The 67,087-nt window shown below is 32.7% G+C and overlaps 2 protein-coding genes across 4 annotated transcripts; one reads left to right on the forward strand and one right to left on the reverse strand.

The window, feature by feature from the left end:
* Positions 1-16,401: 16,401 nt before the first annotated feature.
* Positions 16,402-52,205, forward strand: LOC105640982 (calcium-transporting ATPase 10, plasma membrane-type). 3 transcript variants are annotated; one of them, XM_012225415.4, is made up of 37 exons: positions 16,402-16,560; positions 16,666-16,739; positions 26,086-26,156; positions 35,156-35,309; positions 35,719-35,835; positions 35,911-35,953; positions 36,546-36,661; positions 36,756-36,887; positions 36,981-37,070; positions 38,872-38,941; positions 39,809-39,879; positions 39,966-40,049; positions 40,135-40,212; positions 40,297-40,368; positions 41,682-41,765; positions 41,842-41,924; positions 42,039-42,147; positions 42,229-42,284; positions 42,561-42,603; positions 42,681-42,764; positions 43,113-43,250; positions 43,349-43,414; positions 43,502-43,600; positions 45,699-45,809; positions 45,986-46,156; positions 46,649-46,708; positions 47,922-48,083; positions 48,213-48,329; positions 48,643-48,741; positions 49,025-49,162; positions 49,299-49,399; positions 50,118-50,163; positions 50,242-50,376; positions 50,545-50,652; positions 51,150-51,241; positions 51,719-51,816; positions 51,909-52,205. In XM_012225415.4, the coding sequence occupies exons 4-37, from the start codon at positions 35,163-35,165 to the stop codon at positions 51,920-51,922; spliced, it is 3,234 nt and encodes a 1,077-aa protein (XP_012080805.1). In that variant the 5' UTR covers positions 16,402-16,560; positions 16,666-16,739; positions 26,086-26,156; positions 35,156-35,162; the 3' UTR covers positions 51,923-52,205. The 3 variants fall into 3 exon arrangements, with proteins under 3 accessions (XP_012080805.1, XP_037496538.1, XP_012080806.1); XM_037640610.2 differs by having other exon boundaries at positions 16,404-16,560; positions 16,651-16,739; XM_012225416.4 differs by lacking the exons at positions 16,402-16,560; positions 16,666-16,739; positions 26,086-26,156 and adding an exon at positions 34,626-34,758.
* A 1,246-nt stretch (positions 52,206-53,451) lies between these two features.
* On the reverse strand, positions 53,452-60,192 carry LOC105632417 (uncharacterized). Its single transcript, XM_089725453.1, has 8 exons — positions 60,096-60,192; positions 58,915-59,924; positions 58,619-58,806; positions 57,454-58,201; positions 56,948-57,363; positions 56,676-56,707; positions 55,725-56,087; positions 53,452-53,567 (listed from the first exon to the last, which is right to left on the reverse strand). Exons 1-8 carry the CDS (start codon positions 60,190-60,192, stop codon positions 53,452-53,454), a joined length of 2,970 nt encoding a protein of 989 aa, XP_089581579.1.
* Between the last annotated feature and the right edge of the window lie 6,895 nt (positions 60,193-67,087).

A 67,087-nucleotide genomic window follows, 5' to 3' on the forward strand; every position in this document is an offset into this window, starting at 1 on the left:
TAAACATGTTATTGTAAATTATTTTGGTGTATATATATTGGGAGATAAACTTGGACTTATTTAATGGTTAGAACATTAGAAGTTGATATATTTAAATGAATGTATTGAAGTGATGAATATTATAATGTTATTGAGGAACTATGGAGTTATGAAATTATAGAAGTGCTATTGTGTTGTTATTGGAGTTTGACGGGGTTTGGAGTTTGAATTTGGGAGTGCTTTGTATTCATATGTTTGGCAACTTCTATTTTTAGGGGAAACTCTTGCAGTTTTTCTGTAGGATTCTCCCAAATCATTTTCAAAACAAAATACTATTACTTGCTAAACTTGTGAATACTAAGTCACTTCTAATTCATAATATGATTGTTTGATTTATATGTACGTTAGGACGGTGCCTCCAGCACCGAATGTGGCATCCACCGTCGGGTCTTTCGAGATCGGGCAGTGGGTGTTACATGTTCTACACATGATGTTGGGTTTCAATAGTAAGCAATTAAGACACCTGAAGATTGGACCAAGGTTCGATAACAACATCCTCGTGTGGAGGCGTTTAACTCTCATACTCCGAAGTTGACACAGACTAATATTGTGATTGAAGGACATATGGAAAGTTAAACTGATATTAGTTAGTAATGATTGGATATTGTTAAATAAAACTTTAATATAGCCTAGATCTTATTGTTCATAGAATTTGTTTCATAAAAAATACACAATAAGTAAAGCGTACCTTGATCCACTGCTATTGATTACCTCATTGCAGCAATTCGATTCTCACCATAACAGTAGATCTACATTTTTTCACTCTAGCCTTCTTTCCGTAAGTTTTCTCTTAATGGTTAGAGTGTTATCAACGGCAACGGAAGTTATCATTTCACGTTCTTTCAAACAACATATCACCGCTATATGTTTGAGATAGCCGTCACACTCTCTTTTCCTACGCTGTTGATTTCCTTGATCTTTTATAAGGCAAAGGAAGGGTATTAAAACCCTAACTAGTCCTCATCCCATTAAGCCCAATAACCATCATCTTAGGCCACCTTAATTAGAATCAGCCCTTTAATTACATGGGCCACATAGATTATTAAAATAATTTAACATTCTCCCACTTGGCCCATGTGCATTTCTTAAATCTATCATGTTAACTTAATTAGAATTAAAGTGATCGGATTATGGTGGCCACAAGTCATTAATCGACATGATTCCTTTCATACATCATAGACCATCTCAATTCATAAGAACTTTAATTGAGAAATGATTTAACAAACACATTGTTACAATCAACATTATTGTTATCTCACTCAAACCATTACTGTATACATCTATAATGTGGATAACACATAAATAAGCAAAAACATATCTTTAATTGAATCCCTAAGTGTCACAATAATATGAGCAAAATAACCATATGTGTATATATATACAAGTTTGAACATCATGCTAACAAGGACTTATCTATAATGCCCATCCTATCAATATGGCCAGTGAAGATTCTGGGTAGTAAGCCTTTAGTTAGCGAATTCACTATCATCAGATCAGTACCGATATGCTCAATTGACACCTTATGTTTTTGCACTTCTTCTTTTACAGATAGGTACTTTAAATCTATGTGCTTTGCACCCTTAGAATACCTATTGTTCTTAGACAAGAAAACAGTTGTGAAATTATCACAGTAAATTCTCAACTGTCTAGCTATACTGTCGATAATACCTAGACTTGAGACAAAGTTTCGCAACCACAATGCATGAACAGTGGCCTCAAAGCATGCCACAAATTCGGCCTTCATTGTGGAAGTAGCAATGATAGACTGCTTTCCATTTTCTATGACACTGTCCCTCCAGATAGGAGAAACAAGTAGTCAAATATAGATTTTCTCGAATCTACACAACCGGCATAGTCTGAATCCGATCACCACTTCTAAATGGCTGGACTTTAATAGATGAGTATAGGATCCTTAGTGACTTGTAAATACCTAAGTACTTTCTTTGCAGCTTTCCCATGGTCCATCCCGGGTTTACTTTGATATTTCCCTAACATTCCTACGGTGAAACTAATATTCGGTCGAGTACATGTTTGAACATACATTAACCTCCCAACTACTGACGCATAGGGAATAGACTCCATCTCTTTACATTCCAAATCATTCGTAGGACATTGCATTTCGCTAAACCTATCTCCTTTCTGAATTGGAACTATTCCTACGGAGCATTTTTCCATTTTGAATCTCTATAATACCTTGTTGATGTAAGCTCTTTGAGACAATCCTAATAGTCCTAGTGATTTATTACGGAATATTTCTATTCTTATCACATAGGATGCCTCACCTATATCTTTCATTTCAAAGTTCTTAGAGAGAAAAACCTTTATATCATGTAACAACCCAACATCATTAGTAGCAAGAAGAATGTCATCAACATATAGGACTAACATGTTGAACTTGCTCCCATTGACCTTCATATAAATAGACCGATCAACACTGTTTTCTATAAATCCATATGAAGTGATGGTATTATTGAACTTGAGATACTTTTGATGGGAAGCTTGCTTCAGTCCATATATTGGCTTCTTTAACTTACACACCAAATTTTCCTTTCCTTTGACCACAGATCCCTCTGGCTGGTCCATGTATACTTCCCCCTCTAAGTCACTATTAAGAAAGGATGTCTTTACATCCATTTGGTGAAGCTCTAGATCATAATGAGCCATCAAAGCCAAAATAATTCTTAAAGAGTCCTTTTAGGAAATTGGAGAAAAAGTCTCTTTATAATCAATGCCATCCTTCTGAGTGTAACTTTTAGCAACAAGTCTGGCCTTATATCTTTCAATGTTGCCCTTAGAGTCCCGTTTGGTCTTGAAAACCCATTTACAACCAACTTGTTTTGAACCCTTAGGCAACTCGACTGAGTCCAGACTTGATTATCACTCATTGATTGCATCTCTTCTTTCATGGCATTAAACCACTTTTCAGAATTATCACATTCCATGGCTTTCTGGAAAGAAACTGGATCCTTATCATTGCTCAATTCACATTCATGCTCAAGTGAGTAAACCACATAATCACTAGAAATAGCTACACTTCTTTGCCTTTGTGACCTCCGTAATGCTATTTCTTGTGAAACCACTTGCTAATTCGTGACTTGTTCATTTTTTACTGGTGCGTGTTTTCACCAAAAATCCCCCCGAAGGACCCGAAAACATCTTTTTTGTGATTTTTGATGAAATATTTTTATTTGGATGCGATGCCGATAAATCGGTCTTATAAACAATTTTGAGTCGCCACCCATTGTTTAGGCAATGGGACCATTTTTATAAAAATGACTTCTTTTTAAACCCAATTTTGTTTTAAGGCCAAATTATTTTAAAAGACTGGTCAGGCACAACAATGTGATTCTGGGTAAGGGAATTGGGTACGCCGGCCCGTTGGAAGCCGACGCCCGGAAAAACCGTCCTCTATTATTAACCTATGATTTCTAATTTATTTTAGTTAGAAAAGCCAAATTATTTATTTAATTAAACCCAACCCAAATAAATCGGACCGAGTTCCTATTTGGAAAATTGTTTAATCGTCCCAAACAAATCTAATTATCACATAGCAATTATTCAAAATAAAACAATAACCAAAGCAATTAAAACAAATAAATAAAAGATCCGCTCTTAGCGGGCGACAAAGTGCTTAAATAGTACGTGAACAGTGTGTGAATAGTATCTAAATAGTGCGCGAACAGTGTGTGAACAGTGTATTTGCGGAAAAATTAAGAACATTTACTGTTCATCGATGAACAATTACTGTTCACCGATGAACAACTGCATATTTATTATTATTATTTTTATAGAATTATTTTTAAGTGATTTTTATGATTTAAGGGTATATAAAATGGCCAAATATAAATATACTATAATTTAAAGAAACTTAAATTACTAAAACCATAAAAATATATAAACAACACAAAAATATGTAAATAAAATAAAAGTATGTAAAAGATACAAAAATGTTAAGGAAATTACCTGATCCTCAGATTGAAGATTGTGAATGGATCAAACAGATCTCCTAGAAGCTTTGTTTCCAAGGATTTAAGTGTGTTTTCTTTGTGAATTTTTGAAGAGAAATTTGACCGCACAATATATTTTTTTAAGATTTAAGATTGTGAAGAAGTGTGTAGTACTAGTGTAGAAGTGTGGCAGCTACTGTAGCTACGGGTTTTTCCTTTTTTTTTTTTTTTTTAAGTTAGTGCATTTGATTAGGGAACGCGTGCTACAGTAGCACAGCTACTGTAGCTACGCGTTTTTCCCTTTTCTTTTCTTTTTTTTATTTTTTTATATATATATATTTTTTTATGCTGCACAACTGCATCACACAGCTGCACAGTAGCTGTGTGATGCAGCCATGATGCAGCCATGATGCAACTCTTTTTTATTTTTATTTTTTATTTTTATTTATTTATTTATTTATTATTTTTTTTTTTTTTTAAATCCTTGGATTAAAAGACTTCTAGATGATATTGAACCAATCTCGTATCATCATTGGATCAGGCGGGGCATAAAAAACACGCGTCAACAGTTTGCCCCCACACTTTATCATTAATTGTATAAACAATTAATGCTAAAGTGGTCCACTGACGCGCCTTCAATCTGGTAATCATCTTCAAAACTCGGTCTGATTGGTTTTGAAGACACCTCTGAAGCTCGGTCTGATTGGCTTCAGTCAGATTTTGATTAAAATTGATTTGATCATCTGGTCACGTTCAAAGCTCAGTCTGATCGGCTTTGTCGGCTCCCGTCGGATCTGTGATCAACTCCAAAGCTTGGTCTGATCGGCTTTGAAGTCACCTCCGAAGCGCGGTCTGATTGGCTCGAAGAATTTGAATTTGAAAATCTGGTCACCTCCTCAGCTCGGTTTGATCGGCTTTGTCGGCTCCCGTTGAATCTATGAATGACTCCAAAACTCGGTTTGATTGGTTTTGAAGACACCTCCTCAGCTCACTTTGATTGGCTTTAGAGGATTCTGTCGAATTTGTGATCTCTCCAAAGCTCGGTTTGATTGGCTTTGAAGACACCTCCGAGGCTCGGTTTGATCGGCCTGAAGGCTCCAGTTTCAAGGTTCTGTTGAATTGACCTGAAAACATTTTCAAAAGAAAGAGCAATCTCTTCAGTTCGGCATAGTCGGCTTCAGAGAATGTTTGAAAAGAGACCAAAGCACGGCGTAGTCGGCTTGGTTGTTTACTTCCTCAGCTCGGTGTAGTCGGCTTCAGAGAGTTTGAAAAGAGACCAAAGCACGGTGTAGTCGGCTTGGTTGTTTACTTCCTCCGCTCGGCGTAGTCGGTTTCAAAGAGTTTGAAAAGAGACCAAAGCACAGCATAGTCGGCTTGGTTGTTTACTTCCTCAGCTCGACGTAGTCGGCTTCAGAGAGTTTGAAAACAGACCAAAGCACGGCATAGTCGGCTTTGTTGTTCACCTCTTTAGCTCGGTGTAGTCGGCTTCAGGGGATTTTGAAAAGAATCCAAAGCACGGTTTGATCGGCTTTGTTGTCCACCTCCTCAGCTCAGTTTGATCAGCTAGGGAGGATTTTGTTGTTGAAAAGACCTGAAGGCTCCAGTCGGACTACTTTAGCGTTCTAAGCATTGGCAGTCATCTGGCCACGTTCAAGGGTTCTGTCGAGAAGAGCAATTTCTCCTCAGCTCAGTTTAATCGGCTTCGGAGTTTTTAGTATGGAGAATGTCTTGATCAGCTTCGCAATACACCATCACTGATCAAGAAAGGGACCCAGCTTCGCAATACATCATCACTGCTTGGTGGGACCTAACGGCTTTGAGAGACCATCACTGGTTGGTCATTGAGATTGTCCTGATCAGCTTCGCAATACATCATCACTAATCAAGAAAGGGATTGACTCGATCAACTTCGCAATACATCATCATTGACCGGGAGGAGAAAACCCAAACAGCTTCGCAATACATCATCACTGTTTGGAGGTTGAAATTGTTCTGATTAGCTTCGCAACACAACATCACTAATCAGGAAAGGGATTAACTCGATCAACTTCGCAATACATCATCATTGATCGGGATGAGAAAATCCAAACAGTTTCGCAATACATCATCACTGTTCGGTGGGACCTAACGGCTTTGAGAGACCATCACTGGTTGGTCATTGAGATTGTCCTGATCAGCTTCGCAATACACCATCACTGCTTGGTGGGACCTAACGGCTTTGAGAGACCATCACTGGTTGGTCATTGAGATTGTCCTGATCAGCTTCGCAATACATCATCACTAATCAGGAAAGGGATTGACTCAATCAACTTCGCAATACATCATCATTGACCGGGAGGAGAAAACCCAAACAGCTTCGCAATACATCATCACTGTTCGGAGGTTGAAATTGTTCTGATTAGCTTCGCAACACAACATCACTAATCAGGAAAGGGATTAACTCGATCAACTTCGCAATACATCATCATTGATCGGGATGAGAAAATCCAAACAGTTTCGCAATACATCATCACTGTTCGGTGGGGTCTAACGCCGGTTGACCTGAAAACATTTTCAAAAGGAAAGAGCAATTTCTGTGTACAAACAGATCTTGCCTTTGTTAAATGTTGGAGCATCACATGCCCCCATGCATTAATAATCATGAATTTTGAAATTTGGAATTTTGCATCAGGACAAAAGATTGTATTTTTGCCCCCAGTTTGGAATTCTGTCTTGAGACCAAAAATATTATCTTTTAAGCAAACCTTGAAAATTTTATTTTTTTTATCCATTGCAACTTTGAATTTAACAAAAGTCTTTTAAATTTTAACAAAAATTGTTGTTTTCTTTTTTTTCTCAAATTTTCAGGTATACTTTTCCTGATGCGGTATTGAAAGAAAACTTACCTGGAGGTTGAGGGGATGTGCTGAGTTTGCCCCCGTGTGGCAAGTGACTCGAAATTGATTGTTTTTTATTTTTTTTTTTTTTTTGAGACTGTTGCTTTATTTCACTTTATTCGGATGCCTCATCTCCTGCATCTCCGGATGTTTCCACCGCTATCCTTTTTTTTCGATTTGTTTTGTTCCTGCACAGAGAAAACAAAACCATAGGGACAAAAAGGAGGTATTCCACTCATTTGCAGGAATGGTCCACCTTGTTAGTGCGGACATAAATGCACATCTACTTTATTCCAAAATTGACAAAAGGCAATAAAATGAAAGCTAGAATTGACGCAAGAGAAGACTTACCGCTTTATTCGGACGTCATTTGTCCGTGTGCTGCTTTTTTTTCTTTTTTTTTTTTTTTTGATTGATTTTTTTTATTTGCTTTGTTCCTACACAGAGCCACGGAAACAAAAAGAGACATACCACTCATTCGCAAGAGTGGTCCACCTTGTTAATGCGGGCATAAATGCCCATCTTCTTTATTCCAAAACGGACAAAAGGCAATAAAAATGAAAGCTAACCAAAGCCACAGAAATAAAAAGGAGGCATCCAACTCACCTGCGAGAGTGGTCCAATTAATGTGGGCATAAATGCCCATCTACTGCAAGAGTGGTCCACCGCTTTTTTTCTTTATTGATTCCTGTTTTCTGCACTTAGAGATAGCAAGAGTGGTCCACCGCTTTTTTTTCTTTATTGATTCCTATTTTCTGCACTTAGAGATAGCAAAAGACAACAACAAAAATTTTTTTTGAAATTATTTGCTGGATTAGCATTTGGGCCTCTTGCCCTTGGATTAAAAAATGAAAGCACATTAAAGCGGATTATTTAGCTGAGGACAAAAATTTACATTTTTTTTTGGAAAGAGAGGGTGATTGGATAAAATGTGCAACTCCCTCATGTATAAAAACATTTTTTTTGTTTTGTTTTTTTTTTCGAATTGTATTCCTATAATCACTTTAAAATAACCACGAGCAAACGTAAAATGTATAAAAACAACATGCAATCATGCAAATCAAATGAAAATACCATAACAAAATTTGCCCGCTTTGTGAGGCTATCAATTCCTCCGCACTTAGTTTTGTGCTTGTCTCTAAGCAAAACATTAATCTTTTTTGAACTCATGTTGATCATGTTTATTTTTGCTCGTTGATTTAGACTTCTTAAGTAATAGACCAAAGATAAGAGATTGAAGTGTTTATGAACCAAGTAGTATAAATGAATATGACATTCAAAATTGTCAATATGGCTATACAAAATCTAGTCATTCAAAATGTGAGATAAGCAATCCTCCTACCTTAAAATGCAAAATAGGAAGTACTTAGGACAATTCTAGCACAGATTTTCTTATCTCAAGGTATTTTTAGATAACTTATTTCTTTTTCACAAAGTGGTTGCATTTTATGCTCTATACCACATTTTCCTTTTTTTTTTTTTCTTCTTTTTTTTTAGAGAGATGTGGGAATGTAAATAGTAAGCGGTTGCATTTTATGCTCCGTACCACTTTGTTTTAGAACGGATTTCCGTTGTTCCCTCTATTATTTTTTTATTTTTCTCTTAAAATACCCTCATCCTTTATTGACTTGAAACATACAAGTATTATGGCTTTAGTTTCCCTTGCCTTCCTATTCTTCATTTAAGTTAGGATTCGTGCTTCTCTAAGGTCAAAGATAATATCTAGAAGATTAATATTTACCAAAGAAAAATTTTATATGTCATACTTTAATACCTAAGTTCATAAAAACGTTTAAATCTCTTAATCATGGTATATTATTCAAGACTTCTATTTCAACAAGCAAAATATAAACCAATCAACATGTAGAGACTAAAACATTGAACTAAGGTAAAGAAGTTGACACTTTTTTTTTTTTGTCACACATTTTTTATTTTTTTTCTTTTTTTTTTTTCTTTTACACTTATTTTTTTTTATAAGTGAAATGAACTGAAAATATAAGTCTCCTCTACACTTTGAAAGACACAGTGTCTTCATCATGGGAGGATACATGTATAAAATACAAAATGAACATGCATAAAACACACAAGAAATTAAAAATAAAGGACAGAAAATCCCTAGGCCTCCCGAACCTGAAGGTGACAGAGTAAAAAAGATTTTTTTTTATTTTTTTATTTATTTTTTATTTATTTTTTTTATTTTTTTTTATTTTTTTGGAAATATCTCATCCACTTCCATTCCATGCATGCTTGGTTTGCCTGGATCGTGTGCAGTTGTTGTCCCATGTCAAAAACTGTGATCTGCAAATTCTCCTGTGTTTGCTATAAGGCATCTACTTCTCTTGTTTGAGAAGACGATGTGAATGGTGCTTTGCCTTTTTTCTGTCTTTGCACTTATATGCATGAAGAATATAGGCACATGGATGAGAAATGCAAATCTAATGTGCTAATGATCAGTATGGAAATAAGATCTTGTTTTATTATGATTGGACCTAAAATTCAGCATGAATAACATAGCAATTATTTACTTTGCACTAAAACATTTCTGGCATTATCTGTCGTCGACCATTCCTTTTGGATTTCACAGTCGGCTATTTTCTCTCAAGTCCCTAATTTTTGCCTTGGAATGAAAGAATTTCCAAGCGGAAATTTTTTTTTTTTTTTTTTTTTTGTGTCCTTACTTTTTGCCTTGGAACAAATGGTCCCAAGCAGGATCTTATTTTGATTAATTACAATTTTTTTTGCAATCTCACGCTTATTTTCAAATAATGCGGGATATGTGAAAATTCAAAGGAATCTCAACCCCCCTTATAGCTCTCTTTTTTTTTTTTGGGTATCAATTCACTATAAACGATTGCATTATGTTATTCAAAACGAATTTGAGGTCCCGTCTCAAAATCAAGATCAAACGTCCGTACCAAAAATTGGCTCTTATTAATGTATGGCTAAAACAAAAAATATTAAATGACGCATGAATGACACAACATATGTACAGTTTATATCATACAGGGGAATGGGAGTTGGGAAATGCATGCCTTCCAACCTTATTTCTCCCACACACGAATTCTGTTGGTATAAATTCCGACATCTGTTTCCTAGGAATTGGTCTAATCTCGACAACCAACAGGGGGTTTTGAGATTGACGATATAAACTCTCGGAAATGAATGTGGCATAACAACAGCAAATAGAATCGGGTACACCTTAGGGGAAGTAACTAAGGTTTTTTCAACTATATGCATTGGCTTTAGTCTTATTGGGCTTAACAAAGTCTGGGTTCCGCAAACAGGATTCGGGCTTTGTTGGGCCTACTCCTTTTGACGCACCTTTAAGGTACTAGGCTTGCGGTTGGTAGTAATGTTAATTCTCGGATGGATGCACCTAAATCGCATGGTTTAGGCTAGATCCACCGTCAAACTTAACACCAGTACCAAAGGGTAGCATGGATAGAATGAGGTGAGAAGAGAGAAATGCAAATGAATGCAAAAATCCTAGAAAGAAAAGGAAAGCAATTAAACATATTCGGACGATTAAATAATTTTCCAACGGCTTTCTAACCAATTTTATTATTTTTTTTTTTTAGAAAACATAGGTTTTTAGAGTTAATTCCTAATCACAACCATATAATTAAAAAATAATCGGGGACTAGTGGTTGTATCCCCAGTGAAGTCGCCAATCTGTTTTCGCCGAAAATCCCCCCGAAGGACCCGAAAACATCTTTTTTATGATTTTTGATGAAATATTTTTACTTGGATGCGATGCCGATAAATCGGTCTTATAAACAATTTTGAGTCGCCACCCATTGTTTAGGCAATGGGACCATTTTTATAAAAATGACTTCTTTTTAAACCCAATTTTGTTTTAAGGCCAAATTATTTTAAAAGACTGGTCAGGCGCAACAATGTGATTCTGGGTAAGGGAATTGGGTACGCTGGCCCGTTGGAAGCCGACGCCCGGAAAAATCGGCCTCTATTATTAACCTATGATTTCTAATTTATTTTAGTTAGAAAAGCCAAATTATTTATTTAATTAAACCCAACCCAAATAAATCGGACCGAGTTCCTATTTGGAAAATTGTTTAATTGTCCCAAACAAATCTAATTATCACATAGCAATTATTCAAAATAAAACAACAACCAAAGCAATTAAAACAAATAAATAAAAGACCCGCTCTTACCTTATAGTTTAAGGCGGGCGACAAACCGAATCCAAAAATATATATATATAAGTCGAATCAAAAATTAAATCCATAAACTAAATAGTACGTGAACAGTGTGTGAATAGTGTCTAAATAGTGCGAACAGTGTGTGAACAGTGTATTGTCGGAAAAATTAAGAATATTTACTGTTCATCGATGAACAATTACTGTTCACCGATGAACAACTGCATATTTATTATTATTATTTTTATAGAATTATTTTTAAGTGATTTTTATGATTTAAGGGTATATAAAATGGCCAAATATAAATATACTATAATTTAAAGAAACTTAAATTACTAAAATCATAAAAATATATAAACAACACAAAAATATGTAAATAAAATAAAAGTATGTAAAAGATACAAAAATGTTAAGGAAATTACCTGATCCTCAGATTGAAGATTGTGAATGGATCAAACAGATCTCCTAGAAGCTTTGTTTCCAAGGATTTAAGTGTGTTTTCTTTGTGAATTTTTGAAGAGAAATTTGACCGCACAATATATTTTTTTAAGATTTAAGATTGTGAAGAAGTGTGTAGTAGTAATGTAGAAGTGTGGATTGTAGTGTAGAAGTGTGGTAGTGTCGAGAGAGAGGAAGAGAGAGAGAGAGAGCCCCTTGTGTAGGTGGTATTTATAGAGTTTAGGGAACGCATGCTACAGTAGCACAGCTACTGTAGCTACGCGTTTTTCCTTTTTTTTTTTTTTTTTTTAAGTTAGTGCATTTGATTAGGGAACGCGTGCTACAGTAGCACAGCTACTGTAGCTACGCGTTTTTCCCTTTTCTTTTCTTTTTTTTTATTTTTTTTTTATATATATATTTTTTTATGCTGCACAGCTGCATCACACAGCTGCACAGTAGCTGTGTGATGCAGCCATGATGCAACTCTTTTTTATTTTTATTTTTTATTTTTATTTATTTATTTATTTATTATTATTTATTTATTTTTTTAAATCCTTGGATTAAAAGACTTCTAGATGATATTGAACCAATCTCGTATCATCATTGGATCAGGCGAGGCATAAAAAACACGCGTCAACAGTGCGTCATTTATATGGTCATTATGTGGGTTTAGAATGTTGTTTTGTTGTTCGACCATGTTGTTAAACTGTGATACAACAAGAGGAGCAACAACTGAAGAAGAGGCATTAGGAGAATCCACCTGAGTTGGATTTCTAATATGAATCTCTTGCACATCCACTTTACATGATTCAACACTCCCACTAAATTGGCCATTTTCAATAAACCGATCATTACCAGACTCAACAATTCTTATACTATGGTTAGGACAATAAAATCTATACCCTTTTGATTTTTCAGGATATCTTATGAAAAATCCACTAACCGTTCTAGCATCAAGCTTTTTTTCATGTGGATTATATATCCTAACTTCTGCTGGGTAACCCTAAACATGAAGATGCCTTAAACTAGGTTTCCTTCCTGTCCACAGTTCATAAGGAGTCTTAGGAACTGCCTTACTAGGAATCCTATTAAGTAAATATGCAGCAGTCTTCATTACATGCATCCATAATGATAAAGGTATAGTACTGTTACTTAACATACTCCTAACCATTTCCATAAGAGTACGATTTTGCCTTTCAGCTACACCATTCTGTTGGGGTGTACCCGGCATTGTGTATTACACGATTTCGCCTTTCAAGGAACTTTGCAAATGGACCTGGATATTATCCATTTTCATTAAATTTACCATAATATTCACCATCTCTATCAGATCTCACAACTTTAATTTTTCTATTTAACTGCCTCTCTACTCATTAATGAATATCTCAAGGATATCCATTGATTGAGACTTTTCATGCAGCAAATGAATATAACCATACCATGAGAAATCATCAATAAAACTGATAACTCCACCCCAAGAGGGAACATCAAAAGGACCATATATATAAGTGTGTATAAGATCAAGTAATTCACTGCTTCTTGTGGCTGGATTCTTTAATGTGTGATTAGTTTGCTTACCTTTACTGTAGTCTACACACATGTCCCAAATAGTAAAATCCAATTGAGGTAAGATTTCACTTTTCACTAACCTTAAGATCCTTTCTTTGGATATGTGACCTACCTGTGATGCCATAAGAAAGCAGAACATTCATTATGTGCACTACGTTTATTACCTATATTGTGCTCAACATGAAACAGGGATTCGACAAATTCAACATCAAGATTAAAACGATACAAACTATCAGTCAAAGTACTAGAACCATAATAGTACTTATGTTTGTACAATGAAAAAGCACCATTACAAATCTTGAAATTGAAACTAATATTGTCAAACCTCCCTACAGAAACCAAATTTCTGGCACATTCAGGAACATAGAGACACTTTTCAAGATTCAGATAACAACCAGTGTCGAGGATCCATCTATAAGTCTCAATTCCCTCTATTTGTACCTTCATTCTGTTTCCCATGTACAGGAACTTTTTAGTTCTGTTTATGGGTTGGATCGAAAGGAATCCCTGTATAATATGAGACACATGAATATTGCACTAGAATCTAACCACCAGGTATTATTAGGCACTTCAATAAGATTTGATTCAAAACATACTGAAACATAAAGTATACCTTTCTTTTCGAACCAAATCTTCCTTTTAGGACAATCCTTCTTGAAGTGACCATTCTTCCTACAAAAGTAGCACTTCAACTCCTTACAGATTTGGCCCTCATTAACCTTCATTGGGGCTTTGTCTCTTTTCATGCCTTTCTTCCTTGATTTGTTGTTGCTGCTACTAGCTCCACTATGAAATGTGAGATTGACAGAGTGTTCCTTCAATTTCTTTAATCTCCCTTCCTCTTGAATCAACATGGCATTGATTTCCTGAATGTTCCATTTTTCCTTGAGGGTGTTGTAATTCACCTGGAACTGACCAAACTCAAAAGGAAGTGAGTTAATAATAAATTGAACTAAAAAGGATTCACTCACATCCATTCCCATCGATTTCAAGTTGGCTACCAAATTCTGCATGCCAGTCACATGATCATGAATGAATTGTGACCAATCAAACTTCTTGGTCGTTAGCTCACTCATCAAGGATCCTACGATGGACTTGTAAGCTATGTCCGATTGGGAGTATTCCTTAATTTTCAACATGTACTCTCTAGCATTGTCTGTTCTGGGCATTGATGGCTTAACATTTTCAGCCATTGTCATCCTCATTAAGTTCAAGCTCAGCCTATTAGACCGCTCCCAAACCTCATAATGGGACTTGTCAGCTTCAATACTGGTCTCTGTAATGGCTGCTGGCTTTTCAGAGACTAATGCCAGATCCAAGTCCAAAACTCCTAACTGATAATGGTAAATGTGGCAAGGCCAGCACACCTTAGGCAAATCCCACATCGGTTAAGGACGGGGTAAACGATCTATACATAAGAGGGGTAGCTTCTAACTTGGTTAGCGCGCTTTTGGGCGGGTTGCAAAGCCTGCCTGAGGGACAAATCCGTGAGGGTTGCAAAGCCTAAAGCGGACAATACTGACCAGGTCAGGGCTATGACAATTGGTATCAGAGCCGGCCCTGTGCCCTCTGGCCGGTGGTGGGGCAAACCTCAGCGAGGACGCTGAGTCCCCAAGGGGGGGTATATGTGGCAAGGCCAGCACACCTTAGGCAAATCCCACATCGGTTAAGGACGGGGTAAATGATCTATACATAAGAGGGGTAGCTTCTAACTTGGTTAGCGCGCTTTTGGGCGGGTTACAAAGCCTGCCTGAGGGACAAATCCGTGAGGGTTGCAAAGCCTAAAGCGGACAATACTGACCAGGTCAGGGCTATGACAATTGGTATCAGAGCCGGCCCTGTGCCCTCTGGCCGGTGGTGGGGCAAACCTCAGCGAGGACGCTGAGTCTCCAAGGGGGGGTATATGTGGCAAGGCCAGCACACCTTAGGCAAATCCCACATCGATTAAGGACGGGGTAAACGATCTATACATAAGAGGGGTAGCTTCTAACTTGGTTAGCGCGCTTTTGGGCGGGTTACAAAGCCTGCCTGAGGGACAAATCCGTGAGGGTTGCAAAGCCTAAAGCGGACAATACTGACCAGGTCAGGGCTATGACAATAAGTCTCTTTAATGCCATTGATTATAAGTAATGGTCTACCTTTGGGTAACCTAATAATGTTATAATCAATGATCTCAATTGTTCAATTTTATCTTTCATGTCATTTAACAACATCACACAAACATGAACAATTGAAAGCCGCATAATCAAATTTCTAAACTAATCCAAACAAGGCCACTTTGATGACTAACAAGTTTTTCATTCATTAAATATTGACTTATGCAAAACTTTATGAGATTGAATTAAAATCTCAAAACTTTAGTCACGTTATACAATAAGATGTCATAACATTTCTTTATAAATAACACAGCAGAATAATTTATAAAGCATAAAGAAAATAACCAGTTTTCAATTTCTATAATTTTGGCTTCGTTTATACTAGATTAATCAACTTCACAATACGAAACTAATTTCCATTAATTAAGCCAAATAAAAGACTATCAAACAAATCTAGAACAGGAATAGGTCTGATACCACATGTTAAATAAAACTTTAATATATCCTAGATCTTATTGTTCATAAAATTTGTTTCATAAAAAATACACGATAAGCGGAAAAGTACCTTGATCCATTGCTATTGATTACCTCGTTGCGGCAATTCAATTTTCACCGTAACAGTAGATCTATGTTTTTTCACTCTGACCTTCTTGCCGTAAGTTCTCTTTTAATGGTCAGAGAGTTATTAATCGCAATGGAAGTTATCTTTTCACGTTCTCTCAAACAACCTATCACCGCTATATGTTTGAGATAGCCATCACACTCTCTTTTCCTACGCTGTTGATTTCCTTGATCTTTTATAAGCCAAATGAAGGGTATTAAAACCCTTCACTGGTCATCATCCCATTAAGCCCAATAACCATCATCTTAGGCCACCTTAATTAGAACCAGCCCTTTAATTACATGAGCCATATAAATTATTAAAATAATCTAACAAATATCACATGGTTTACCAAAAAAAAACCTTTATATTCTCTTACACGAAGGGATTTATTTAAATAAAAAAGAAAAGAGTGGAGGTAAATCTGGTTTTGCCAAAAAAAAAAATCTACAAGTTTTATAATTTCTTCTATTCACAGTTATATTGATAGAATAGAAAGCTCAAACTAGTTACTTTTTCCAAATGATGAAGGCATTAAGATCAGAATGACAAGTTAAAAAGATTGGAAAATATACAAATATAGCTAAGGATTACAACCCCACAACCAATTTTTTGTCTTCTTTGAGAGTTTTATATTAAAAGGCTCTTTCCTAGAAGTTTCTTCTGAGTTTTGACAGGAGACGCTACATTTCTACTTGAAGCCTGTGAAAGTACTAATCATAATACAAACACCATCTGTGTGTTTCTTTCTATTTGCTATCTCTCTTCTCTTTATTTTCCTCATCAAGAAATTATTTTAATTTCCAGATTCTCATATACAAAGAAGCAATTTATGAGGTGAGTATTTAGTTACATATATTTTAATATTTATATGCTTCTTTGACATTTTGATTTTTAATTAGTAATATTTAATTATAATTAAAGCAGATACTTTTCTTCCAGCTTCTCTAATCTCTATTAGTGCAAAAGGAACAGCCAAAGCAGGATACAGCTTTCCTCTTTGTTTCCAATTCCAGGTAATTACTATTAATTTGCTACTTTGCTTTTCTTTTGCTCTGAGAATAAGAATGTTCTGTTTTTCTTTTTTCCTTTGGCAATGGCATCCATTCTTTTCTTTTGCTTTCAATCAACTTTAACAAAGAGGAATCATCACATACAAATTAATAATATTATTTAGTGCATTTCAATCCCTTAATTAATCATGTAGGGGCAGATTTTGGCTTTTAACTCTTGGTTTTGAAAAAAAAAATTACTTAATAGATGAAAAACTTTGATAGACTAATTCCTTTCAAGCGAGAGAGCAAATATATTTAAAAACTGTCTTAAGATGATGACTCACGACTCAATTCTGCAATCACGAGAAAGAAATATAGCGCACTTCAAGTATTCAACTACTAAACCAAAAATCTTGAGTTTGATTTTCCCTTTTAAGATTGAAACAGACTCAATCACATGAAGTACCAAACCGAATCGACTTGGTTTGGTTCATGCCTACTTTCATGTGCTAAGACAGCTTAGATGTTTAATTATTATAGTATATAATTTAAACAAAACCAATCAGTAAAGTAACTGATGAGCTCATCTGGTCAGGGCCTAACTACCGAAGTTGGAAAATGGACGTTTCACACCTAACCAAATGTGTTCCATATTTAAGTCACTTTGGGTTGAGTCCCTGCTTTTTTAAGGTAGGTCGTTCGATGTCAGATTGTCAGGTCACCTTCACTGGAGTTGTTAACATTTGGACCTTTCACGAACTTAACAAAATCATTTAATTTGTTTAAAGAAGAGTACAATAGGATCCGTGCATTGCTAAATAAACTATCCATCTCTTCTTTTTTAAAATACATTAAAATATTTTTATAGTTTACTTTCATCGAACTATTAGATTTTTTGTTTAATTTTTCCATTTATTTTATTAAATATTTTACGAAAAAATAAAATATTCTTTTTATTTTTAAAAACACAGGAATAAATTAGTTGTATTTTTTAAACTATAAGAACCGTACTGTAATTTTTTTGGTATAATATTTTAGTATCTCTCCTTTGACATCTATGCTTTCTTGTTGACTTAACAGAAAAGATGCAAAAAATGGACAAAATGACCTAATAATATAACGGAAGCAAAACATAGGGACACATTGTTATATTTTAAAAAAGGTAGAAACAAACTAACTGTATTTCGCAAATCACAAAGATCGTAATATACTTTTTCCTTGTTTAAATTACAATTAAATTATTAAATGAATTGATTATACTATCTTTAATTTATTATTTGACTGAAAATCGTTCAATTACTATCAGTCATACAAAAGATAAAAATAAAAAAATAATTTATTATTTGTTAATCAACAAATACAGCAAGTATTTAGAAATATATACTTTATCAAATATGACAAGTATTTGAAAACGGAGGAAGTATTAATTAATGACACCCTTATGGATTCAAAAAATTTTAATTAACATGATTAAATTATAAAATTTACTTATTTTTTTCTAATACACCATAATATTAGTTTGCATAAAAATTAAATTATTTTTGAAATTAGTGAAACATTATTAAAAAGAGTTTTATTGGAAGATCAAAGGTTAGCATGTTAATTTTATTTATTATCAAGATTTAATTAATGATAATATAGTAGTTTGACTATTATATTTACTAACAAAGAAGCATATTAAATAATGATAAAATATTAAACTTCAAATATTATTCAATTCTTAAAAAAAAAAAAAAAAAGAAAACGGTACAATAATTTGGAACAAATGAAAAAAGAAAGCAAGATAAAACTTATAGAACGGAGGAAATATTATATTTCTAGATGAATATTTTAAAATTAATTTTTCGAATAAATATTTTTTGAAGTTAGTTGAGAGTGTAAACGTAGTAATATTGATAATTTATAATAACACAAATGTTAGAAAAAAAAATTTATATATAGATGCTTTTCTTGTTAAGGGAGGAATCAATTTGGCGCAATTTATTCATACTATTAAATGGATTAAAAATTTAAGTCGATTGAATTTTTAATTTTTTAATTTTATAGTTTGAAAAATAAAGAAAATCATCTCTTAATTGACTCCACTTCAACGTTGCTCACTTAGAATGGTAGAGAGAGAGATTCAGATTCTTAGAAATCAATCAACTAGGAACTCTGGGTGTATTTAGAATGAGAAAAGAGGAAGGATCTCTGTGCGTGTTTAGAATGAAAGGAGGAGGTCCTATTTATGAGAGAAAAGGATGAGAAAAGTGTCAAAATAGGCAAACGAGCGACAAAAACTCCACCCTAAGGCCTAGCGAGCCAGCCGCCTGATCTGATCCAGGCTGACCTTGGGTTTAGTTTTTCATTCTGTCTCAACTTCATTCACTATATGCAGAGCCGTTTTAACTTGGATTTTCGCATGCGACATATCGCTGAAAGGCTATGAATATCTAGTTTTGAATGCCACCTGAATCACTCAAAAAATTTTTTAGCTTGAGTTATGATTAAAAGAATGACAGAGAGTCGCCTTGGAGTTTTTTTGGTTTAATGACAGAGAGTCGCCTTGAGTTATGATTCAGATTCTTGACTGCTATAATGTTGATTTAAGACGCGCTTGATTTGGCTAAGCTGTGATGATCTGTGGATTTTATAAGGATATAAAAAGCACATATTGACAGGAGTGCAAATGCTTTTCATCAATTCCTCAGAAAACACTCAACCCATTACTGCAAGAATAGTTCCTTTATACTACCGAGTCACTCGTTGAAGTATATGTGCTAAGTTCCAACATATGATTCCGTTGGACAACTAACTAATTCAACTTTGCAATTTTAATTTTATGGCACTCTTGAACTTTGCAAATTTCATATATTTTTCTGAATATATCTTATATTTGTAATATATCAATTTTATCCTAATTTTAAAATTTAGTATTAATTAAAACTTCAAGTCAAATTTAAAAAGTAAAATTATTAGTATTTTATTATTAATTAGAAGTTAAAATATTGAATTGAATTATGAACTTACTATTTCAAGTTGTCAATAAGTTGATTTGGATTTTTTACTTTTATAAATTTTGTTAATTGAGTCATTGTTTTGATTCGCAAATGCCAAATTCCCAAAGTTGGAAATTCCAATTGTCATGGGCCAAATTAGGGGTGCATGACCGGCACCAGCATTACGACGGGGACTTATAAGGCTTTCAAAGAACATATATTATTATAATAACCACACAATATCTACATCACCACCGGTCTAGTTTGAACCAAAATCAAATTAGAATCAATTTAGGGTACCCAAAATTATAAGATATGGAAATAAATTATAAGGTTGGTTGGTTAATTAGTATCAAGAAAATCTTAGACTATAATAATATATTAATAAAGTAAGAGCCACTCAGCTGATAAAATAACTTGCAGGAAAACATTTTCTATAATTTTCCTTTATTTGGGCGTTTATAAAAATAATTCAACGGAAAATATTTTTCATGTCAAAGGAAAATTATTTTTTACTTTCAAGAGCGTAAAATATTTTTCGGACTTTAACAACTTATTTTGATATTATAAATTCATTTATTTTTAATTTATTAATCATTTGTAGCCACTACTATTACTCACCGTTTACCACCAAGCACACCATCAGCCACCACCACCGATCACCGGCGATTTTTATAATTTATCATTTTTTGCATTATTCTCATATTTAATAATAAAATTTTTGAAAATACAAATTTTATATTATTATTATTATTATTATTATTATTATTATTATTTTATAAGGTAAAAATTTTAATATTTTTAACTAATTTTCAATATTGCAATTAAATAACCGAAAATAAGTTATTTAGAAAATATTTTGCTTTCCTTGAAAAATATTTTTCAAAGGAAAGTTATTTTTTAAAAATAAAGGGAGTTAAATGTAAAGAATCAACTTCTGTCGAATAAAAATTTGAATATTCACTTCTTATAAATAGAAAAATCTTGTTGGGAAGTTTATCCTTAAATGTCTGATGTCACAACGTACTAAAACCATATTAAAGCTAGCACAACTTACTAAGCACATCTATAATCTAAGAGTGGAAAAAAGTGAGAGGGATTTTTGCTTATTACACTCTATATATACGGTGAATATTTTTTTTATACATATGTATTGCACTATAATATTTTATTCAAAAAAATAATATATTTATTTCTCCCTTTAAAGCAGTAATTTAAATATGAAATGTGTCATTCAACGTATTGGTTTATACAATTTTTATTATACGTTAGTTGTTTTTATTTTCTTTTTTAAGAAAAAAATAAATAAATTTACAAAAATCACCATATAGTTTTTATTATATGTTTTATAATTAACTTATATGTTTTGTTAAAAATTTTCACTATAATCTTTTTTAATAAATAAATATACTTTAACAATAAAATAAGAAACTAATCTAATAAATCAAATAAAATATTTATAAATAATAATATATTTTTTTAATTTTTTAGTCATTTAAAATCATGGAAGCATTTTTAAAAATTATTAATAAAATTATTTTCTTTTATAGAATATGGATTTGAATTAAATAAGATATCAATAATCAAAATGTTCAAAAATAATTATTTTATTTTATTTTTTGGTCAACCAAATTGAAGTGCAATTTGTAAAAATCATACCCTTTTTAAGTCAAAATCTTAAATTATCTAGATATATTTATTTAAAATAAATTCAAAAAAGAAAATATAAAAGTTTTTAAATGCCCTATATTGACATATACTATTTTAAATAATAATGTTCAAGCTAAATTACAAATTGTAATAATAATAATCAATTATTAATTATTATTAAATTATTATTAATAATTTACATAATAATATAATGAAATAAAATATAATTAGACATAATAATATAATAATAGTAAAAATTTAAAATTTTGAAATGCTTAATTATGTATATGTATCTATCTATTAAAAAAAGTTTTAAAAATCCAATTAAATTCTATAACTATTATATATATATATATATATATATATATATATATATATATATATATATATATATATATATATATATAGGTTAAAATTTTTAATTGGCTAAGACTAAATTTATTTTAGAATATCTTAAATTTTACAAGGATAATATCGGAAATCTTATTCTTTTCCATCATTCTCACTTTTATATATAACTAGTCTTATTTATAATGTGCATTGCACGTTAACTATACTCGTTAAATATTCATTCTTTATACTCGTTTAATTTTTAATTTATATAATATTAAAGTATAAATTTAAATTTAAATTGAGTGGTTAAATTATATTACACTTTATATATACAGTAAATATTTTTTTGATTCTATGTTAACGTATTGATTCATACGGTTTTTATATACATTAGTTGCTTTTATTTTCTTTTTTAAGAAAAAACCAAATTGATTTATAAAAATCATCATATAGCTTCTATTACATATTTTATAATTAATTTACATGCTTTGGTAATAATTTTCATTGTAATCTCTTATAGTAAATAAATATATATTAACAATAGAATAAAAAAGATATCTAATAAATCAAATTAAATATTTATAAATAATTATAATTATTTTATTTTTTTAGCCAATCAAAATCATGAAAGCATTTTAAAAAATCATTAATAAAATTATATTCTTTAATAGAAATAGGATTTGAATTATATAAAATATCAATATAATTAATTAAATTCGAGATGTTTAAAAATAATAATTTTTTATCTTTTTTTTTTTTTTGGCTAACCAAATTAGAGTTTGTAATTAAAGAAATTTAACCATACCCTTTTTAAATCAAATCTGAATCATCTAGATATATTTATTTAAAATAAATTCAAAAAAAATAAAAATTTTCAAATGCCTCATTTATATATATTATTTTAAATAATAATGTTGAAGCTAAATTATTAAAATTATAATTATAATAAATTATTAAAAATTATTAAATTATTTTTAATAATTTACATAATAATATAATGAAATAAAAAATAATTAGATAATAATAGTAAAAATTTAAAATTTTAAAATGCTTACTTATCTATATTTATTTATCTATTAAAAAAGTAAAAAAAAAAAACATTCAATCAAATTATAGAAATATTATATACATTTTTAGACTAAAATTTTTTAATAGTAAAAACTAAAGTTATTTTAGAATATCTTAAATTTCACAAGGAGAACATCGGCAATTCACTCATTCTTATTTTTAATATAGATATAAATAGATAGATATAGATGGATAGATAGATATTTTACAATTTTTATTATGTGAATGAACGTAAACTTTTAATTATTTATTAGTATTATTTATCGTATCTTACTTTAATCAAATTAATCTACCCACAAATATAATGTATCGAAGATTACTTATATATTCCTTCTCATACTATGGGCTAGAATTGAGATTCTATTTTTAAGATATTTTTAACTTTTATTATTCTGATTTCTAAGTGGGATTTGATTGTCGAACATTGTAGGGTGTTGTGTTTAATATATTTAATTGGTTTAATATATTTTATTCCATACTGGAATTTTAATTTGGAGTAGAATTTCGAAATAAGAAATTGAAAATGAAATGTATTTTCTGAAAAATTAATATATGAAAAATGGAATAGAATTGAAGAATAAATTTTATATTCTAAATTTTTATTTTTTATGTTCAATTATATTTACAATATAATTAAATTGTAAGTATTTTTAATGAGGGATAAATCTACTTATAATGTCTCAAACCTTTATGAAATTTTTTCAGTAATGTGAAACCGATTCCAAAAGAAGTTATGGACTTACAGCCAGGAAAATCAGTGAATTTCAGCACAATTGGCATCAAAAACCAATTTTCAAATTAGAAAACCAACTATTCCAATTTAGTTCCGGTTTAATTTTTAATTCTGATTTGCTTTTAAACCGTGGATGGCCCACCGGCTGAAAACCAACGCCTGGTTATTAGTCAAAATGGAATTTAGAAATACTGCCATGCCCATGCATGCATGGGCACCACCTTCATCGCAAATCCAGACAGGATTCGTTGTCGGAGGTCGGTCATGTGCCACCGCTTCTGCGAAAGAGACCCAAAAAGACAAATGTTAAATTAGCATAACTCGAACAAGCAGACAATGTATATACACACACATACATTCTCCTTACTTGTATAGGTAAACCTTTTTAATAAAATGCGCTTCCTCAAATTGAATTTATATTTTTACCTTAAGAGAATTTAAATCGTTTATTATCCCATCAATATTTTATTGATAAATAAATAAAAATATGTACACATATATAGCACGAGCACATATAAATATTAATGCTAATTATATGAAAATAAAATTCCTCATGCGTGTCTAAAGTGATTTCAAAATAATATTTGATCTTTAAATAACTATGAATTGAATTCCGGTGAATTTTCCTCGATTATCACAATTTATGTTAAATTATTGTGTAACTTTTATTAGAAAAAATCATTGACATAGAAATTAAAATAAATAAAATGTTTGATTTTTTTTTAAAATATATTTGTTCCCACCTTAAATTGAAAAACTTATTGATATAGTCCCCAATCTAAGGCATTTTTATAGAAATTTTCAACATACTAATAAATAATAATATATTCATTTACACATATACTATATGCCAAATTGCAGTTTGTTATATAAAGCAACTAAAACTATACATTAATTTTTCAAACAAATAACACGTAACCTCATAAAGAACCATATGTATAATCAGATATATATTTCAAGTTCATTGAGTAAAGATTAATTCAATTCGCATTAAAAATAAGGAGGTCATAATAGATGTTTACTCTGTTTATATGATCTTATTTAAATAAAAAGAGTATCAAACCATTCGTTCAATAACAAATTTTCAAAGAAAACGAGAATCAACTTTCATTTTTAATAGGGGAGGCAAATTGATATGTAGAATAGATTTATCCCCTGAGCCACAACGAGTAATTTTACGATCAATCGAGATCATAGGCGGTACTAAAAAGTAAATATTAGGATATGTTTCGTAATATTAATTGTTTGCTTTTAGTTGATAATTGTTTAGATTATAAGTACTCGGTAAAAATAGCTATTTAACATAAAATAGCAAAAAGTGATATATTAGTTATTTAATTAGCTGAATTTGAAGGAAAAAGACAATAGATATGATTCTCAAAAATATTTAATTAAAAACTAAATAAAAAACGTTAAAAGCTAAATATTAAAGTGTGTAAGGTTTCATAAAAAAACTCACTCGCTCAAACTTTAAAAGTTATTATAAAACTTTAAAAGTGTTTATCGAACGTTATAATTATGGAGATGAAATTTTAATTTAGTTAAAATGTTAAAAGTTAATTGAAAAGTTTTTGGCAAATAGAGCCTTAATCCTAGAGTTTTCAATTATATCTCTCTATCCCAGTCACCTGCTTCCCTCGATCTCTGACATATTAACAGCTAAAAGGGACATTAGAACTTGAAGGATCAATAAATGAGTGAATATTTTGTTTTTCATTTAAATAGAAAGTAGAATAGTGTCAAAACTTGCATAACAAGGAAAGCAGACATAATCCAAAAGGAAAAAGGATATACTTAATAAATATGTCAAGGAATTCCACAAAGGAGAAAAAGAGGTTAGGGTGAAATTTCTAGTCATCTTCTTTAAAGAAAGAAAATCTAAAGTCTGTGTCTGCCATATAAGCCAGGCCAATTGGAGTACATTTTAGTACTAACTAGCAAGTTCTTGATACCTTTTTTCAGAAGATGGATGTTATTTGGAAGCGAATCTTAGCTTTTTGAGAGGAAAGGAAACAATTCTATACGTGTAAATTAGTGTTCTTAAGCAACTACTAATCTTCCCTTCTTCATCCATCTTTTTCCCAAATTTTCCATCTTGTTGACTTGGCTCTCCTCCTCTCCTTATCTCAAGTGTTATCCGACATTTTTATATTTTTAATTAATAAGGTATGCTAAGAATGTTGTTTTTCTTTTTTTTTTTTTTTCTTTCTTTATTTATTGAGTTCCCTTATTTATTATTGCAATTTTCCCAAAATTCACTTTCTTTTTCCTGCAATTTTTTAGATTATTTGGATTAATCAAATGTTTTCCGGGGGACGAAATTTAAACATTTCATGAATTTATTGAATTTTTTATCCGATTGATAAAAATTAAATTACAATAGTGAATAGATATTTCTATTTTTGTTTCAATCCACCATTTTAAAAAAGATAAATTTCAGTTATTGACTCAATTCTATTATTGTTTTTATTAGCGATGAAATTTAAATCAATTAATTTTATTTAAAAATATCTGTGAATAAATTTATATGGCAATGAAAGAAAAGGTTATATGGCAATGAAAGAAAAGGTTATAATGTGTAATTTCATTTTTGGTGTTTTTGCAGGCAAAACCAGTGAGGATTTTATTTATCGTCTGTAAGATCAATTGATTTCTGTTGGAGCATTTGATTTTGTGGTATGCAATCCTAACTTAACTTCCTTATACATTAGATTTACTTGCACTAAATAAAATAATATACACAGTATATTTTTGTGGTACAGCTAATTAACTTTTTATCTATATTTATGTAAATATATAAAAACAGAAATACATTATCATAAAATCAAAAAAATTAAAATGCTGAAGTAGCAAAATAAATAATTTTTAAGTTGTTGGTTTGATAAGAATTTTTTTTTCAATTTACACATTAATTGATATATATTTATCTACTTATGTAAATCTATAAAACCTGAAGCATACTCACTGAAGTGGAGTCATTCAGTTTGCTTAGTGGGAATTTAGCTTTTTTAAAGGCGAATCTTTTTTTTAATGTCATTTATAAATTCTGATGGAGTGAAATTAAATGAAGTGACAACAGTTTGATTTGGTGCGGTTTGAAAAAAATTTTCAAATGAACCTAAAAATTACGGTCTACAAGATTTTTCACTTAAATCAAACCATTTAATCAATAAAATTAAATCAAATCAAATCAACAACAATGAAACGGCTTGGTGCGGTTCGATTTGCTGTTTAATACTGTTAAAAATAATTTATAAAATGAATTGTGTTAATTATAATTAAATAATGTAATAAATTCATAAACAATATATAATATATAAAATAACAAAAAAATTGGCATTTGAGGTGCTTTTCGAAAAAAAAAATTATAATTAGCAAAGAAGTGCTTAGGATAACAAAGAAGCATATCATAAAATAAAATATCAATTTGTATGATTTAAATTTATAAAAAATAATAATATTACATGTAAGTAACATTCATGATCTATAAAAATGTAAGCCTACTAATAAGCATCTATTCACAAAACAAATAATTTTCTTTTAATACTACAACATTAAAAATATAAGAAATAGCTTCAAAAAGAAGCTATCACATTCACAAGATGTATTTATAAAGTTTCAAATTAAATGTAAAATATAACGATCAAATCAACAACTTAATGGCACATGGAATACCTATAGAAAGTACTTAATAAAAAACTGTATACAGGAGATTTCTAGTTTGTTTTCTTCTTAAAAAAAAAATAGAAAGTCCTTGTGAAGATTTTAATGAATTCATATATAATATATAAAATAAATATATAGGAGCGGATTCGGAAAATCTAATTAGTGGGGACAATATATTAAAGTAATAATTCAATGGGGGCAAAATGTAAAAATTTAGTGGAGTAAATATAAATTAGCATAATTATATACACTAAAATATATAAAAAAACATAAATTAAACTATAAAAAACCATTGGGGACAAGTGCCTCCGGTTTAGATCCGCCCTTGTAGTTGTAGATATATAAAATCAGGGAAAAAAATGTGTTCTAATTTTTCTCTCTCAAGATGTTGTTTGGTTCGATTTTGAATGGTTTAATTAAATAAAAACCAAAGCAATTTGTTTTTTGAAAGTGAATTATCAAATTATAAACTGAACAAACCATGTAAAAAGATAAACCTTTCAAAATTAACGGTTTGACGCGATTTTTTGAAAATAATTATGACGACTTTTTTTAATTTTTCAGTTTCTTTTAGTAATTTATAAAATTGATAATGTCTTTAATATTAATAAAACATTTCAATTTCTTTTAATAATGAAATTAATAATATCATTAATATTATTATTCATTGAGTGAAATAAAGTTTTATAATAATAAATTGCTAATATCATTAATATTTTAAAATTGTTTCAACTTTTTTTTAATAAATTAATAAAAACTGTTGGTTGCTTTTTAATATTTAATCACATTAATCATATTATGAATATAATTTCAAAATAATAACTAAAATTGTATTTTTCCTCAAAAAATAACTAAAATTATATTTATAATTAATATCAATATAAATTATAATAAAACTAGTAATATCGGTTAACATTTTTTTAAAGTTTTTTTTAACTTTAAAAGAGATTATTTTTTTATCTATATCTACTTTGCCTTTTTATTTTATTTTTTCTATTTTTGACTGTATTATAATTTAATTTTCTTTTAATTTAAACATTAACTGATTTGATTTAGATATTAATGATATTGTTAGTAAAATTATAATATTAGTATAGCATCATTAACATTTCCAAGTAATAAAACATTTAAATTGTATAATAATTAATTAAATTAATAATATTATTTTAAATTAATAAATAAAGTAATTATTTTCACTAATATTTTTAATTTTCAATAAAATATTATCATTAATATTTTTCAAATGATAAAAAAATTGAATATATGCACAATGCACAGGTATATGACTAGTTAACATTAATATTATGAATAACATTAAATATTCTTCAATTTTTTTCAATAATTAACTAAATAATTTATTAATATTATTTTAAATAGTAAAAATTTTCTATTTCTTTTTTATAATTTAATAATATTAAATATTCTTCGGTTGTTTCATCCTTCATAGTCTTACATGTAGTATAACATTAAATTGCTGACAGATACTTCATCTGTCCTAAAAATATAGTTCACTTCCCTTTTTTTGCATGATAGTTAATCTTTAAATTGTTTATTATACCCTTATTAAATTTTATCTTATTTTCAATAACCTCTCATTAATTCTTACTTATTATTCTAATATAATAAACACTCATGTGTTATTTAAGATGTATAGAATAGGAAAGTTATATAAATAAAATTATCTTTTAACTATAATAATTCCTACTTTCTTAATCTGTATGAAAATAGAAAGTGAACTATCTTTTTGAAACGGATGAAGTATCTATGTGAAAAAACAATCCACTTTTTATTTTCACACATATTAAGAAAATAGCAATTATAATAGTTAAATGACAATTTTATTTGTATAACTTTCTCATTACATCCATTTTAAATAACATATGAGCAATTATTATAATAGAATAATAGTAAAAATTAATGAGGGGTTATTAAAAATAAAATAAAATTTAATAAGAGTATAATAGATAATTTAAGGGTTAACTATAATGCATAAGAGGAAGTGGATTATATTTTGAGACCAACTAAAAAGAAAAGGTCAACTATCTTTTTGGGATGGAGGAAGTAACATTTTTCAGTCTCTTTTTTGTAATTTAATAATATTAAATATTATTCGGTTTTTTTTTCAAAAAATTAATTAAATAATTAGTAATATCATTCATACTATTTTGAATAATAAAAAGTTCGGTTTCTTTATTTAGATAATTAATAAAATTAATAATATTATTTAATAATACTATAATTAATAAAATTTTCAAAATCATTTTTTTATAATATTAGAAATTTGTACAGTGAATATGAGCAAAAAATAACATTAAAAAAATTTTAAACCTAAAAATTTTCATGAGGTTATTATTTGAAATTAATAGTTTCTTCATTAATGCAATAAATTTATTATTTGAAATTAATTATTGAAAAAAACAAAGAGTCCTTCCATTAATATAAAAAGCTTATTATAGGTTATTATTAATTACTGAATTCAATTACTAGTAATATATACAGGCAATTAAAATTTGTATCTCAAGGCTTTGAAATTTAATGAAAATAAATAGTAAATTCATGTCATTTGAATTATAAAAATAATAATAAAATTGCACATTCCAGGTGCCTCACATGAACGTGACTAGTTTAAAATAAAAATAATAAAGAGTAATTATGTTTTTTTGATGAAAATAAATAAGTATCATTCATTGATACAAAGTAAATAGGATACGAAATCCTAGTATCAAATTACTCCCTTCCCTCCATCTATTTCTATTTACTGTTTTTAGAAATTTTGTTTAAAATCATATGATGTTTATGAATTTTATCAATGTGTTCAGGAGCAGTTTTTCTAAGCAGCTCAAAACTAAAAGCTACTTAAAAAATTATTCGGTAACATAGCATTTGGACTAGTTTTTAGAAGTTAGAATAGCATTTTGTGAAAAATTAACTCATGTAATGTTTAACTTTTAGCGTTTATGAAAAGTTACTTAAACGACTAACAGCTACTGAGATAGCTAACGACTGCTAAAATAACTAATTTTATCAATAAAAAATTATACTAAAATAGCTAATACCGATACAGCTAATAATACTGTATTTGTTGATAAAAAATTATTAAATAAAAATCAAATATTATTTTTTTTTAAAAAAAAGAAACACTTTAAACGGATGAAAAAAGAAAAAAGAATAAAAATTATGGGATAGAGCGATCAAATAAATAAACTGATTTTGAGTTTTGGACTAGTACAAGTCTGTTTGTTTTCAATGTCAAATAACGAACTTAATTTAATTAAAACATAAATTTAATTTGACTTTTAATTTATTCAAATCCAAATTTAAAAAATATTTGCAATCTTTTTATATTAATAAAATTTTAATATATTACAATCTCTTTGTAATTAAAATTTTTTACTTTTTTAATTTATTAGATTAATAGAATTTTTTTTTCCTTTCAATTTTCTATCAATTTATTTAGTTATTAAAGTTTATGTAGTCTAAAATTATAATTTGTTTGTAATTGATTTTAATTTATATTTTTTTTTTACAAAGTTGATGAAAATTTTCTTCGTTGTAAAAGCAGTTTAACAATTATTTAAAACAAATTTTATTAACCTTTTTTTAATTTTCGTTAAACCTTTTTTGTCTAAAAGAAATTCGTAGAATACTAAAATCAAATTCTTATTATTATTATTATTATTATGGAAAAGATGGGAAATTACACGTAACGTTGGAACGTGCACAACCAACCAAGGATTGAAGGATCATTTTAGGTTCAAGTTTTGGAGATGCAAGAGTCGATTCACCAAACTAGTCATACTTATGTAAAAATTTTAAATGATAAAGAAAAATAGGTGGGAGACTATTGAAGAGTTAGGCCCTGTTCAGCGGTCTTAGTCATTCTAATAGCTGTCATCGCTGCTGTTAGTTGTTTTATTAGTGATTAGTTGTTAGATATTAGAGTTAGTGGTTAGCTGTTTATATAGCCGTTAGAATAAAAGCGTTCGATAAAAATAAAAGTGTTCGGTAAAAATAACTGTTTGATAGTTATTTAATATAAAACGACACAATGTATGAATACGAGGAACAATGTAAAGACAAATGATGAGTATGAGTGCCATGAAAAATTTATAAAACATTAAATGTTAATAATGTTCACGAAACATTACTTAAAACACTGCCGTTGAACATGGCCATAAGTTTTGATCATTGACAGGTCCAATAGCTTAGAATAATATTAAAATTTTTTTATGAGTATTAGGAGAGAGAATTCGAACCTATATCTATTGTCAGGTTGTATTTGTACTTACTAGGAATGTGTATAGGGCTGTGGGAATCCCAATCTGTTCCCAAAAATTGTCCCGGGAAAATTCAATATTAACTTAATAGTCTCGTCCCAAATCCCATCCCAAAAATAATTATGAGACAAGATTGGATCTTTGATTAAAACCAATTCGAACCAACAAAGTTCTGTTATACACTGTCTTGTCCCGAAAAAATCAGTACTTCTTGTCCCATTTTTCCTTTAAAATTCTAGTTATTGTTTTTTTTTTTTATGAATTTCAAAATTATGTTCGTAAAAATCATTTCATCCTTTTAATTTTAGTTTTTTTATGATAAAAATTACTCCTAAAGTAATAATACGAAAAAAAAATATACATTTTTTAAAATATAAAATAAATCAAGTAATTAAATATATTTTTTAATATAGGTGTTTTCTCTATTATTCCATAGTATGTTATAAGAAAGTTTATTTGAATAAATTTTTTTTATTAGACAAAAAATGGAAAGATTAATCAAGACAAGAGGAAATATTAATTTCAATTAATATGATAACTGAATTATTAGTTATGCTTAATGCTATTATTATTTACTTTTTAGATAATATTCATCGTTATATTAAGTAAGTATCAAATTTAAATCAGTTTAAAGATAACAATAACAAAAATAATGATAAGTTAAAATTCATAAAATACATATAAAGTTAAATTGGATATAGTTTTTGTATTATTTTATTTTATTATATTTAATGCTTTTATTAACTAGAAAATAACTACTTAGAAATTTTCTATTATAACTTTAGTAGTATATCATCGACCATTGAATTAATTAATTGATTTATTCTTTTTTTTTTTTAACTCAAACTTATACAAATGAAACTTTTTTTTTATTGTAATTGATAAATACAGTAATTTTTTATTTTATTTGGTGAAAAAAAATTTAATAAGATTATGGAAAATTATGATTGATTCTCGTCCCGACACATTTCGTCTTGTCTCACAGACCCGAATTCCGCCCGTTCCATCCAAAAATTGAGACAGGATGAACCGAGACTACACATCTATTGGGACAAGATTGTGACTACATTTTTATATTCCGATATTTTGATTGGATTTAGAATTATGTAACTCTCTTTCCAACCCGACCATGCACATCCTTAATACTTACCACTAGACTATATCTCAATGTGCAAATAATATTTAGGTTATACTGGGTTAGTAAACAATCAATTACTCTGAAACCAAACAAAGATGAACCAAAAATTTTAAAAATGAAACCAAACCGAAATTGATATCAAAACCAAATTGATTCCAATGGAACAAATTTGGTTTAGTCGATTTGATCATTTTTAGCTTTATCGATTTGGTTTTAAGTCTAACGATTGGTTTTTGTCAAACCAACAAAGCCAGAGAAAATTTTGATTTAACCTTTTTAAATCGATAATCGATTTTTGTTATAAGCAAGTTACCGAATCAAACTAAATTGGATTGATGTCACTTTTAGTTAGATTTAGTTGGTTGTTTGGCACTTATGCTACATAATAGAAAGTAGACGTTCCTTTAACTCTATACATAACGAAAAATTCTTGTAGTCATAAGGGATTCGAACCCGAATCCCTTACTCATTACATTCTTATAAAAAAAAATTATGATTTCATATTTTCTATCTCCCTATTTCTTAGTATTATTTTATAACAAAGGATAATTAGATGACACCTGTTTATATTTATAGAATTAAAAAGTTGAGTTTGGTGAGTTGTTCCTCGGATGCATCATTTGCTACTTCCCATTATCCCATCTCTAAACAAGTTACCTGTCCTTGTCTGGATTGCCATATTGCACCGCGAGACCTGCCAACAAATTCCGTGCTACAATACCATTTCTTCAATTTTCAGCAACGTGGCACTTTATTGCCACATGCCCCCCACTCTTTCATTTGTTTCTTTTCCGTTTGCTAGCATGCATAAATAAATAATTAAAAAAAACAAATTAAAGATTTTATTAATAGAAAACTGTATATAAATATGAAATATAAATTGATTTATTTTTATATTTTGATATAGAAAGTCTAATAATAAATCACTTATATAAAAACTAAAAAACATAATATTGAATTGATTTGATGTATCCGATTGAATTGACTTAACATAATAATTGTATTATAGTGTGGCTATTCATGACCACCGTTGAACTCCATGGTCTTTTTACAAATCCAATTTGATCTTCAAGTTTCTTTCCAATAACAACAATAACTTAGAACTAGATCGGAGAATAAAATCTCAAAATATGAGTTACAATAAATCAAATATTTGGGCGATAATGGAAAGGGAACCATCGGTGAGAGCTCACCGCCGCCCTGGAAATTGAAAAGAGAGCTTTTAGATTTTAGATTTTGAAAAAAAGAGGAAATTGGGAGAAAGTTATCAAAATAAATAATTTAGAAATGAAAAAAATTGCATAAATTAATATTTTTATTTTATTTTTTTCCAACCATTAGACAATAAATTGATACCGGACAGTATAAGAAAAAAGTTTAGTTGCATCCTCAATTTATGCATTTTTACTCCTTTTCTCTCTTCATATTAATTTTTTTTTAGTATAAAGTATTTTTGATATTTTATAAAATTGGCATACAAAATATAAAATATTTCTAATTAAACCTTTAATCTTGATATTTATATAAATGAAAAAAAATTTAACGTAGCAATTAAAGATGGATCATAGCAATAGAAAAATTATGCATAATTCCATAATTCGATATGATTATGGTGGATGGTCGGCAATCAATGGTAGATTTTAGAGTATTTTTATTTTTACTATCTCATTGTCAAATTAAAATACTCAATTGTCAAATAAGTTTGATCAAGTTGGTTTTCTGATAGATTTCGAGTAGGAGTCTTCTAAGTTATAAGAGTTTTGTAACCTCCGGTATTAATTTTTCTTTTAATTAATTTTGATTACGAAATTATTAAATGCTAAAAAGTGAAAAAAAGAAAAAATAAAAAAGAAAATGTAACAAATAACAGCACAACATCGCGTGCCAAGGAGCAATGTTCCATTAATAAAGGAAGATCGAAAAGCACGTCCTCAAATAAACATTTACGGCACACAAGCATGAATCTCGCTGCCTTTACTGTAACCAAAAAAAAAAAAAAAAAATAAAAGCAGCAAAAACGCGCTTTTATTTTTTTTTAAAACATTTTTGGTTAATTAATTGCATGTATTCAAAGGAAAGAATAAATAGATGGTTACTGTTTCATTGCTGTTTTGTTTGCGACTTTGCTTGTAAGAACAAGAAGAAGAAACAGTGTTTGAGATTTTCTTTCTTCTGTTTTGTCTCAGCCCCGTTGCAGGTATTATTATATTATTATTATATAAATATTTAAATTATCATTGTATGAGAAAACAAGAGAAGCTAAAATGGTGTTACTGTGGGCTGTTTGTCGTTTTCTAAGATTAAACCTAGTTTGTTTTACACTTGCCTTACTGTTAGCCAGTAAAAAAAAGAAACACAGCTATGGACGCTTCTTCAAGATTTTGCAAGAAACGCGTTTTTCTTTTTCGGCTTTATGGTCTAAGAATTTGATTGGACAGATGGAGTGTTTTTCTGATTTAGATAACCAAAAGTCTCTTTTCCATTTGAAAAAAGAGTTGAAATCTATCTGAGTTGGAAAATTTTAATGGTGGAAAAAAATTGGAGTTGAAGATAGTGAAATCTGAAGTCTAACGGTGCCATCTCTCCTGCGACAGTAATACAATGACTAGTCCATTCAAAGGATCGCCGTACGAACGGCGATATGATCTAGAGGCTGGAGGAAGCCGGTCCACTGAAGACGACTCCTCTGGTCCGTTTGATATCTTTAGCACTAAAAACGCCTCTATTGAACGTCTTCGCCGCTGGAGGGTATGTAATCTTTCCCCTCTCTCTCTCTCTCTCTCTATATAGATTAGATAATATTTTCTATTTTTGACTATTATTGTGTTTTTGGTGAATGGATTGGTTATGGATGGAGCTAATAGGTCTAATTAGAGAAGGTGTTTTGCTTAATTTGGTGTTTTTTGGAGTTAATTACCATACATGCTGGACAAATCAATAGAGCTTATACTACCAGAAGACATTTCTTTCTTCCTTTTTTTTGTCTTTTCAAATTGATGTGTTTTAGTTTTTTATTAATGAACTATGTCAACACGGTTCTATGAATCTGAGGAACATCACGTCACAAGTTTGATACTATATGTTATTGTTAACTTTGGTGTTCTTTGAATGTTGCTGCTATACTTTTTTGTGCTAATTGGAATATGTTTCTTTCTAGCAAGCTGCACTTGTACTTAATGCTTCTCGTCGATTTCGATATACCTTGGATTTGAAAAAAGAAGAAGAGAAGCAGCAAATATTGAGAAAGATAAGAGCACATGCACAAGTCATACGAGTACGTAGCTCTCAAACTTGAATGTCAATGTTTTACATAGGCTTATGTTTTAATTTATGGTTTCTGCTGCATCAGGCTGCATATCGTTTTAGAGCAGCTGGGGACCTACTAGTAAATGGTATCTTTCTTTCTCCTGTGCTTGTTTCATTGTGTTATCATTATAGAATAGATTGTTGAAAAAGTGTGATTCGATCTTTATTTCGCCTATTTCATTTTTTCTATGTGTCATTTGTCACTTTGTGATGAGGTTTGGCAAATGTCATCAATTTATTAGAACATGTATTATGTAGTCACCTTATGTTTAAATTGTTTTTCCCTCTGTTTCCAGAGTATCATTTCTTTATGATTTCTGTAATGTAGGGTTATGCATTTTGAAATATGTTAGGATTTAGCTTTTCCATTTATAGCTGGTCTATTCTTTACTTTTTTTTTTTTCTTTTCAAAATTTAAAATTATCATTCCCTATATCAATATTGGCTGTATAAAATTCAGCTTTTTATTCTGGTTTGACCATTTATCATTTGCTGTTTTCTGGAGAAGGAAAAAAAAAAAAAAAAACAAAGAAAAACCTTACTTCGATGATTCTGATTATAAACATTTTGTTTTAGTTCAATTTTCCCACCTGCTTTTTTCCCCTATCATTCTGCTGCTGGACTTAATAATTCATGCTGGGTCTATGAATTTCAACTAATTTGTATTTTGTCTGGCAGGAAGTGGAACCACAGAATCGCTTCCAACCCCTAAAGGTGATTTTGGAATTGAACAAGACCGACTTTCGACACTCACAAGGGATCATAAGCTTGATGAACTAGAGCGAATTGGGGGGGTAAAGTGCACCTTATATTTCTCTTGATTGATGCGTGCACTGTTTTAGGTAGGTTTATTTACATTTGTTTTCCTTGTTGCATATTTTGCATCAGGTAAAAGGGCTTTCTGATCTCTTAAAAACAAATACAGAGAAGGGAATCCATGGAGATGATGCTGATTTACTGAAGCGCAAGAATGCTTTTGGATCGAACACATATCCTCAGAAAAAAGGAAGGAGTTTCTGGGTAATTGCTGTTAATATTTTATAACTTGTCTGCATTTTTTTTTTTTTTTTTAATATTCACTAAGTTCAGTTTTTTTTTGCTTTATTTTTATAGATGTTCCTTTGGGAAGCATGGCAAGATCTTACATTGATCATACTGATGGTGGCTGCTGTGGCTTCTTTGGCACTGGGTATAAAGACAGAGGTTAGTTTTCTCACAATTTTGCTAATTGTGTCACCATTTTATGAGTGTCCATTGCAAAATTATGTTTGATTGAAGGGTCAAAAATTTGGTTTGATTTTGAGAATGTGGAGCTTGTAGAGCAACATTCCCTTGTTGGCTAGTTCTTAGAAATGAGAAGAGGGAGTGAATAATCTACCGTGTTATTCACAAAGCATTTCTTTGTTTGTTTTATACAAATGTCCCCTGTTATTGAACTATAAGAAAAAAATAACCAGTAAACTTTACGATCGTTTCAATTTCAAAGAAATGATTGTTATATGTATTTAAGAATAAAGTTTAATAATGCTATTATTATTAATGATAAAAAAATAGTCCAGCATATGTTTTGTTAACAATGATGTAATATTTTTTTTAGTTAATTATAATGTCTATTAGGGTTTTCATAATCCAATTTAATGATAATAGTGGGTAGTATTTGCAAAGCATTCAGAGTCATGGGAATGTATCTTTCCGATCCCTAAGGATGGAATAACTTTCCCATTCACGTGGGAATGTGATGGTAGGATACATAGGAATGTCGCATTCTTGTGCAAGCCGAACATAACATAGTTTCCAGTTCATTTTCCTTAGGTGATTCTGGCAACCAAATGCACTTCAAAGGGAATTTAAATCTAGAAAATGCTTCTAGGCTCCCATGATTAATGGGGATATCCTCTGCTAATTTTCCATCTTTCAGTTAGTAATGGAATTAGACTTTCTGAAATTAGTTGCTTTGGTGGCTTGGTTGGGCAGTTTAGTTATGAGCATTTAATGTAGTCAGAGGGTGGAGGGATCTTGTAAAAGAAGGTGACTTTAAAGATTTCTGTCTGAAATATTGGCTTTTAATTCTTTCTAGTAACATACATGTTTTGAACAGGGTTATTGAAGATCGTTAAGGTTCCTAACTTAATGAGAAAGTGCATAAACTTACATTGCTAGGTGTTTGAAGTGAGTTGGTAGAGTATGTGATTTATAATATTATATCATCATAAAGAGCAGGATTTTGTCTTGTTGAATGGTTAGTATAAATTGCTCTCTGTGCGTGCACATCTCCTAGCTGTATTTAACGTGAAGAGTTGTGAACTGATAATTTAACTAGTGCACCGTTTGATTTAAACATGTGAATTATTACTTGTTGGGAAGTTATTTCCCAAAGAGTTGTAATTTTTTATTGTTTGGTTCACATACATTTTACTTTTTGGATTTTTTTAAGATGGCGTTCCCAACTATGTTAACATAAATGTAAGGTAATAAATCCAAACCAATTTGGTAATATTCTTTTATTTCCAGTAAGTAAGTTTATCCTATTGACACTGCTCAGTAAGTTACTTTCTTAAAATCATTGAAGTTGATTGTTTAAAAGGGAAGACTTCGTTCTTGCAACCAAATATGATAGTTTAGTGTATTTTTGAGGAAGTTGAACTTCCTGATCCCACTTTCTACTAGTGTTTATAATGCCCTAGTGTTTTAGTACCATAGTTTTCAAACTTTATAATTTTGCCATCAATTGCAAGTATTTGCAAGAACATCTGCACTTCCTCTTTTTCTTTTGTCTTTCTGTTAAATAATAGTTGGTCTTCATTGTTGTTCCCCTTTTCATGGCCTTTATGCAATATTATTAATTTATATATATTACTTTTCTTGTTTAAATGCCTTCTACTACATTTTCTCTTGTATGATGTTAAGAGGGATTGTCCCATTCTCTCACGATTTACATGATCTAATAAATTCACATTTGCTTATGTTTTTGGTTATGTCCTTTACAACATTTTTTCTCTTGTAGGGTATCAAGGAGGGATGGTATGATGGCGCAAGCATTGCTTTTGCTGTTATTCTTGTCATCGTTGTGACTGGTATGGGAATCCAAGTGCAATGTTTTATTGCATTGGCAAATCTTTTTGACAATTATATATTAGATTTCTTCATAAGTTGTTACAAACTGGCAAATGGATTAGAGAGGAATTATAATGTCACACATTGCAGTTTTTCTTTATCTTTTTGCAAGTAGAAGATGTTATTGGTCTTTTATGTATGAGCCAAATGAAAATTTAGGAGTTAGATGTATATCTTTATCTATTTTGGTGGTTCTCATATTAATATATTTGAGTGTAGGTTTTCTTTCTTCCTACAATTAATATCTGGGATAATAATAATAATGATAAAACAAATACTATGATTTGTTAGTTAGAATCATTTGAGAGAGTAATTTTCTTTGATAGTGGATTTTGTTGGGTAGAGGATCTCTGCTGAACCACCTTAGTGGGTTCTCTTATTTTGTTTTCCTACTTAAGCGTGAACAAATGTTATTGATGTCTCTAGATGTGAGCTCCTATTTTACCACCCATGGTTCTCCATGTCTGTTTGAAATTTCAGTTTTAGGCTGTGTATGGTCCTACATAAGTCTGTATAAATGAAGACATCTGTTAGGAACTCCAAAGATATGGAATCTTGTACCTTTTTTTGCTCCTTTTAATTGTTTAGATATCTAAAATAGCTCTCTTCAAATCTTATCATATTGCAATTGTATTGCATCTTGTATTGCATTTGTTTGGAAGGGAAAAATTAGGAGGAGAGGAAAGGGCAATAATAACAATAATATAGTTCTTGTGTAGAAGATAACATCCAGCTTTAAGCAGCAAAAAGAACCAATAATAACTTACTTGATGTCATTCTTGTGTAGAAGATAACATCCTTTGTTTTCTTTGTTTTTCTGTCTTCAGCTGTAAGTGATTACAGACAATCCCTTCAGTTCCAAAATTTGAATGAGGAGAAGAGAAACATACACATGGAGGTATATTTCTAACACGGCAAATAGTGGTTTTCGACTTGGATTTTGTCTTTTTTGAATATTATATATGAAAAAAATATTTGTTTTAGGTTATTAGAGGTGGTAAAAGAGTTGATGTTTCAATATATGACATTGTTGTTGGAGATGTTGTTCCTCTCAACATTGGTGACCAGGTAATCACATAAGCTATCCTTTTGTTGCAGTATATTTCATTCAGTTTTTATGCATAATTAATTGACATTATAAATACATCTTTAGGTACCTGCTGATGGAATTTTAATTACTGGTCACTCTCTTGCCATTGATGAATCTAGCATGACCGGAGAAAGCAAGATTGTAAGCCTTTCAATCGACCCTTTAGTGTTAAGACATTGCTCAAAGGACCTCTCTCACCAAGTCTGACTACTTATTATTCCACAGGTTCACAAGAATTCCAAGGCACCATTTCTAATGTCTGGCTGCAAAGTGGCGGATGGTAGTGGCACTATGCTGGTAAGTTCATTTTGTTTCTATCTCTGCCAGACATAATATTTTATGCTCATTTTCAGGAGTCTTTTTGCATGTCCTTTTTGTTATCGATTTTGGGCTAGACATAGTCAGAGAACGTTAAAAGAATTAATAGATTTTTCTCACTTCAATCCTTACACATCTTTCATATGTCTTTTGTTCATCCTGATACTTTTTTTGACTTAGAGGTTGCTGAAGGAGTTTCTTTCTAATAGTTATGATTTCGCTTTTCTCATGATATGGAATATCCTCTTATTTTTGAATAAAAGGGACAATATTGACTGGAGAGCTTTATTTTTAAGCAATGCCCTTTGATATCAATAGAATGTGTACAAAGATAGGATCAAAAGGTTTGCTTCTAGATATGTAAAATAGGAACTCCTCTCTTGTAAATTATGCCCTTGGCTTTTTGCTGAGTTATTCAGATGATTTTAAGAGGCTAACTCGAATAGTTTCCATAAACTGACAAAATTAAACTATCATGCCATCTTGTACCTCAGTTATTTTCTTTCCAAGGGTTCAATCTGCTAGTTCCGAGTTATTCATGTTTAGTAGATTCTCTTATTTGTTTTCTGGGATAATTGAGCATGCAGTTATGTGTTTTCTGAAAACATTTACTGGCCTAAGGGAGAAGTATAAAAAAGAGACTGCAACATCTGAAGTTGGAAAATTTTTGAGTTTCAATAAAGAGATACTGTATTTGGTTTACATGGAGGAAAGCATCTGATTTGGATGCATTTTCACAAAATTTAATATTCTTTCATGATATTTTATTCTTGAATGTGTATATTTGTCTCGTTTTTCATATTATCAGCTTATGTCTTATTCTTCTGTCCCCCTTACTTAACCCCCTTAAAAGAGTTCTTCTTGGGTTAAATTTACTATTTGCTTCACAAGAATTTCACTGTCGTTCTAGTGTTGTGATAGGAACCTTTACTGATATATAAAACTGGGAATAAGATGGTGCAGATATTTATCATGATAATGTTATAATGTATTTTTGTCTTCATTTCCAATGATTATTTGATCTTATAGTTGCAGCGCTCACCTCTGCCTTTCCTGGCATCATCTTATTTTGTGATTTTCCTAAAAACATAGAAGTGGTGCTTTTACCCTTTTGGGCTGCGTCGCAACTTTTTCTTTTTCTTTTTCTTTTTTTTTTTTTCTTTTTTGATTAGAGGAAATCCATTTTTCAGTCAAAACACATTAAAGTAAATTTTCTTCTTTCCCAATCAAATATAAACCAAAAGGTGTAGGTCTCAACTTGTCTTTATGCTTATATAATTTTCCTTGTTTAGGTGACAAGTGTTGGGCTTAACACTGAATGGGGGTTGCTTATGGCTAGTATTTCTGAAGACACTGGTGAAGAAACACCGTTGCAGGTTTGTTTTTTGATTATTGGTTTTAGTTATAATTAGTGTTCACAGGTTGTGCTTATTTTTGAATGATTGCTGGTAGGTGCGCTTAAATGGAGTTGCCACTTTTATTGGTGTTGTTGGGCTGGCGGTAGCTCTTATTGTCTTTATTGTTCTTCTAGTTAGGTAACCAAATTCTCTCTCTCTCTCTCTCTCGCTCTCCCCACCCCCCTTTTCTGATTTGTATGCGTTTCAGTGTCTATGTAAGTCTTTTGTCTTTCTAATATTGTTTTCCTACAGATTCTTTACTGGCCACTCCAAGAATCCAAATGGAAGTCGTCAGTTTACAGCGGGTAAAACTAGTATTGGTGATGCAGTAGATGGAGTCATTAAAATTCTTACTGTTGCGGTATGTGCACTTCTAATAAAATGCTCTCCCTTAGCTGTTATCTATGAGCAATTTTTGATCAACTAATTTGGAATTATATAGGTCACCATTGTAGTTGTTGCTGTGCCTGAAGGGCTCCCATTAGCTGTTACCTTAACGTAAGTTTCTGTACATGGAAATTATCTCTATATCTTATGTTCATAACAATCAGTTGCAATCCATGCTTCTCTTCTATTATTGCTTGTAATGGTGTGGGTTAGTGGTTTTGTTAGCAGTTAGCAGATAAATGTCCAACTTTCTCTTTGTGGCAGATCATGCTATCTGACTTCTGGATTTGCAGTTTTCATTATGATATTTTCACTAGTTTCTTTGCTCTTATGCTTTTTTTTTTTTTTTTTTTTTTTTTTTTTTTTTTTAAATTTTCTTTATGACAGTCTTGCCTACTCTATGAGAAAAATGATGGCAGACAAGGCCTTGGTACGTTTTATTTTATTTAGTTGTTAGTGCTTTTGCTAACATTTAGGATCTGTGCTTTAATAGAGGTTGAATTGCAGGTGCGTAGGCTTTCTGCCTGTGAAACCATGGGTTCTGCTACAACTATTTGCAGTGACAAGACTGGAACTTTAACACTGAATCAGGTGAATTATAATGCAGTTTTTGGTATTCATCTGAAGTTCAAAATTCTATATTATAAAAGTAGATGCAAATATGGGGGATATGGCTGGGTGATCTGCTCTATGTATACATGTACTTTTTTATACTTGAGTTCCTTCCCCTTTTCTTCTTGGATTTCCATAGAGCCATATCACTGGACAAGTGACGGGGATCCAACGATAAAATTTCAGTTTAACTTTTTGTGCCTTTTAATGTTGGGTGGTTATGTCTTGGAAGAAAATGCTCCAGATGCATGTTTGATTTATTGTGACGAAAAGTCATTCTATTTTTTCCCATCTGTTTGAACAAGCAGCAGGTTTTTTTATTTACAGATGACTGTTGTTGAAGCTTATGTTGGTGGTAAAAAAATTGATTCTCCGGAAAGCAAGTCAGAGTTGTCTCCTAAACTCTCCTCTTTACTTATTGAAGGCATTGCGCAGAACACAAACGGCAGTGTTTTTATTCCTGAGGTAGGAATGTCTAGTTGTATGAGCAAAGTAAACAAGTAGAGTGCTGCTGCTAATATAACATTGTTGACATCATGATTTGTTGCATTGCTCTCTCGCAGAATGGAGGAGACCTAGAAGTTTCTGGATCACCCACAGAAAAAGCTATTCTTGTTTGGGGAGTGAAGGTTTCTTTTTATAACTTCACCTTGTTTGTCACTTAGGTGAATTTGATTTCTTAAACTGATTATGCTTGTTGGTCCCTTGTTCAATAGCTGGGGATGAATTTTGATGCTGTCCGATCAGAATCGGCTATCATTCATGTTTTCCCTTTCAACTCGCAGAAAAAAAGAGGTGGTGTGGCAGTACAACGGGTAAGGTTACTTGATTTTTACGAAGTAATTTTTGTAAGAGAGAATAATATATGTTAACTGGGGTAACATTCTTAGGAAGTTGTTTTTGTTTGCAATTCCTGCGACTCCTTTTTGGTACTTACAAACATCCTAAGAATTTTAAAATCCAGTCGTCACATCTGATAATAAGAAGAGTATGCACCATATCAAAATAACTAGAATATTTATAGTTAGGGGTGTGTATTCAGCTGGTTCAGTCTCTGGTTCACAATTCTACAAACCAAAATAACCTGAATTTATTTTATCTTTGAACAATTGAACCAAAATTCTATAAATGACACAAAAAAAAAAAAAAAAAAAAATTCAACCAAACCATTTTATGAATTTCAGTTAGGTTGGTTACTCAGTTATCCAGCCATGTCCTTCATTGCTTACCTAAAATCTTTTGTAGATGCGAACAAATTCTTTGTAGTACATTAGACAAAAAGGGGGAAAAAAAAAAAAAAGAAGAGAGAAGAAACTGAGTCTAAAAGAACATCAAATCATCTAGTTGAAAAACCTTGATGACCCATGAAACCACCAATCCGAAATTGAATTCTTCATTACTTTGAAAAATACTTCTCTTGATCATAGTTTGATGAGAGCAGCCAAAACGTCTCCAATTGATATAAAAGGATATGAGTTGAGTAAGATGTGAATATGAGTGTAAAACGTCGAGAGCAGAAAGATAAAAAGAGAAATACACGGTTATATGGAGAAGGAAATGGCTTCTTAAAAAATTTGGAAGGTTAATGGCTTCTTGGAAAATGGTAAGGATATCCTGAAAGGTGGGTAGTTGAGATGAGAATTTAAATTCTTTCAAAAGCATATTTTATATTGGAAAGCCCTTTAACTTAAGCAGTTTGTTGATATAAGACCTTCAACTTAAGCAGTTTGTTTTTTAGTGTTTCTATGCTCGGGCTGTGTGTGGTGTTCAAGAAAAGCTCCTAAGAGTAGCAACTCTAGGTTTTCAACCTATATCCTTGTGGCTAAAGTTTGCTTCCGCTGATAGGACCGCCTGTTGGTTAATCAGATAAGATTTTTTTTTTTTTTTTTTTTTTTTTTTGAAGTTTAGAATTCAGAGAGCAAACCAAACGTAAAAATTGCTTAAAATCTAAAATTGATCCCAACTGAAAATTAAAATAACTGAATTGGATAAGACCGTATAATATCTGTTAAATTTAACCCAATAATGCTGACTCTGGGTCATAGTGTATTTTTTTATTAGCTAATTTCATATTTGGCTCATTTTGCATTGTCTGATGCACATAGTCTCCAACACAATTGAGATAATTGGTTCCAAAACCATGTTTACTGTTTAGGCAATCTTTTTAACTTTGTCTGTTCCTGAATTAATGTATAATATTTTTTGTAATATTCAGACTGCGTTTTGAAAAATGAAATTTTCTGGTCATAGAGATTGAGAAAAGTAATAGTTGCCAAAGGCTGGGATAAGGTGTTGGGTCAGGGTCCGATGGGCATCAAATATTCTACTTTTTCCCGATACTCGGGTTCAAATACTCATGGATCTGCTTTTTGCTTACTGGCTTCATATAATTCCGAAAACACTAGTTTTCTCGAAGCCTTTTGTTCATATCTCTCATAAAAGAGTGCTATTCCCCAAGGGTTATTTCTTCTTTGATCGATTCCTTCAGTGGCTGGGAGAAGGTGTTGGGTTCAGGGTCAAATGGGTCTGTCATTAACTTCTCCATTGACTGGGTTGTTTTCTTCTATGTTATCTTTGTTGTGCTGGTTAGGAAGCGTTTGAAAAGTAAAAAATGAAGCTAGTTTTCTTAATTTTTCCCCCTGGGAAATACAATATTGATTTAGAAAGAAATAATTTTACAAGACTGTATCATGCTCTCTTTCTCCGTTTTTAAATGAAGTTACTGCATATGAAATATTCAGTTTGCATTGAGATATAGATATAAGGCATTGTCAAGCGAAAATTGGTCGACTACTAGTACACAGTTTATCTATCACACTAGAAATATTGGAATATAAAAGTAGTTGTACAAAATATTTCTACAGTTGCTTTTGTGGTGACTTCTTGATTCTAAAATCGTGTTGTACTTCACAGCCTGATTCTGAAGTGCATATTCACTGGAAGGGTGCTGCTGAAATAGTCTTAGCTTCATGTACAGCTTACATTGATGGAAATGATCAGATCGTACCACTAACTGATGAAAAGGTTGGCCTAAATGTTATTTTCTCCTCTGCTTAGAATTTTAGGCAAATTTCTGATCATGTTTTTTCTTTTTTTTTTTTTTTTTTATATATCCTGCAAAGATGGGTGTCTATTGTTGTTTGTGTCTTGCTTGATATTGTTAGAGGATTCCTGGTAGTGAAAAGAGCTATTATTTGCAGTCTTTATTTTTCAAGAAAGCTATTGAAGACATGGCAGCTGGCAGTTTGCGCTGTATTGCAATTGCATATCGATCTTATGAGATGGATAAAGTTCCTACCAATGAAGAAGCTCTGTCTCAATGGGAATTACCTGAGGATGACCTTATTTTGCTAGCTATTATTGGCTTAAAGGTATTTATTCTTGCTGGAACAACAGGGCAGCTCTCGAATACAATATTTTATATTTTGAAGTTTGCCTTGCTTTTTCTATTTTATTTTTGTTTGAAATTTGGCCACTACTGGATTTCTTTTTATTTTGACATTACTATTGGATAAACATAGAATAAAATGCCTTGTGAGATGCTTAAGTGGCTGCCATATGGTCATGCGGACATGTTATCTTCCTTTTTTTTTTTTTTTTTTTTTTTTTTTTTTTTTTGTGTATTCTTACAATAACTAGATTGTCATTTGCTTTGTACTAGATATTAATGATAACTAACACACAAATTATATAATTATAATTAATGTTAATTTGTAGAAAATGGATTTCTTTAAATTTTAAATTCACCATTGCATTATCATAGAACCAGCTGCTCTATGAGATGCTGAAATGGTGTTGCTTGGTCATGTTATCCTCCTCTTTTGCCTTTTTGGTATCTGAACTTGTGGCTATAATACATGCAGGACCCATGTCGACCAGGTGTAAAAGAAGCTGTGGAACTATGCCAAAATGCTGGTGTGACGGTAAAGTCTGTGATGCCAAAGTGATATGTTCAAAGCATGTACTCTGAGATAATATTTTCTCAGTTTATTCTTTGCTGTCCAATTATTGCTCATTGTCTAGTCCCTCTCTGTGTTTTTTTTTTTTTTTTTTTTTTTTTTTTTTTTTTTATGGTTTTTGAGCTGCATATGTTTTGGCAAGCTAACTAACTGTTGTGAAAATACACCAACTCGTGCATGCTGGTGTAGTTATGTGTTTAGTGCTATCTCTTTACCCATTTGAATTTTTGCTGTGTTGATACAAATAATCTTTGCCGTGTTGTTTTGTTTGGCATGTTATTTAGCATGTTGCCTTGGATACCTGCTTCCTTTGTTGATTATGGTGACCTATCACAATTTACTTTGGTATCACCATATAATCCCATATTAAAAGTATTTGTGCTGTGTAATGTAATTTATTGGGTTTTCTGGAAATGCAATGCATAATAGTGTAAAATCTTATAGGGGCCAATAGGCCAAATAGCTTGATGGTCAGATACCTCCGTTGTTTGTGCAGGCTTAGGGGGCTCAAACATCTAGCCCTCAAACTTAAAAAAATTGAAAACAAATTATTAGTATGGATGTAACCGCTGCTACATATGTTCTGTCGTATTCTGGAATGTAGTAAATTTTTGTTTTTATTTACGGGAACTTGCACTGTAAGTAGATTTGATTTCCAAGAATAAGTTTGTGCTCTCTCTTCCATTTTTTGTATATTGCTGCAATCAAGAAGCTATCGACAATTTGGAACCTTTCTATCATATTATATCTTGATGATCATCAGGGTTGTGCAATGATCAGAAGAGAAGGATTGTACAATAATACAACTTTTGTTGATCATTCTGATATAATATGGTATGATTTGGCAGTGCAACTATTATATCTTGAAGCGAAAAATCAGACCTCTTCATAATTTGTCTTTTACAAATTGTTTTTGCACCATTGTTTTTGTAAATTTCTTTCTTTTTATTTATTTATCTATTGTTTCAGACTCCGACAACATAGCTATATCTGAAAAAATTTGAATGATAAAGAAAAAAATTTTGTTTGATTTCATTTGAACTTGCATCTCCTGTATTGATGCTGTGTTTTTATGATGCTTGTTCCTGTCTCAAATGGTTATCTCAATATCCCGAACTTTATTGATACTGAATATAATTAATTTAAAGTAATCTTCTTTTTCATTTTGTTTTTATAGGTGCGTATGGTCACTGGCGATAATCTTCAAACTGCAAGAGCAATTGCTTTAGAATGTGGGATATTACGTTCAAATGAGGCAATGGAGCCTATTGTTATCGAAGGAAAAGTTTTTCGAGGCTTATCAGACACAGAAAGGGAGGAAAGAGCTGAGCAGATATTGGTGTGGAGAGTCTACGTTTGAAATTCTTTTTCAAATTTCCTAATCTTTGCATGTCACAATGTCCTAATATTTGTTGTTATCCATGGTGGTAAATTTGTTAATTTTTCACTTCCACAATATATTGGGTAGGTGATGGGACGATCTTCTCCAAATGACAAGCTTCTGTTCGTGCAAGCATTGAAAAAGAGGAGACATGTTGTTGCTGTAACTGGAGATGGTACAAATGATGCTCCTGCATTGCATGAGGTATGTTTTGCCCTGATCTTGAAATCCTTGAATTATTTCTGTGGATGATTGGTCAGGGAACCAGTATGAATTTAAAGCGATCTTGGCAGTCATGCAACAATTGTTTGGTTTATGATCACCTGATGTTATGAATATAGTTTGGTTTTGTTTCCTAATGAGTTTCAACTATGCTTACTAGTGTAGGATACTGATCTTCTTATGTTCTTGCTTTTTCTTCAATCATTTGCATGCATATGTTCATGCACGTGAAAGTGTTACTTTTATTTTATTTTATTTGTTTTCACTTTTGCCTTTGTCATCATTTAACGTTCAGGCGGATATTGGCCTTTCAATGGGTATTCAAGGAACTGAAGTTGCTAAGGAGAGCTCAGATATAATTATCCTGGATGATAATTTTGCTTCGGTTGTGAAGGTTAGTTACTTTAATTTGATTGTCTGTAGTATTTTTCTGAAAGATGCAAATATGGGGCAGGATTTGTATCCTGTCCTGTAATTACCTTTTTCAAATGTTGTATTGATGGAGGTCCCAGCCTTGGTATTCTGTATTCTATCATCATTATGCAAAACGGCCTAGTAGTATAATTGAAATCTCCTGCTTTATATTTGAGGCCAAAATTGCTCTTGAATGAATGTCTTTAATTTTTTTTTTTTTTTTGAATCAATGGAACTTTCAATAAAATATAATATTTATGTAGGTTGTGCGATGGGGTAGATCTGTATATGCGAATATTCAGAAATTCATCCAGTTTCAGCTTACGGTTAATGTTGCAGCTCTCATCATAAATGTTGTAGCTGCAGTTTCCTCTGGTGATGTCCCATTGAACGCTGTGCAGGTTTGTATGCTCTCATGCTTCAAAAAAAAAAAAAAAAAAAAAAGGTAGATGGTCAAAGGCACAACTGAAGGAGGGAACGATGGTTGCCCTATATTATGCATGCTTGAGTTAATATTTCTCTTTTCTTGCTGTACAGCTTCTCTGGGTTAACCTTATCATGGATACTCTTGGAGCATTGGCATTGGCTACTGAGCCACCTACAGACCATCTAATGCATAGACCACCAGTTGGTCGCAGGTAAGATATGTTTTGGTGGCTGCTCCTTGTCAAGGAACTGAAATTGACCTGTAACTAGAATTGACAAAAATTTAGCTGATCCATGTTAAAACTGAGCTCCTTTGTGTAATCCTAGTAAAATGGTTGGTTGATGGTTGGTTTGACTATTGTGCACACCCTCATCAACCCACAGGGGATCCTCTCTGATGGTTGGAAATACATAATATTGGAGAATTAGGATCTTTTTTTTTAAAACGTCCATTGCTTGATATCAGTCCTTTTTTTTTTTTTAATTTAATTTCTCTTACAAATTTTTTAGTTGGTCTACTTTATCCCTGAGGTCGGGGTGTTACCTATAGAATGAGTTAAGATGATGTGCTTGTGTACTTGAATTTTTTAGGCCATTTTTTTAAGCATCCTGTTGGACTAGTATCTGCTTATGCCTAAGGTGGTGTTCTTTCTGTCCTTGTCATGCAAAAAACATACAAGGGATAATCAATGTTGCCTACATCTGCCTAGGGTGATAATTTTGGTTTAAGGAATATTCAAAAGATTGCTTCATCCTTGCTGATGTTTGATTTAATGTTCGAAATGAACAATTGCTTTCTCTGTATATTGTTTATTGATTTATACATATGGTTCAGATACTGTTTCTATTATCAAACCAACAAAATTAGGAAATTGTATTTTGTAATTTAGATGTTTATGTAAAAGGTGCTTATATTATATCTTTATTCAGGGAACCCCTGATAACAAATATCATGTGGAGGAACCTGCTGATACAGGTATATATTGTTTCATGTTCTGTTTTTTTCTGTCGTTTTACATATATGTTCACTGCTAATAGTTTCATTCAAAATCAGGCAGCATATCAGGTGAGTGTGTTACTTGTCCTTAATTTCCGAGGGAGGACTTTATTAGGTTTGAAGGATGACAACCTTGAGCATGCAAACAAAGTGAAGAATACCTTAATATTCAATGCCTTTGTGCTCTGTCAAGTGAGTCTCTTTCTCATTAGCATACATAAAGTTGCAATTTTTTAGTGTTTTTCTTTTCCTCTTTCAGCAGTCTTTCAAATGTGGATTATTTTGGAGCTTTTTGGTCTCTTTCCCTATATGAGCTTGGTAAAGTATGAAGGAGAGCTAATTGTTTACTTTGGAATGCAGATCTTCAATGAATTTAATGCCCGTAAACCAGATGAACTAAATGTTTTCCAAGGAATCACAAAAAACCGTCTTTTCATGGGCATAGTCGCTGTAACACTCGTGCTCCAGGTGGGACTACTAAATTCTTCATTTTTGTTTTTGTATCTTCTATAGCAGTTACAAAATTTCAAACATATAATAAAGGGTACTTAATTCTTTGTATCATATGATTACTTAAACTTTACAATTGGACTATGAAAAATATATATTTGCAAATTGAAATGTGACCAGACAAAACAGAGCGACAACCATAAAAATGAAACTAAGACCTAAGACATTTTAGTTTTGCATACCTAAAAAATTATTGGATTTACTACTATGCCAAAACTTTATTATTGGTTACAGTTAATATTAATATAAATATAAATTCTTGAAGATATTTAATTGTATCATTTTTTTGTGAGGTAATATTAGAAAATATTAGCCTTTCTATGTTACATATAATAGTGTGAGACTAAATTTGACTTTGTTATCTAAATTTACATGTCATCACACACACACATGCGGATAGCTTTTGCTTGTTTATATACTTTAGTTGTTTTACTTTCCTTTTTGTTTGTTTTTAGATCATTATCATTGAGTTTATTGGCAAGTTCACTTCAACCGTCAAGCTTAATTGGAAACAGTGGTTGGTTTCTGTTGCCATTGCTATTATCAGGTCAGTGAGAGTTCTATGATATTTAGCATGTATTTCTTCCAAGTTTTGTTTTTAATGGTTGAATGACCATAATTTATAGGGAGGATTTTGTTGCTAATGTCACATGCAAGCAAAACTAATCATAGCAGCAACTCAGTTATAATTAAAGTAAATTAATAGTTAGTCCGTTTATACTCGACCCTTATTTTCAAAATTTAATTAGTCCCTCAGTTTTACCTTTGTTACACTTCTTAATCCTTTTAAAAAACTGTGAATTTAAGAGAAGGATCAAGTAGTGTAATAAAGACAAAATCGAGACTATAAAACTATGAAAATATGGATCCTGACTATTGCATTTTAGTATAACTAGAGGATTAAATACTAATTTACTCATTATTGTTACTAGTTAATGATGAAAATGAGAATCATATCATTATTAGTATTGTTGATTTATTGTTTTTATTTACTAATGAGAATCCTTTTTGCCTCTCTCTGTAGTTGGCCTCTTGCTGCTGTTGGAAAACTAATACCTGTACCAGATACTCCCTTGCACAAGTTCTTTCCAAGAAGATTTTTTGGACGTACAAATTCGTCAAGTAAGAATTTAGTTATAAAGTTAATTGTTTGTACTTGCATGTTTTGTTCCAATTTATATAAAAATGTGTTCTTTACTTGATGTCTCTGTCAGGTCAACCAGCTTAAGGCATGAGCTTTTTACAGGATTGCCATGAAGCCGTCTTTATACGAAGCCACCTGTTTACTCCTTTTGTGGCTTATAGGATGACACAAATTAACACGGACATTAACATACAGTTTTATCAAGACAGGTTTTTGGCAGCAAAATTTCTTTCCAAGGGTTTTTGAATTTGTTTGTTTCTTTTTTTAACAAATACTTGGGCCATTTTGCTGTTTCGGTTTTACTGTGTTTGTACAGAATTTTTTTTTATTCCAAATTAAATGCTTATATTCTGATATTATTCCTACACTTGCGGGGCCAACTTGGATGTTTTGTTCTATCAATGGTTGTCAAACTTGTTATCAGCAACAATGGAAAATACAGAAAGAGAACAAATAAAAAAAATTGAAGGCCTTTAAGGTTTCGAGGGGCGTAGGAAAACTTCATTCGCTCTTTCCCTTTTGGTCTAAAATCAAACTTGCGAAGGTCTGGATTGCAAGTTTTCTTTCCTACATTTTGCAAATATTTTGTTTATGGGCTCAAACTTTGCATCTTGTATCAATTTCACTCTAAATTCAACTTAACCTCTTAGGTACTCCAATTGAAACTTTTTGTTATTAATATACTCTAATTTGAAATTGATCAAAATTAGTGTATAAAATATACTCTCTAAGGTATAAAATATACTCTCTAATTTGAAATTGATCAAAAATTAGTGTATAAAATATACTCTCTTTGTTCTCTTCAGAAAAAATTTCCATTTAGAGTGTTTATTTTATATAGAGAATTTTACTTTAAATGAAAATTTTGAGAAGGATGTTTATTTTGATATGTAAACTCTAGATTACTCGAGAAAACATGGCGTACGACAAAAACAATCTTAAACCTCCAAACATCCAAATACAAATTATGACAAATATATTGAATAAAAGATAGAAACTATGAGTATTTTGTTTTATTTTGAAGCCATTGTAGAGTATTTTGCTTTACTCTAAACTTATCTCTTGATTATTTCTTCTCTAGTAATCTAGGATTGCCCTATTAAAACAAGATAAAATTTGAATTAAGGATGAAATTATAATTAAATGTGACCCCTAATTCGAATTCAAAGCACAATTATGACAATGTAATAGCCATAATTTGAATTCGATGTGCAGTTGTGATAAAACATTAAAATCAGAGTATCTAAGGATTAAGGTCGTTTTGGAGTGCAATTGTTACAAATGCCTAAATTTAGGGTATTTATAATTTAGCCAACTTATTTCTTGGGTTAAGTTAACTTAAGAATGAGTTATGAGATCCACATTTAATATATTTTATTCACTAATTTTGATCAATTTTGAATTATGGTTCAATTGTAACAAAAAAGTTACAATTGAAGTGCCTGAGCAGTTAAATTGGATTTAGAGTGTAGTTGCTAAAAGATGCAAAGTTTAAGCTTTATTAATGGTTTAGCTTTCTATTTATACACCAATAACTTTGAGACCAAATAAAATTAGGGTTAAGATTTTGCATAAAAAATAAAAAAAATGTTGCCTCCATTCATAAAGTTAACTTAAGCGCAAGCTATAGCAAAACACCGTTTGATGAGACAATTACTCTCATCCTCTTCTCCCCTTGTTCCATCGATTTCTCTCACTCTTTCTTTATTGTAATGCATTTGTAGATATTCTAGAATTATGAAAATTATGTTAATCAAAATGACACCTTTTTCTAATTTCCTTCTGTTTTATTAACCAAAATGACACCCTTTTCCAATTTCCTTCTATTTTGATAAAAACATTCCTGTTAACGTCTGAAAGAGAGATTTCTTTTTTTCTATGTTCACCTTAGATTATACGAATTGGGATAACAGATTTGGTATTTTCCTAACAAACAATAGTTTTCTACCGTCTATGATCTAAACAGGGAACCAAATAGAAATTCAAATGGTATAAAAATCGTGGAGATATAAATCAAAATCATTTGATCCAATATTGACAGAGGCAACATGCCATTAATCCATAGGAAAACACTATAGATAAAAGTGAAGAAAGGATGGAGGAGTATGGAAATAAAAGAGGCTAAAGGAAAAATGAACAATGAAAACGATAAATGGATTTTTGCAGTCGATTAAGCGTAATCTTTACAAATTAGTCTACACCCTATTTATAGTCCAAGTATAACCTATCCACAAGCTAATTGACTCTTTACAATTCAAATACAAATTAATTCGAATACGAAATAAGGTACAAAGTATTTTGAAACTGCTTATATCTATGTTTTACCTACAGTAAGTGGAAAATACATATGTTGCTCTAAATTATATTTTAATTAATACTTTTGTCTCTCTAATTTTGAGAAATAACTATGACCCTAACTTTTGCTTCTGTCCAAAAGGATTATTTTAGTTAGGGATGCCATTGTTATTTCTCAAAAGTAGAGGGATAAAGTGTTAATTATGACATAATTTAAGGACTAAGATGTATTTTATTGTACTTTAAATGATTACATTTAAAAAATGTTATTTTAGTCTTTTCATTTCAATTAACAATAAATAACTCCTTTTTGAATGAAAGGACTTGACAGTGAGACATAAGTAAAAGTTAAAGACATCATAGTTATTTTTTGAAAATAGAGAGGCAAAAGTGTTAAATGGAATATAATTTAGGGATCTATATATACTTTACAAATAGTAAATTTAATTGGTGACTCTATAAAATCCATTTGTGAACCTTACCCAAACGAGCGCTATGATTCATTTTCCAGTGGATTGGATTTAGCGCTCGGGTCGAGGTCTCACACAATCCCACCACCATCACCACCATTGCTTCGCCACTGCCTCAACACTCTACAATCACCACCACAACCACCATCTCAACCACTTTACCACCACCACTAATACGACCCTAGCCAATTAACAAGTACTCTTGCAAATCAACAAGGAACATCTAGCGGAAAGCATGCAATCTCGGAAGTACCCGACAATCCCTTTAACCCCCAAGTACTCTTGAAGAGAGAAAGCAAGGAATTTAGAACAAGAATCAGAAACTTACCTTCAAGTACTCTTGAAAACAATTCTGAAATTCTTGGTGCAATTAATCTTGTAGAACTCACAAGCTTAACTACTAAGGATATTTTGGTTCTATGAAGAACACAATCTATTCTTGAAAGAACAAGAAGAAAACGTTTTGTTTTTTTTTGATTTCAATTCAATGGTGGCTGTTGTGCAACTCTTACAACAATATAAGTAACCTAAGCTAACCCTAATGTGGCCCAAATGGGCTTAATTAAATACAAGTCCAAGCTAACTACTTAAAACAATCCTGACTTAAACATTAACTAACTTAGGCTGGCCCTACTCTAGAAAATAAGCCCAACCAACCTTACACTTAATTAATTAAGTCCACTAAAAGAATTTAAACAAAATAGGGCAAATGGGCCGAAGGCCCTACACAACCCATACTTAAGCTCATAATAAGATAACAACCTCCTAAATTTGCCTAAGTATAGAATCATGTAAAATGCATCAAATGGCAGCCTCATTGCACGCCTCAAGCATCATAACAAGCTTTGGTGCTTCTTCAAGTTCAATCTCACATCTTGCATAATTATGATCTTGAAGCTCCAGTGTGATTTGTTCTTGAGCAAATGCATTCAAGGCTGTTCGTAGCTTGGTTGCACGAGCTCTTGTGATTGGCCCCACGGGTAGAGCTAGAGGATCCTTCACCTTGCTTCCTTGATCCGTATCATTCCCTCCCTCCTCAAAAAGATTTGTCCTCAAATCTGAATCATAATCAAATGGAGAAAGGTCAGAAACATTAAAGGTAGCAGACACGCCATACTCACCTGGTAGATCAATCTTGTACGCATTGTCATTGATCCTCTCCAACACTTGAAAAGGCCCATCACCTCGGGCCGCAAGCTTTCCTTTCCTTTGGTTTGGAAATCTTTCCTTCCTCATGTGCACCCAAACCCAATCTCCAGGTTGAAATATCACACGCCTCCTTCCCTTGTTGGCACGGTCAGCATAGCTTTTGTTCTTCATGTCTATATGAGCCCGAGCTTTAGCATGTATCTCCCGGATCAATTCAGCCTTCTTTTCACCATCTAAGTTAGCAATTTCACTTAAAGGCAAAGGAGATAAATCAAGTACAGTTAAAGGATTAAAACCATACACAAGCTCAAATGGACTATAACCACTAGAAGAATGTATAGACCTATTATAAGCAAATTCAATGAAAGGTAAACAATCCTCCCAGGTTTTCAGATTCTTACCAACCACCGCTCTAAGTAAAGTACCTAGAGTTCTGTTAACTACCTCAGTCTGTCCATCCGTTTGGGGATGACAAGTAGTAGAGTACAGCAACTTTGTACCAAGCTTACCCCATAAAACACGCCAAAAGTGAGAAAGGAATTTGGCATCACGGTCTGAGACTATGGTGCGTGGCACCCCATGCAATCTCACAACCTCCCTGAAAAACAACTCAGCAATATGGACAGCATCATCACTCTTATGGCATGCAATGAAATGTGCCATCTTACTAAACCTGTCCACAACAACAAAAATACTATCCCTACCACGCTTTGTTCTGGGCAATCCAAGTACAAAATCCATAGAAACATCAGTCCAAGGCAAAGTAGGTACAGGTAAAGGCATATAAAGGCCATGAGGCATAGATTTAGACTTAGCTTGCTTACATGCTATGCACACACCACACAGTTTCTCTACATCCCTACGCATATGTGGCCAAAAGAAATGTTCAGCAAGTATATCATATGTTTTAAGAACACCAAAATGCCCCATAAGTCCTCCACAATGCGATTCTAATACAAGCAATTCACGCATAGAACATTTGGGTATACAAAGTTTATTTCCCTTAAATAAAAACCCCTCATGCCTAAAGAACTTATTAAATGCCCCATGTTCACATGCACTCCAAATAAGACCGAAGTCATCATCATCAACATACAAGGATTTTATATGCTCAAATCCTAACAACTTAGCATTAAGAGTAGTAATTAAAGCATACCTCCTAGAAAGTGCATCAGCCACAATATTTTCTTTCCCTTGCTTGTATTTAATCACAAAAGGAAACTGTTCAATGAATTCAACCCACTTACCATGTCTCTTGTTCAACTTACCTTGTCCCTTGAGGTGCTTTAAAGACTCATGGTCAGTGTGTATGACAAATTCTTTGGGTAGAAGGTAATGTTGCCATACCTCCAATGCTCTCACTAGAGCATATAGCTCCTTATCATAGGTTGAATAATTGAGTTGCGCTCCATTGAGTTTCTCGCTGAAATAGGCAATAGGCTTTCTCTCCTGCATCAACACTGCACCAATACCTACACCAGAAGCGTCACACTCAATCTCAAATGTTTTATCAAAGTCAGGTAAAACTAAAATAGGAGCAGAACAAAGAATGGATTTTAAAGTATCAAATGCCCTTTGTTGCGCTTCCCCCCATTTGAACCCAACTTCCTTCTTTACCACCTCTGTGAGTGGGGCTGCTATAGTAGAGAAGTCCTTCACAAACCTCCGGTAGAAGCTTGCCAAGCCATGGAAACTCCTCACCTCAGATATAGATTTAGGAGTTGGCCATTCTCGAATTGCTTTAACCTTCTCCTCATCGACTTCAATCCCCTGTGCACTCACAACAAAACCAAGAAAAACAAGCCTATCTATGCAAAAAGTGCATTTCTGTAGTTTAGCATATAACTTTTCAGCTCTCAAAGTTATCAATACTAACCTAACATGCTCAATATGCTCATCAATAGGTTGGCTATAAATCAGTATATCATCAAAATAAACCACAACAAATTTGCCTAGAAAAGCACGTAAGATATGGTTCATTAATCTCATGAAAGTACTAGGTGCATTTGTTAGTCCAAATGGCATAACCATCCACTCATATAAACCATATTTAGTCTTAAAGGCAGTTTTCCATTCATCACCTAACTTCATTCTAATTTGATGATATCCACTCATTAAATCAATTTTCGAAAAGTATTTACTACCATGCAGTTCATCTAACATATCATCTAGCCTAGGAATTGGATGGCGATACTTAACTGTGATTTTGTTGACAGCTCGGCAGTCAACACACATCCTCCAAGAACCGTCCTTCTTAGGCACAAGTAATACAGGCACTGCACATGGGCTCATACTCTCCCTCACAAATCCCTTAGACAACAGGTCATCAACTTGGCGCTGCAACTCCTTAGTCTCCATGGGGTTGCTCCTATACGCTGGCCTATTAGGAATTGTGGCTCCGGGCACGAAGTCAATCCGATGCTCAATGCCTCTTAGGGGTGGTAGTCCGCTAGGCATTTCATCAGGAAACACATCAGAAAACTCCTGCAACAAAGAAACAAAACTAGGAGGCAAAGAAGACATGTCAATGTCAGTCAAATTAAGCAAAGTTTCCTTAAACCGAATCATTAAGATTGGTCTACCCTCACCAACACTGCTACGGATCTCTCTCTCTCTTACATACATGTTTTGTTTCTTTCTTCCCTCTCTTGGTGTTTCACTCACCAATGGGCCATTCAATTGTTTCTTTTCACTCTTGGCCTCTTTATCCCTTTTTTCTTTATCTTTATTTTCTCCCTCCCCCTGAATACAATTCTGCCCCTCACTTTCTAATATCCTCTTTTGGTCCAAATAGACCTCTTGTGGTGTTAAAGGAGCTAGAACCACATTTTTACCCAAATAGGCTAGGGAGAACCGGTTGGTGTACCCGTCATGCTGGACTCGCCTGTCAAATTGCCATGGGCGGCCTAGAAGAATATGCCCAGCTAGCATAGGTACTACATCACAAGTGACCTCATCCTTGTACCTTCCAATGGAAAATGGCACCTTCACCTGCTTGTTTACTCTTACAGAACCCATATCATTTAGCCATTGAAGCTTATATGGCCTTGGGTGCTGCACACATGTCAAACCCAATTTCTGCACCATGCTCAAACTAGCTACATTAGTGCAACTTCCACTATCAATAATCAAAAGACATACCTTGTCAAGTACCAAGCACCTAGTATGGAAAATATTCTCTCTTTGTACTAAGCTCTCCTCTTGAACTTGCAAGTTGAGAACTCGCCTAGTAACTAGTAATTGTCCCATCTCAGGTTGTAAAACTTCATCATCAACCTCATCATCATCATGGCAGTCTTCAAGTGGTGGCATTGGGTTTTCTTCATCCTCAGATTCAGAATAGGTGTATCCATCCCTAATCACTATTACTCTCTTATTAGGGCATTGAGAAGATATATGGCCCTTCCCAAGACACTTGAAACATTTGATGTCTCTACTAGGAGTATTGGAACTTGAACCCTTTGAATAAGTTGGCACATTAGGCGTGAATGCCTTAGGCACTGAATCTGTCCCCTTTTGTGTAGAGCTTTGAAACTCCTTTTTCTCCTCCCTTTTAGGCCATCTAGCACCCCAAGAATTGCTGTTGTTGTTGGCAGCCCTATATGATGTGGTGCTCTTCCCTTTTCTCTGCTTCTCTAACTTCATAGCCATATTCAGCATCTCCTCCATGGAATCATACTTGTACATCTCTAATGCATCAGCTATGTCTTTATTAAGGCCACCTAGGAATCTAGCCATGGTCACCTCCTCATTTTCCTCAATGTGTGCTCTAGCCATGCACATCTCCATATCTTTATGATAGTCTTCTACTGATTTGGCTCCTTGGACGAGTCTATGAAGCTTCTGATGCAACTCCCTGAAATAATGCTCAGGAAGAAAACGTTTTCTCATTACCTCCTTCATGTCTTCCCAATTGTGGATAGGTCGTCTTCCCACTTTTCTTCGACTCTGATTAAGTTGATCCCACCAAAACAGAGCATAGTCTTGGAACTCTAAGGCTGCAATTTTCACCTTTTTCTCTTCAGTATACCTGTTGCATTCAAAGATCATCTCGACCTTCCTCTCCCATTCCAAGTATTCGTCTGCATTGTTTCGGCCTTTGAAAGGTGGCACCTTGAGTTTGATGTTACCCAAGTTACCATCTAATGGTGTGTCAACCTCTTCGTCATCCTCTCCATAGTAAGTTTCATTTCTGTAAACACGGCCTCTACCAATCCCTCTTCCTCTTCCTCTATTATTTCTACCTCCTCTTGCCCACATAGGCTCTCTATGCCATTCATCATCCTCTTCTTCATACTCTTCATGCCAAGGTTGTCTAGAGTGCTCTTTGGAAGTGGTTGCACCCCTCCTTGTGGCATTAGGGTCATGTCTTTCTGTCCTTTGTTCCTGAAGTTCCAGTCTATCATTAAAACTCTCCATAAGCCTAGTGATTCGTCCCATCTCTCCAGAGAAGGCATCTAGAAAGGCTTGTAGTTTTGGATCTTCAACTTTGAGAGGGCTGTCATTCTTATCTCTAGATGAATCAGACATCCTGAAATAGAATACAAACACAAAACTAAAGGAAATGGTTAGTTTATCACTCCCTCACGTGTTTCTCTCTTTATTTGGCTTTTTTCACAATATGTGGGTTTCACTCCAGCCTTTTACCACTCTTTCCACTTGAATAATTGCACTTCAGAATCCCAAAGTTGCTACAAAAGTCAAGAGAAAGTTAGGAAAACAAAGAATATAATTAAGTAATGCACAAACTCTATCAAGAAATCACAATGTTTGAATGGCAATACAAGAATAAGAAAGGTGTATTGCTAGAAATCAATAAACTAAAGTGTAGGAACAAGCAAATAACACTTTAGCAATGTTAAATGAAGCAAAGATAGCACACAAACAAGAAATTGAAACTAGAATTTAAAAGACGATTTAGGGATATAGTGTATGAATTTAGTTCACTACAAAGCAAACCAAATATGGACCTAATTAATTCTACCCAATCAAAGCAAGCAAACAAAGAAAACCCAAAAAAATTTTTTTTTTTTTTTAAAAGGTACTGTAGCAAGTTTGCTTCTGAGTTCCTGTAGCAAGTTACTGTAGCAGACGTTTTAAGGTACTGTAGCAAGTTTGCTTCTGAGTTCCTGTAGCAAGTTACTGTAGCACAACGTTTTTGATTTATATCCTCACTTAACCTACAAATGTGACCCAATTTAGGTAGGGTAAGGGCTAAACAAGGTATAAGTGGATGGTTTGTGTCTCCCAATTCAATTTAGGTAGGTAATGACTTAGTCCAACAATGACTTTTGTGTCTCCCAATTCAAATTTTTTTTTTTTTTTTTTTTTTTTTTTAGGTAGGTAATGTCTTTAACAACCAATTCAGATCCAGATTTTTTTTTTTTATCAAGAAATAAGCAAACAACAAGAATATTCAAAGATAGATCTTGAATTAGTCAAAAGGGTAACTAGAAAATGATGCAAACAATAAGAAGATACAAAGAGAAAAACTAGATTCAAGAAGATTTAACAAGAAAATTCTAGATCCAAGAAGATCTAATGAGAAATTGTCTAGACCCAACAAGATCTAAAGAGATAATGTCTAGATCGAACAATATTTAAAGATTTTTTTTTTTTTTTTTTTTTTTAAGTCCCTAACCCTAGGATAGATTGAAATCCACAACCACAGTGCTCTGATACCAGATAATACGACCCTAGCCAATTAACAAGTACTCTTGCAAATCAACAAGGAACATCTAGCGGAAAGCATGCAATCTCGGAAGTACCCGACAATCCCTTTAACCCCCAAGTACTCTTGAAGAGAGAAAGCAAGGAATTTAGAACAAGAATCAGAAACTTACCTTCAAGTACTCTTGAAAACAATTCTGAAATTCTTGGTGCAATTAATCTTGTAGAACTCACAAGCTTAACTACTAAGGATATTTTGGTTCTATGAAGAACACAATCTATTCTTGAAAGAACAAGAAGAAAACGTTTTGTTTTTTTTTTTATTTCAATTCAATGGTGGCTGTTGTGCAACTCTTACAACAATATAAGTAACCTAAGCTAACCCTAATGTGGCCCAAATGGGCTTAATTAAATACAAGTCCAAGCTAACTACTTAAAACAATCCTGACTTAAACATTAACTAACTTAGGCTGGCCCTACTCTAGAAAATAAGCCCAACCAACCTTACACTTAATTAATTAAGTCCACTAAAAGAATTTAAACAAAATAGGGCAAATGGGCCGAAGGCCCTACACAACCCATACTTAAGCTCATAATAAGATAACAACCTCCTAAATTTGCCTAAGTATAGAATCATGTAAAATGCATCAAATGGCAGCCTCATTGCACGCCTCAAGCATCATAACAAGCTTTGGTGCTTCTTCAAGTTCAATCTCACATCTTGCATAATTATGATCTTGAAGCTCCAGTGTGATTTGTTCTTGAGCAAATGCATTCAAGGCTGTTCGTAGCTTGGTTGCACGAGCTCTTGTGATTGGCCCCACGGGTAGAGCTAGAGGATCCTTCACCTTGCTTCCTTGATCCGTATCAACCACCACCACCACCACCACCAACCACAACCATCATGCCGCCACCTCCACCACTTTGCCACCACCACCACATCTCCATCACTCCACCACTCTACCACTACCACCACCACGTCAACCATTCTACCACGATCATCACAATTATTACCACTCCACCACCACCATAACCACCACCACTACCACCACTATATAATAAAAATTATAATTTGTCTAAAAACCCTGTTTTGAGTCTGAACACTCTGTAATTGGTCTAAGAACCTTCTGTAGTTGGTCTAAAAATCCTGTTTCAAGCTTGACTACTCTATAGTTAGCCTGCTTACTTATTATTTTTTGTTAATGTTGCTGCATATAATATTTTTACACTGAAATGCTTGTTATTGAAGTTCTGAAAAGCTAAAATTTGTGCATTTGTGTGCTTTTGCATGTTCTTGTTAGGCGTCCATTCATTTGAGGGGAGATTTGAAGGACTTGGGCATCGTCAGGGATGTCTTCGCGAGATGTCTGAAGTCAGGGAGTGAATTTCCCTTTCTGGACTGTACCACTTCGCGATGCTAGGGACTGGCATGGCCTATCATGGCTTATGGAGGGCCTTAGTAGAGCATTGGTGGAAGACTACCGATACCTTCCATACGCCTATTGGAGAGTTGACCTTGACTCCTTTTAAGTTTTTCATACTGATGAGGGTACACTCTGGCTCCCGCTCATTGGATGTAGATCCTTCTCTGCTTAGCCTCGACCGTCTTGTCGAGTTGCTCGGTTTTCCTTTGACATGTGAGGGGAATGGCTTTTATCGGTGCTTAGTATTGTGTGAGCAATTGGTAGAGCTAATTCAGGAGTTGAGGGTGAGGTTATGATTGATCAGCTTGCTCGTGCTTGTATTTTACTGATACTGGGTTGCACGATTACGTACGACTGGGCAGACCATGGGGACCTCGATTTTATGCAGTCCCTAGTGAACTTGGATCTGATAGGCTAATATGACTGGGGTGGAGCTTTTATGGCCACGATGTACCGGGACATGAGCTTGTATAATTGTGGAGACAAGATCAGCTTGGGCTGCACTACTGCTATATGGGAGGTGAGTTGTTTGAACTCTTTTTTTGGGACTATTTTGCTTCTACTTCTACCCTTTCGATCTTATGTTTTGCAGGCTTGGGCATATCTGTACTTTCCTTTTACCGCCCTTAGTCTTAACCGGGAGGTGCAATGGGAGATTTCGTGATAAGCCAATTTATACCGGGTCTTTTGAAGAAGCTTAGCCGGGAGAGCTATCAGTACTTGAGAGGGAGGTTTAATGATCAGAACATCACTGAAGTAAGTGTTTAGAAAATTCTAAGCTTGCCAATTCTGTCGTGACAATCTCAACTTAAAGAATGTTGTCTACTCCATATAGGTGAAATAGTGCATGTTCCAGCATTTTTCGGAGACTCTTTTATAGGGGAACTTGGTGCAGGCTTGGGAGCTATCACATTCTTAGGTTATTTTGGGATCTGGGGTGATCCAGTGCTACTATCTTGGAGAGAGGGTCTATCACCAGGTGATGAGTTTATTCCGAATTCTTGTGCACCCCTCGTTGGACATGCTAGATGGTATTGGCATAGTTGATCAGGATACCAAGGCTCGCAGGGAGCCCATTGAGCCCTTTCTCACTCCGGGAGACACGTATGATGCTTAGGTCTTATCCATTTTAGCTGTTAAGATGGATCCACCAATTGACAGATCATCGGGTACCAATCCCCAAAGGACTACCTCTTAAGGGTAGAGTTCTATAGTTGACCAGGAGGACTTAGGTTATAACATTGATCTGGAGGCATGCTTCAACCTCGTGGGTGTTATGGAGGCTGTCTTTGGCCCACTGGTAGGGCTATTGCTTCATCGGGGACCTCCACTGCCTCCAAGACTTTAGCTTCAGGTCATATACCTCCTTCGGCACCTGGACCCTTTGCATCTGGCCGCTTACCCACTCGTCTCACACTAGGGTTTCAGAGTAAAGTGTCATATGTCAATTCCACAGGGACGACCTACTTCGGTGTTCTGAGGACTCTTCCCGACGACTAGCCGGAGTATCCCCCTTTCTCCTAGTAGGTATTCTACTCTTATCACTGACTTTTTCAGACTGATTAGGGAAGGATTACAGTTAATCTGTCTTCCTATCTATTTTGCAGCTCACCCTTGAGTGGGTTCGAGAGATGTCTGTTACTGTGGGCCACCTTCGTACTGCCTTATCAGAAGTGCTGACCCGTGAGGACTTCCTTAGGAAGAACAAGGAGGAGGCGGAGGTAGCAAGGTAGAGGAAGCTCTGGGGTTAGGATTTTAAGATCTTGTAGGCTTTGGTAGCCGCTTTAGTATATTATTTTTAGGTTGATGTTGCCCTGGTTGAGGCATCTATTTTTGTAGCACTTGGATATTTTTTATTTATCAGTCTGTTTGCCACCTGGTTGCCTGGTTATTCTAACCCTGGTACTGATTCCTTGTCTTCTGTTATTTTACTTTGATTGCTTTATTACTCTGATATTGGAACTGGTTGCCCCTTTTCAAACTATATCTGCACTGAATTGCCTGTTTAAACTATGATTTGCACTGATTGCTTATGCATGCTGATTCTCTGATCTTGGCACTGACTTCTCGCTTTAGACTAAAGACCCTACTGGTGGCTTGGCCATTCTGATTCTTGGCATTGACTGCCCTGATGCGACCAGACGTTGGCACTGATTGCCCTGCTTTGACTATGATTATTTGCTAATCGCACTGATTCTCTGATCTTTGGCATTGGTTACCCTGATCTTCTGTCTTTGGCACTGATTGCCCTGTTGGAACTATATCTGCACTGAATTGCATTGATTTTCTGATCTTAGCACTAGTTGCCCTATTTCAACTGTGATTTACACTGATTGCCTGTCTTGTAGATTCTTGATTTGACTATAATTGCACTGAACTACATTGACTTTTTGTTCCAAGTATTGACCATAAATTCATGGTTAGGGGACAAAATTATATGCATCACGCATGGTGGCCAATTTCGAGTCTGGGCCCTACTTCGGTTTAAGTGGTTGTTGGAACTTTAGGTCTGGTTTGCCAAAAATAGTCTTTTGATTCTGAACATTCAGCTTTAAAAAATATAGAAAAATTTAATTTTGTGGTATGAAAATCTGACTTTTAAAAAAAAATCGTTTCTTTTTGTAAAATATTTGACTTTTATCTGACAACTGTATTTTTCGCTATTGTTTTAAAGGAAGTCACTTAATTTTTCTGAATTTTTTTTTTTTGGAAAATTGGGTTTTGTTGAAAATGGGGGCTAATTGGTATCGAAGTGTGCCCTGCCGGTATCGAGGATGTCCCTGTTAGTACTGGCATAGAGGCAACTGATGGGCCTCACCGGTACCGGTGCTAGCATGGTCGGTACCGGCGGTCTAGCGCAGGTTGGGGGCTAGATGCCCATATATACCTCACTTGTGGATAAAAAACAACATCATTTTATGCCCCAGAGCCCGATTTTTCTGAAAGTTTAAGCACTTACCCAAGAAATGGAGCCATTCATCAGTTATGTCATGCACTTTTGGACCAAGAAATTGGAAAAGGTGGAGAAGATTAATTTAAGCCGGTACGGTATGGCTTCTTCAGTGACTTTAAGAGGCTTATCGATTGACCGGTCTTTCATGGATGCATGCCAAGCATTTGTGGGATCCACTGGCTCAAGTCTTTCGGATTGGTACACACTATAAGGAGATGTGCCTGACTTATGAGGAGTTTGCGACATTATTGTGTAGTGATTCTAAGCGGGCTTTGGTGGCTGCATCGACCAGGTCTGGGTTTTTTAGGACCTTGAGGATGTTAGGCCTGTCTGTGGAGGAGGCTAGAGAGTTGATAGTGGATGACCAGGCTAATTTGGCTATGCTCATCGAGCGGTATTTGGACCCACTAGATTTTGTTGATTAGGAGTTTCAGAGGTTCAGGACCAGGGCTCTAGTTTTCTGTTTGGTGAGTACTTGCATACTGACTGGTTCAATTGGTTAGGGTGATCTTAGAGTGGCTGAACTGGTGCTGTAGATGAAGTGAGGGGCAGGGATAGCCAGCATGGATTTGGCTGAGACTATCCTGAGCCTCGATCGAGCATACAGGGTTGGTGGGATTTGGCCAGCTAGCCCGATCCTACTTCAGGTAAGAATTCTCGAATTAGCTTGATTTAGTTTTGGTGCTTTCTGAAAACGAATTAGGTTCTGAATCCTAATGGTTTGCATATGGATGCCAGTTTAGGATCTAGAGGGAGGGGGCCAAAGTCTGATCTTACATGCTTTTAGAAAAAGGCTTAAGTGATTAGGCTAGGATATAGCTAAATCTGCTTGGTTTTTGATGGTTTTGCATAAGAATGCCTGTTTAATTTCTGTATTTTTTGGTGCAATGTTTGATCTTACAGGTTTTGCTAAGGGATCATGTGAGGGTGGTTGAGCCACCACGACGCCGCCAATATGAGCCTTCATAGTATAGATCTAGGAGAGTCGTAGTAAGGCTCAAGTCTGTTGACGCGTGTTTTTTATGCCCCGCTTGATCCAATGAGGAAATGAGGATGCAAAATGAATGGATTAATGCTATCTAGAAGTCTTTTAATCCAAGGATTTAAATTAAAAATTATGTTGAAAAGTTGGTTGAGTCATAGCTGTGTCACGCAAGAACAGTTGCGTCACGCAACTGTTCATAACTATTCATCACTGTTCATCACTGTTCATCACTGTTCAACAAATCAGTGTGACGCAGCTACAGTAGCGTGACGCAGCTACAGTCAGCTACAGTAGCGTCACGCA

This window comes from Jatropha curcas, chromosome 8 (genome assembly GCF_041381405.1).
Source record: "Jatropha curcas cultivar XTBG-Jc1 chromosome 8, XTBG_Jcur_1.0, whole genome shotgun sequence".
NCBI classification, from domain to species: Eukaryota; Viridiplantae; Streptophyta; class Magnoliopsida; order Malpighiales; family Euphorbiaceae; genus Jatropha; species Jatropha curcas.

Coding starts and splice junctions, on each gene's coding strand:
- LOC105640982 (XM_012225415.4), top strand. CDS start 35,163: ATGACTAGTCCATTCAAAGGATCGCCGTACGAACGGCGATATGATCTA. Junction 37,071..38,871: donor CACTGGGTATAAAGACAGAG/GTTAGTTTTCTC, acceptor TTTCTCTTGTAG/GGTATCAAGGAGGGATGGTA. Junction 41,925..42,038: donor TTTATTGTTCTTCTAGTTAG/GTAACCAAATTC, acceptor GTTTTCCTACAG/ATTCTTTACTGGCCACTCCA.
- LOC105632417 (XM_089725453.1), bottom strand. CDS start 60,192: ATGGGACGAATCACTAGGCTTATGGAGAGTTTTAATGATAGACTGGAA. Junction 56,088..56,675: donor TTGTGGAGGACTTATGGGGC/ATTTTGGTGTTC, acceptor ATAGGTCTATAC/ATTCTTCTAGTGGTTATAGT. Junction 53,568..55,724: donor GTACAAGATTGATCTACCAG/GTGAGTATGGCG, acceptor TCATAATTCTAG/AATATCTACAAATGCATTAC.